At 36.5% G+C, this 60,948-nt stretch overlaps 2 long non-coding RNA genes across 4 annotated transcripts; one reads left to right on the top strand and one right to left on the bottom strand.

Annotated features, from left to right (window-relative positions):
* Nucleotides 1-7,416: 7,416 nt before the first annotated feature.
* Nucleotides 7,417-20,438, top strand: LOC110007033 (uncharacterized). 3 transcript variants are annotated; one of them, XR_016055321.1, is made up of 7 exons: nucleotides 7,417-7,685; nucleotides 8,005-8,223; nucleotides 9,000-9,123; nucleotides 9,239-9,307; nucleotides 17,797-18,037; nucleotides 18,327-18,419; nucleotides 20,093-20,438. It is a non-coding gene; the product is annotated as an uncharacterized LOC110007033 (long non-coding RNA). The 3 variants fall into 3 exon arrangements; XR_016055322.1 differs by having other exon boundaries at nucleotides 8,984-9,307; XR_016055323.1 differs by lacking the exon at nucleotides 9,239-9,307 and having other exon boundaries at nucleotides 8,005-9,123.
* An 18,636-nt stretch (nucleotides 20,439-39,074) lies between these two features.
* LOC148782036 (uncharacterized) lies at nucleotides 39,075-40,413 on the bottom strand. Its single transcript, XR_016056665.1, has 2 exons — nucleotides 39,935-40,413; nucleotides 39,075-39,354 (listed from the first exon to the last, which is right to left on the bottom strand). It is a non-coding gene; the product is annotated as an uncharacterized LOC148782036 (long non-coding RNA).
* Between the last annotated feature and the right edge of the window lie 20,535 nt (nucleotides 40,414-60,948).

The following is a 60,948-nucleotide window of genomic DNA, read 5'->3' as shown; positions in this document are numbered from 1 at the left end:
TTTTTTTGAAGAAATTTATGCAATGGCATCATTTATTTATTTTGTATAAGAAGGTCATAATTATTATCAGGCCATTAGATTTGAAATTAAGTGGGTGATTCATTAGATTTGAAATCAAGTGGGTGAGAATTTGTCATTTGGGCACAAATTTCAAAGTAAATTCTTTTGAATTTTGTGACAGTTTTATCTTTTTTATTTTACATCTAAGAGCTAAACGTGATTGTGACATCTTTATATTAAAAATAAATAGTCTCATAATGTACAATTCCTTTTTTCAAATATATAAAAAATAAAATTTGATAAATCTTTTAAATTTAACCTCTACATTGTAAAAAATTTATCACTTGAATTTAAGGTTTCAAAAATGAAAATAGTTTGATAGGGCTGCAGCCCTATTAAAGTAACTAAAGCCTCACCTCATAACTCATTCAAAATTATAATTTAAGTATTGGAAAACTTTTACAACGATCATTTCAATTTAAGTACTATGGTTGTGTGAAAAATTAGAATTTCAAGCTCTAAAAATAGTATACACTGCAACAAATTATCTACACCATCCATTTTGCCCTAAAAATACATGTTCATACATCTGCAGTATCTGCATTATTCTTTTAGTTTTAAATTTTGTTGTTGGTATTAAAAATTGATTTCAACACCATCATGGAAATATCCTTTATCAAAGTGCTTTCCGGAGAGGATTTGAGGTGAGACTTTATTTTGTTTATATAAAGTCTTGGCTTTATAAAAACTTAACACAATTTAGAATTGCAGGCGACTAACACCCAGTAAAATATACATGTTTAAGAGAGAAATAAAATTCAGAAAATAAAACAGCAAGAAGATAGCAAAACGTGTAAATCCAAGTCCAATACTACAGGCCTACAAGCACAAGAAAAGCAAAAAGAGTAAAACTTTCTTTGTTCCATAAAAATTAACCACCCATCACATGTATGTACTTCCTTGTTTACATATGACTTACAACTTGCTTTGAAAATTCCTTAAAAAAATGTGGCCCTTATTCATTCTCATGTACTTAATAGAAACCCGATAACCATCTACCCCAAGCAAAACCTCTAAAACGTCACTTAAAGATTTGCTTCAAAGATTTTCTTAAATGAACTCTAAGAAATAAATAACCACTTATCAAACTCCAAAATTGACTCAGACAAAAGATTGTCTAGCAAAAATAATAAACGGACTCTATCTAAGAATATGGACCCATAAAACAAAGGTGAAAATGGACTCGTCCCAACTATAAAAAAAAATTAAAGAACTTATTAAAAAAATATCAAGAGAAGTTTTTTTTTTAAAAAAAAATCATAACCTCAACTCCTAAAATAAATATAATTTCTAAAAATTAACTCAAAAAAAATCTACCTACATCTAAAATAAAATTAATAAAAATCAACATCAAAGTTTGTAGCAACCAAATATTGATCTGCATCATTCACTCCTAGTTGGAGAAAACTCGTATTCAGGTCTAAAAATGCACTGAGATATAATTTCTACTAGTCTCACGTCCTTCCTTCTTAAATATTATAAACACGATCATGAAGCTTGTGAGTTAATGCACTAATCAAAACAAAACGATTATGTATATAAAAATAATAAGCGCTCGAGGGAAGGGTTATTGTATGCCGATTGTTCAACTACATAAACATTTTGAAATTGATCAAACTTGACCTTAGGACATACTACGTATGTATTTTTTCTTCAGCATGTATCTTCAAAAGCTCTATCTCCTCTGGGTTTGGGTTGATACCTTGCTTATCTATCTCTCCATTGATGAGAAAGTTAAATATCATTCAAGGTCAAATATAAGATCTTCTTAAAAAAATGGTCACAAATGACATCAAGGAATAATGGTTTCAGATGAAGATCCAAACCTACTTGTTTTTCACCTTCAATTGGATCTTTATCAAATTTAGGTAGATGAATTTCCCGAACATGAGGCTCTCTATGTGGAGCATGCACATAGAATAGGCTCTCGAAAACAACGTTTGACTCACTATCATCATCATAGTGTATCGAAGCTGAATTGTGCACCATGCTAGGTCAGCTCATCTACTTGCTTTCTCCATTTTTTTATCTCTATATCTCGAAGGTCTTGTTCTCGTTAGATGGGCTCATTTATAATGCACAGCTATAGACTATGCCCATGAGCCGCCATCCACAAGAATTGATTGACATAGTCTAAAATTACGGGCAATTAACGCATAACAAAATAACCACATTTTAGAGAGAACTACAAAAAAAAAAAAAAAATCAACAAGAAGATAGTAAAATGTGTGGATCCAAATCCTCTACTACGAGTACAACTCACAAGAAGGCGGACTCATAAACCAGGTGAAAAGAAACTCACCTCAACTACCAAAAATAATAATAATAATAACTGTAAAATAGAAAAAGAAGTTTTCCAAAAAATCAAAATCTACCCTAACTCATAAAATAAATATAATTCCTAAAGCTTAATCTAAAAGAATCTACCCACATCTATAAAAATAAAATTAATAAAAATCAAAATCAAAATTATGTTAGAACCAGATCCTTGATTTACATTGGATTATCATCAAATATTTTTATAAAATCTTATATATACAGTCCAAATTGGAGTTTCTAGACATGTCACACTATTATCTCCAACACGGTTTATTTTAGCATATACCCGCAAGTAAAAAAATTGAATTTTCTTTTTTTTTTACGCAAATGACCATCGTAACCCACATTTCTTACTCTCTCTAGGTTGGTCTAGCACAAAATGTGCCGGATAAATACAACTTAAATATAGAAGCCAACAAGACCAAGTGCAATTTAAATATAAGCCAGCCAATGCATTTGGTATCGGACTTTGAATATGAAAAAAGCCAGTTCGACACGTTTGTGTCTGGATTGGTACTTTTTGTCAGAAGCAGGTCCAACACATTGTGTACCGGGCCGACACATGTTGCGGGTCACATCATGGAAATGTCGGTTAAAACAACAAAATATTTTGGTTTAAAAAATCAACTATTTTTAGATGGATGTAAAAAAATTATATCAAGATTTATAGTGTAGTATCAAAAAGTACTGAAAAAGTATGAGGAGATACCTATAAATTAGGGTATCCATTAACTTTTTCTCAATTTCATTTACGTGGTAAACATGATGCTCGCGGGGGAGCACAAAAATATTTTCACAAAATTGAACCATCTTTGTAAGCCACCTCTCTATCCCTTCGATTGTTTGACTAAGCAATGTGCCTATCCACCAGCTAGGTTGTTCGTCAAACCCGTTTGTACAGACCGAGGATCTAAACAATCAAATTAAAGCCCACTTTCAAATAATACCGAGAAATATGATTTTAATATTATAAATCTTTGTGATAACCTTAAAAATATATATTTTATCATTAATTATAAAAAATTAAAGCTTTAAAAATGGTTTAGAACGAGCATCTTTATGAAAACTTCAAAATCTTGGAAATTGACAATAAAAAAATGCATAACAAAATGCACTATTTCTAAAACTAAAATCCTTTTTTTTTTTTTAATCATGTCTATGCATGTTGATGTCTAAATGACCAATTTAAAGATATTTGGACAACAAAACAACCTCTTTTAATGAAATTATATAAATTTTTTTCATATATACTGTCATTACTATTTTCTTTATGAAATTTTGTGAACCACAAAAATCACGTTGCTTCGATCTTTGCTACAACGAGCGGCCTAACCTAACTTTGTTTTTGTCTTATTTCCACATTCGTCTCTTCTGGTGTCGTCTCAACGTCATAATGATTGTGAGTCCACCAGCTATCTGTCCCGGAGATGTGAATGTGTCCGACTCGGATCCGATCTGGACCGATATTTCTCATTTCCACATTCGTCTCTCCCTTTCTCCTCGTTACTTCTTAATTATTGAGTCCACCAGCTCTCTACCCTGGGGATGTTAATGTGTCTGACTCGAATATGACCTGGCTCTAAAATCGGTTTTGGACTTATCTTATTGGATCGGGTGCGGTTGGATCTGTTGGGGTATAGATAAAATATATATTTTGTTGTAAATATTTTATAATTTATTAATAATAGTGTCTTTATATCGGTGCAGTATGTATAAGGTGTCATTATTAAACAATCAAAGGAAGGCAGATGTCTAAATCTTGCTAAAAGTTGGGAGTTTTGGATCAAAATTTTTTATGATGAACTAAACAACTATTTTAGTCCCAAATATAAATATTAGACTTATGAAAATAGTGTCGATAGAACAAAAACTTTAAAATTTAAAGATTATTTGAAAAGTTTCATATTTTTCTCTTTTTTTCTAAATTTTTTAAAATATTCAATGTATAAATGCCATTTTTTCCATTATCTATCTTTTGTATATAATTGCGAGGCTCTAAACAATCAAATTAGGTCGACCTCAAAAAGTTTACTAGAAGAGGTTGTTTTCTCAAATATCCTCAAATTGTTCATTTCGACATCAAGATGAATGGATACGAGAAAATTGAATTTCAAGTTTTGGGAATGGTGCATCTTGTAATGCATTTTTTGACCATTAATTTTCAAGATTTTTAAGTTTTCATAGATGTGCTCGATCCACATTATTTTTGAAGCTTTACATTTTATAATTAGATATGAAAATATATTTTAACATTATCACAAAAATGTCCAATATTGAAACCATATATCTCGGCCCTATTTGAAGGTGCGCTTTACTTTGATTATTTAGAGCCTTGGCTCTACACAAACCGCACCTTTATATTAATCCTTTTAACTTTGGAAAAATTTTATATAAGATTGCAACCTTAAAATATAGAATTTTAGATGCACCTCAAAAGTCTATCGGAAAGGTTGTTTTAATGTTGAAAACCCCTCTATTTGATTATATTGACATCGAGACATATGAATATAAAAAAAAAAGTTTTTGAGTATCAGAAATTATGCATCTTGCAGCACATTATCTGGGCCATCCATTTTCAAGATTTTTATATATTTATAGATCTCCTTGATTTTAACTATTTTTGAAATTTAATTTTTTCTAATTAAATATGAAAATAGAATTTAAGATAATCCTGAGAATATTTTACAATAAAATTACATGTTATGATAAAATTTGGAGGTGCACTCCTTAATATATCATTGAAGGGGATATTGCTTTTAAGTTTCTATATTAATCAGATATCTCAAAAGCAATGTAAAAAATGATTGAATTACCTGCATCCAGTATTTGAAATACTTAATAAGAAAGGATATTTGTTTCAAGTGGCATAAGCGAGAGGTTATAATCATCATAATCTCTTTCTAACTAATTGCAGTATGTCATTTGCTCTATCAAGGGTCAATTGACAATTATACCATAAATTATATATATATATATATATATATATATATATATATATATATATATATATATATATATATATATATATATATATAAAGATATATTTTTGAATCATATATTTTAAGGCCCACGCTTTGCTTTTTTTTTTTAACTTTCTACTTAAAATAACTTGCATCTCCTAATGGTGGTTGCACTTCACATGAGCTATGGCCCTAGCAAAACATTGTCCTAAATAAGTAAACAACCAAGGAATGGGGTTCGTTTGCGTTAGGTGACTCATATTATACATATACGGGCTCCCACTTAAATCTATCTTAAAATACATTTTTTTAGGGATTTATGATTGAGGTTAACATAATCATGAATACGAAAGAAAATAAAAACATTAGATATTTAAAGAATAATTATTTCATGTGCACTAGAACACATTTGTAAAATATGTGGTACAAAGGTATAAAGCATCCATCTTAAAGATGGATGCAAATACTTGGTCCATCTAAAAATAATTGTAACTAACGGTCCAAATGTTTTTTTAATATAATTCTTATTTTAGTTTTTCAATTTATTTATTTTGCATATTCATAATCTCCATGTTAAATATTAAGGATTGTATGCAATAAGACAACTTACCTTTTGTACAAGAAGATCACAATTACTTACAATCATCTTATATGAAATTTGATAGCTTGGGTGTGTCACAAAGTTCGAGAAAAAGTATTTTAAACTTTGAGCTTGGATAGTAAAATAAATGTAGCCTACCAATTTTATATCCAATGGTTAAGATTGATTGTGACTTGTGACCACCTTGTACTAAAGGTAAATGGTTTTATTATTTACTTTCCTTAAATATTATATTTTCTCTAAAAATTATAATCGATTTATATTTAAAATATACATTTATTGCCAAGCCTGCATTTGTACATGTGCAGGCTTGGTGACATGCTAACCGTGTCCATATTTAAAAAATAAAAGCTTTTATGCAGGCTGGACCGCATTTCTACATATGCGGTCCAGAGTGTAAAACATCCTTCTTAAAGATGGATGCAAGTAGGTGTTCCACATTTAAAAACAATATAAACTTACGGTTCAAATGTTTTCTTACTAGAATTATTATTTTTAAAATTTTTGTATTTATTCATATTCATGATTTCCATGTTAGATATTACATATCCTTAAAAAATTAAGTTTTAAAATCCATCTCAAATTTATATTTATTAAGAGGCCCGCATTTTTTACACATGCGGGATTGCCACATGGAAACAAGGTCCTATTTAACATATATATATATAGTCGAGGCCCTACACAATCAAATTAGAGCCTACCTCAAAAATTTAACTGGAAGAGGTTGTTTTGATACCCAAGTACCATCAAATTGATCATCTTGACAACAAGATACATGGATCTGAGAAAAAAAAAAATTGGGTTTCAAGTTTTGAAAATAGTGTATTTTGTAACTCATTTTTGGACCATCAATTTTCAAGATTTTCAAGTTTTTTTAAATATGTCGGTTCACACTACTTTTGAAGCTAAGCTTTATAAAAAAAAAAAAAAAAAAATCATATTTTAAGGCTATCACAAATATTTCCCAAATTGAAACTACATTTTTAGATGAAGGTAGGCTGCACCCTTTCAAATATAGCTTTTTTTTAAAAAAGAAAAAGTTTATATAGAGCCGAGGCTCTATACAATCAAATTAAAACCTACCTCAAAAATTTCACTAGAATAGGTTATTTTGATACTCAAATATGCGCAAATTGATCATCTCGACATCAAGATATATCAACATAAGAAAAAAATGGATTTCAAGTTTTGAAAATAATGTATTTTGTAATACATTTTTGGCCCGTCAATTTTCAAGATTTTCAAGTTCTTATAGATTTGTCTATCTATACTATTTTCTAATATTTAAAATTTATAAATAAAGATAAAAATATATTTTAAAGCTATCACAAGGATTTCTATTATTGAAACTACATTTCTCGACACTATTTGAACGTAGGCTCTAATTTGATTGTTTAGAACCTAGGCTATATCCAAACCGCACCCTTTTTTAAATATACACCTCCTAAATTCGTTTCAGTCCATGGGTCTATTTCAACGTCCATGTTAGAGATGGACGTTGGTGAGTTAGCCGGCTCTTGCACCCGCTGAATCATGAATAACTTTTCGATAAGCCCTCTCTTTCTCTCTCTTCCACACCCCTGCAACCCCGACCTCTCTCTACCCGAGCTCACACACTCTCTCTGTGCCCTAGCCACTACTCAAGTCCTCTCTCTCTCTATGAGCTGAAACCCTCTGGAACCTCAAGGTCCCCCGCCCAGTTCCGGACTCTCTCTCTCTAGCTTAAGCCATTAAAGATATCTCTGGTACGTCCCATGGTTCTACTTTTCATTTCATTGTTCTTTGTTCATCTCTCTCTCTCTCTCTCTCTCTCTCTCTCTCTTTTCATTGTCATTATTTATTTCATTTATATCTAAAATTAGGCTCCTGTATCCTCCTCCTTCTCCATGAAATCATTTGCAAAAGCAAAGTAAGATGAACCTGTGCCACTGATTTCTTCTGCATCCGTTTTTCTATTAGTTTTTCTCTTTGTAGTTTCCCACTAATTAAAATCCCCCAATTTCCCTAATATCTATTTTAAACTTGTTTTGATCGCCCAATATTTTAATATTTTGGGGCAAATAGGTTAACAGATACTCACTGGTGAAGCATTCGTGGTGCGATTTTAGTTGAATTTAAGTTTCTGGTTTGGAATCTTTCCGTGGAAGAAGAAGTTAAGGAGGCAGATGTTGAAAGAGAAGATACCTTCATGAGCTTGGGCGTCTGTGATCAATTGGTTGATGCCTGTGATAATTTGGGTTGGGGTTAAGATTCAAATTGAGTCCATTCCTCATGCCTAACAAGGTTTTTCCACCCTACTCTTGTTCTTCATTGATATACCTGATGCCAGTATTGTTTAATAAACGGTATCATTACTGCTCTTTGTCATTGATTTTTTTTTTCTTTTGAATTATCGACAGTATCTCATTGAAATATATTAATTCTTAAAAAAGGTTGATATGTGCGATGCTTCTTCCTCTTCTTAAAGCTGCCAAGTATTTCATACTCAAGACAATTTTTTTGATAATTTCTTCATATTTAGCTTGATTCTGGTATTTCTATGGTTGCTTTCAGTGTATAGATTTATTTTCTCTGTAATCATTTTGTTTAAAATTTAATTTGCGTATTTTTATGTTCGTTTTTTTCTTCCATTTAATCATTATATTTTGGAGTTGCATTTTCTGTTGTTATTTTCTCGTTTTGTGGAAGTACCTATTACACAGAATATGAACTTCCACGAATTGAGAATCTATGGGGTGGTATGAAGTTTTCATGTAATTAAAACAAATACTATCCTATTCTATAATGCAGATTGTTTTGTGCTTTGATCTTTGATCATTATATCTGGGTGTTTCCAACAAGTATGTCTTTTTTGCTACTTTGTTTTTGTGTTACATTGTCATTGGATGTTTCTAGCGAAACATGCCTTCTTTTTACTTGATCAGCATGGCTTCCGGTTTGTTTGTATGAGATCATGCCTTACGGCATTGTTCTTCCACTTAACCTTTGTGTTTCAGTCTCTTATCTGAAGACTCTATTGTTTGCCTCTCACTTGGATTACAAGATGGCATAATTTTCAGGAAAGGATATTATTGGATTGGCGCAAACTAGGTCCGGAAAGACTGAAGCTTTTGCACTCCCCATTCTCCAAGCATTATTGGAGAATCCCCAGGCTTTCTTTGCTTGCATTCTTTCTCCTACGAGGTGGGTTCCACTTATTTGAATGTTTTCATATAATTTATTATCTCACATTTTCCATTGTTTTATTGATTGGATAAATGTTGGTTTCTATTGGTGGAATCACTGCTACCAATCCAAGGAGCTGGCCATTCAAAAATCTGAATAGTTCAACGCTTTGGGATCTGGAATAGGAGTCAAATGTGCAGTGGTAGGTTATGCTGCAATTGTTGTATTTACTCGAATGTATTATTTTCTTTGTGCATGCCTCAATGTTTTAAAATCCGGTTCAGTGGGTCAGATCATTCATCCACAGATCTGTATCGGATCGGTGAATGGGATCGAGTCTGGATTGGTCCAAATCGATCATCATCATCATCATCCAAGCCTAAGCAATGCAATAAGCCCAAGCACCAACCTTATAGAGTCTAACTTGACAACCGGGGAAAATATTTCAAGAAAGTCGACACCACCAACCTTATGGAGTCTAACTTGGCAACCGGGGCAAATATTTTAAGAAAGTCCACACCTTCCTTTTATGCAAACCCTTTTGCAACAAACTTTGCTTTATATCTTTCCAAACTTCCATCAATCCCTTTCATGATTTTGAACACCCACTTGCAACAAACCGTTTTTCTACCCTTTGGCAACTCTACCAAATCCCAGGTCTTGTTTTTAGGAAGAGCCAACATTTCATCTTCCACAACCTTCTTCCAAGATATGGAATCATCCTTTTCCATAGCTTCTTGGTAAATGCTCGGTTCTTTATTCATAACAACCAAAGCATATAGTACTTCAAGATCAACATAGTCACTAAACCGCTCAGGTGGACAAATTACCCTTGTAGATCTTCTTGTCATAGATGGTGCAACTTCTTCATAGGAATCACTTGATTCTCCAACTTGCTCTTCTTCGTCAATGACTTCTTCATTGATACTTGTGGGTGCTTTGTCCGGCATATGACATTCACCAAATAATAGAACATAAAGTTGAAAATCAATTTCTTGGGTGTCATATGGTGGTGCATTGTATTTTATCTCTTTTATAGATGACTTCTCAAAGAAGGTATGGGTGTTCACTCTTAATTCAAAAAGTGATGTATTTCTGACCTTTAAGCATTTTAATGCTGAAGTTGAGAAGAGTATGAGACGCCACATCAAAACACTTCTCACTGACAATGAGAAGAAGTACAATTCTGATGAGTTTACAAAATTTTGTATAGATGAAAGAATCATGAGGCATTTCACCACGGTTTATACTCCCCAACAAAATGGTGTTGCGAAAAGGATGAATCACATTTTGATAGAGCGAGCAAAAAGCATGTTGAGCAATGCCGGATTGGAGCAAGAGCTATAGGCCGAAGCCATGATAATGACTTGTTATCTCATCAATCGATCACCTTCGACGGCTTTGGGGGAGAAAACACCCTAAGCGGTATGGTCTGAAACTTCTTCTAATTATTTTGATTTAAAGATTTTCGGTTGTGATGCTTATGTTTTAATTCTTAGTTGCCAAAAAAATAAACTTGAACCAAAAATCAAAGAAATGCATTTTTGTTGGGTATAGCAAAGGTATGAAATGATATCGGTTATGGGATCCAAGTGCTCGAAAGATAATTACAAGCTGAGATGTGCATTTTAATGAGTTATCCGTATTGATAAGAGGTGTACGAAATGAGATTAAAAAAATGAAAGAATCTCATAATGACACCTCTTGTCAACACGGATAACTCATCAAAATGCACATCTCGGCTTCCAATTATCTTTCGAGCACTTGGATCCCATAATCAATATCCTTTTGAACATTTGGTATACCCAACAAAAATGCGTTTATTTGATTTTGGTTCAAGCTTATTTCTTTGGCAACTATGAAGTAAAACAAAAGCATCACAAAAAAGAATCTTTAAATCGGAATAATCACAAGACGTTCCGGACCATACCTCTTGGGGTGTTTTCTTCCCTAAAGCCACCGAAGGTGATCTATTGATGAGATAACAAGCCGTCATCACGTCTTCGGCCCATAGCTCTTGCTCCATTGCTCAACATGCTTCATGCTCGCTCCATCAAAGTGCGATTCATCCTTTCCGCAACATCATTTTGTTGGGGAGTTTAACCGTTGTGAAATGCCTCTTGATTCCTTCATCTTTACAAAATTTTGTAAATTCATCGGAATTGTATTCCTTCCCATTGTCGGTGAGAAGTGTTTTGATGTAGCGCTCGTACTCTTCTCAACTTTGGCCCTAAAGGTTAAAAATGCATCACTTTTTTATTTTAGAGTGAAAACACATACCTTCCTTGATAAGTCACCTATAAAAGAGGTAAAATACAATGCACCACCATATGACAATATGGGTGAGGGCCTTCATAAATCCAAGTGAACATAATCAAGTATTCCCTTGCTTGTATGGCTTTCGATTTTGAAAATTCGTCTCTGTTGCTTTTCATAGACACAATGCTCACAAAATTCGGATTTCCCAAATTTTATGGTGGGAATTAGTTTCCTATTCATCAAAATCTTCATATCCTTTTCACTCAAGTGGCCCAACCTCCTATACCATAAGCATAGTGGAAGATCATTACTCTCCACTACCGAATTTGTCGCATCATCAACAATGGAACTGTCCAATAGCTTATACAAGTTCTCAACTCTAACACCCTCGATCACAACAAGAGCACCCTTAGATACTTTGAGAACTCCCCCTGTCCGGTGAATTTATAGCCATGGGAATCCAATAAAGAAAAAGAAATTAAACTTTTCTTCAAGTCCGGTACATGTCGAATGTATGGATACTTTCATTATACATCCTTAATTTCACCGTGCCAATCCCAACCATTCTATACTTGAATTGTTTCCCATCAACACGGAACCATCATCACATGGTTCATATGAACCTAACCATGACTTGTGTGGACACATATGATGCGTAGCAACACTATCCAAAATCCAATTTTGATGGAATTCGGGATTGTTATCCATGATATAAACATCTTCTTCAATAAAGCCGAATGTATATTATTCCACTTGATTCACCTCATTTTTGTACTCTTTGGTTTCCTTTGCTTTTTCGAACTTTTGTCCTTTTTCTTTTGTACAATCTTTTTTCATATGTCCCGCTTCACCACATCCCCAACAAACAAACTTGTGCTCTCGACCGTTAAATTTAAATTGACCTTTTGAATTAGATTTAGAAAATTTCGAGAGGAATTACCTCTCTCACTTGAACGACCCCTTGAAAATTGCACTTCTGATTCCGGTTCTCCAATAGATGTCTTTTTACGGAGTTCATGGGCAAGCAAAGTACTAGTCATCATACTTAAGTCAAGTGAACCTTTTTTAATGCAACTTAATGTTGTCACTAAATTATCATAAGATCCCAATAAAGTACATAACAAACTTACCGCCTTGTCCTCATCTTTCAATTTTTTCACCAACATTATCAAGTTCACAAATGATGTTATTGAAAGTGCTCAAATGATCGGAAACTTTTGTCCCCTCTTTTATTCTTATAGTAAACAATTTTCTCTTTAATAGAATACGATTCGTAAGAAATTTGTTTTTCCAATTTCTCCCATAAGCCCTTTGCCGTCTTCTCTCCCACTATATTGAATAAAATCTTATTTGCTAAGAACAATTGAATTGTAGCCATATCCTTGAGGTCAATTTCCTCCCAATCCTCATTACTCATAGACTCTGGTTTCTTTTCCTTTCTGAGTAATGCTTTGTATAATCCTTGTGGGACCAAAAGATCATGAACTTGAACTTTTCATATCTCAAAATCATTTTGTCCATCGAATTTCTCCACCTCAAACCGATTACTCGTCATTTTCCAAAATATATTGCACAAAACCTAATGCTCTAATACCACTTATTGAAGATCCGAATTCTTGAAACCTCAATTCTATCGATCATCGAATATCACACATTCAATACCAAATATGTAAAATCGATAATTGTATAATAAGGTCAAGGATCATGCACAAGAATTTAAGAAAATAAATTAGAGATAAAAAACATAATCATAAGAGAAAATTAGAGAGACAAACCCCAACACCAATTTAACGTGGTTTACCCCGGAGGGCTACGTCTATGGGCAAGCCGGCAAGTATTCCACTATCAAACGAGAAATTTATAAGGGGATACAGAGTTACCTCAAAAGAAGAGAATTGATGAAAAGACATCACCAAAAATACCTTCCTTGTGATCATCTAAAAGAACACAATTTACCCAGCTTCACTTTGGATGACTGAAGAACATTAACAACACAAGCTCATATCATTCCTCCCAAAAATATGACAAGAAAAACCTTCTTTACCTCTTTCCCTTTCTCAACCTAACCCAAGGAAGCCCTAGCCCCTTTTAGAGAGAGAGGAACTCAAAGGGAAAAGAATCGTGTAACCCAATACAAGCCACCTACTTGCAGTGATAAAAAAGCTGCCAAACAAATAGTAAAAGATAAAAGCATCCAAAAGGTTATTTTTCTATCACCATTCAACAAAAAATACAGATATCAAGTCCAGAAATCCGAAATGCAAGTTGTTTTGGCAATCATGGCGCAAAAAAGAGGGGGAAGAAGGAATGGATAATGTAAAATATGACCCTGAAAAAACCCAAAACAAAACAAAGGGCAGATAGACATTTACATCAACCAAATTCACTCAATTTTTTTTGTACTTGCTCTATTAAAACATCAAGAAATCAATTGATGAACTCAAAGTAAAGAAACATTGATCTCTTAGAGATGAGATAACACGAATGAAACAATGATTCTTCAAAAATCACAGGAAAAACTAGAGTTGAAAGCGGAAATAGGGAGCACCTTGAAGGACTTGGGTTTTATCACAAAGATCTATGGAGATATACAATGCTCTTCCAGATCGCAGGGATTGGCCAAGAATTGAGTCCTCTTCTCCATCGTCAAATTGGATAGAAGTGGGGAGATCAGCGATTCAAACTAGAGACCACTTGGGGGCTTCTAAAAGCATAAAAACCAAATGAATCTTCTTCCCCCTGTAACAACACAGCACAGACCCTCCATTCTCTCTCTCTCTCCAAATTCTAATTGTTGGTTTTGAATATGTGAACAGCAAATGCTGAAGGAGAAAAAAAAAAAAACTCAATAAACAAAATTTATGGAAAGGCCAAAATTTATGAAAATAAAATAAACGCTCCATCTTAAATACTCATCTAGAAAGCACAAGGAAATCTCCCTGATCACTCTAAAATTTTTCCAACAGTAACTATAAATTTTAAACTAAAAAAAATGGTACTGATCTTACAGGTTTGTGAACATTTTTTCTGGGGTAAAATAAACGGTCTAGATAATTTGTTACAATATACATTATTTTTAGAGGTTGAAATTCTTTTTTTTTTTCATAAACATAATGTTCAGGTTGAGATGATCCATGTAAATGTTTTTCAATGCTTGAATTGTAATGTTGGATGAGTTATGAGGTGAAGCTTTACTTATTTTGATAGAGTGTGCAGCTCTATCAAACTATTTTTCAAAATTACCCATAGAAAAAGTTAAAATAAGGTCTAGGTTCTATAAAAATAAAAATAAAGCCTCATCTTAGATCTCACAAAAAATTGTAAGTTTCAAGGTCGAAAAATCTTCAAATCAATCTTCTTGACCTTCACCATTGTGTGTTTGAAAAAATATTAGGATTTCAAGCCCTAAGAAGTGTATTCTAGAGCATGTTATCTATGACAGTCAGTTTTATGTCCTCATGGATATATGAGATCTGTGCTATTTTTTTAGTTACAAATTTCATAATTAATCAAGGAAATAGATTTTAGAGCCATCATAACGATTATCTATGCTTGAAGTATTTTATGAATAAAGTTTTAAAACCCTAGGCCTTATGGAAATTGTATTTTTTTCAAAATTTTGTTTTGATCTTATGTAAGTCTTGCCTTTTCATGGTTTTTTATTTTTATTTTTCTTAAATATCATATAGGTTTTTTATTTTATTTCTAAATTTCTTTGAATGCTAGGGCTGTCTGATTGGCTAGATACCAAATAGCCCCAATTCTAGATCAGTCCAATCTTGCAAACATAGAATGTCCAAAAGTTGGGGTAGTTTAATATTTCAATCATCATACCTCTCCATACTGCATGAATCTTTTCGTAAAAAACATAAGAGAGAAAGCTAAATATTATTATTTTTATGATTGCAATGATATATGGGCTTGAGGCTTTGGTTGGCTTTGGTATGGTTATTTATGAAAATAAAATAAACACCCAATCTTAAAGCCTCAAGCCTATACCCATACCAAAGCCAACCAAAGCCTCAAGCCCATATTCATTGTTGATCCAACCCCAAAGCCTCAAGCTATTCCGGCAAGAAACATGGAAACTTTGATAACTTTCATTCTATTCCTGTAAGCCATAAAACAGCAAGAAACATGGGAAGTTTCACTTTCGACTATAAGACATTTTATTCCATTCCTTTAAGCCAAAATTTCTTGTACATCGCATAACAACAAAGTGATACAACCAATACATGAAAATTAATCACAATAAGGAACTTTAATTCCAAAATTTTGAGCATTATTAGATAAAAATATATATATACAATGTAACTAAAGCAAAATTTCAGATTCTACATGGCACTTGAAAAACATAACATCTTCATAGAACGAAAAACAAAAACAAACAAAGTAGGATGATAGTATCTATTATAGTAAGAATTCTTTCAATTGTATTTATTAAGGAAAACAAAAAACAAAAAACATATTTGAATCATTTTCTTCATTTAATTAGGGGAATACTAGAGTAGAAAAAAAAAAAAAAAACAATCTTTGGACACATATAAATATGAAAGTTTGCCAGCTATTGATTGATTGCTTAACATAGAGCATTGTTTTCCTCAAGCCTCAAGCGAATACAACAAGAAACATGGAAAATTTGATAGCTTCATTCCATTCATGTAAGCTATAAAACAACAAGAGACATGGAAACATTCACTTTCAATCATAAGACATTTTATTCCATTCCTGTAAGCCAAAATTTCTTATACATCGCATAACAACATAGTGATACAACCAATGCACGAAAATTAATCACAATTTGAAGAGATGTATAATTTGCCACAGGAATAAAAGAAAAGCACCTATACACAGCACACATATACAAAAGGTTTGGCATCTTGCAGAAACAAGGAAGATAAATAGTAGAAAAAAAAGATTGCTTAGCTTATGCCTAGTCCCTTGAGACAAACAAGAGCTCAGACCGCAAATAGATATCCGATATCCACCATTAACTTCGACTCATACCAGAATCAGTAGATGTGTCTGCCATTAGTGCTCCTAATTTGGCCAAATGATCAGTGTCAGTTTCCTCTTTATTAACATGCTAAAAATGACCTCACTTTGTAATAATGTTTGTTGAATTTCATCCAGAATTGATCGCCAAGCCCAAAGGCCTTTCTGCAAATCTCTAGACCACAAAATTACATTTTGAGTTTCCCTCTATAATGATTCTGTTATGGGATTGCTGCAATCCAAAGACCTCCCTTTTCATGTATCTTCTAATATTTCAAAATTCAAACTCAACTGTCTAAATCTTTCATCAAAATGTTCTAATACTTCAAAAAGCTTTCACACACAAACACAGCAGTGCTCCAGTGTGAGCATACTATGCACTTATTTCCTTGAGCAATAGACCTACTTAGGAGGATTTTTGTATCTAAAATTGTGGAAACTTACCTAATAATCACTTGATGATTAGTTTTACAAAAATGGGTTTTTGAGTTCTTGAACATTTGCCTTCCAAAAATTGGATGGTCACAGTTAAATCTTGGAAATTTCCTTCTTCTTCTTGTTCTTATTTTTTTTTTTTTTGGGAGGTTAGTCACTAGGTTGACGATGTTATATCTGATTTTACTAGAGGGATTAAATGGACAGCATACTCTTGAAGGAGGATAAAAATCTTTCTTTCTTCTTTTCTGTGTGTAGCTCAAAACCGAGCATGGTTACCTTTGTAATCAAGCTAGTTGGTACACAGAGAGAGAGAGAGAGAGAGAGAGGGAGAGAGAGAGAGAGAGAGAGAGAGAGAGAGAGAGAGAGAGTGTCCATGCTGGTTTCAAGTTGACCACATTACAACCAAACCATGTGAACCAATTAAGTTGACATGCTGGATATTGCCTTGTGTGGAATTTAGTTGCACTCAATTTGATTAAATTGGATGTCCTTTTTGTAATTTGAGTATGATGATTATTTCCCTATATCTCAGGCATAATGGGAGCCTACAAGCCACAGAAAAATAGATAAATAAGAGAGTAAAAATAAAATAATGGCAAAAGCAAAAAAAAACTGAGGTCATGCTTTCTAGAGTAAAATCAAGTGTGATGTTTCAATATAACTGCCGTTATATTGAATATAATGGCATTCCAGCAAGTTTGGTTTGAAAGACGAATAACCAACACAATCAGCTGCCAGCAACACCGTTATGGCTGTTATTGAAAAATTAATGCCATTATTTTTGTAAAAAGACGTGCACTCCATATGCTACCCACCTGTTACGTCTGGATCACATAACAGAAAAGGGCACTATAGTGACAGTCGGTGTTACTTCAAAATGATACACATTATTTCATATTGGTTTTTTATACGAGCAATGTTATGCATTTTTTTCCAATTTTATACCCTGTTTGGTTTCTTTGTTTCCTTGATTATTCTTCTAATTCATGCATCTTGTAGGTCCCCAACTCAGATGCTTAAAATGCTTGCCAAGTCTATTTACCAAGAAAAAAAAAAAAGGGGGGGCGGGGGCGGGGATGGGAACGGGGGTGGTGGTGTGCTGTGTTTCAGGACAAACTTCAAAGTTCAAATACTAAGATATCTGCATCATGTCCACCACAAGACAACAGCATAAGGAACCACCAAACCAGTTTGGTAATTTGGAATATGCATGCCACAAGCAAAATGATAACTTGGAAAGGTACATAAATTTATAAAGAGTAATAATCCTATATGACCCTCCTCCATCCATGTGTACGACCTCAAAAGATCACCATTATAGTTGGTATGGATCTCTTGAAAAGTTATCACATGGGTGTGAGACTTGACCTTTCTATAGATTCATGCCAAATTTAATGGTGACCTTTTGAGGTCCTACATACATAAATGGGGGATGGTCCTATAGGATCATTTCTCATTTATAAAATAAGAAAAGATATTATAATTACTCTTACCAAATAAAATTATGGCCATAAATATTCAATTACTAGGTGGACAGCGATGCAGTGAGTAGGAATGTTCAATTAGCTGGTGGACAGCGATGCAGAGAGTAGGATTCACCAGAACACGACATGACTCAAGTGGTACGTCGAACTCTCCAACTTCACCATCTAACCCCTCTCTGATTTGACAGAGATGACATTTCTGGCCATAAATTTCTATTGTCACATAATATTCGTGTTATGCTTCAAAATAACAAATGAAACATGGTTTTGCTCTATATGGGGACCATGTTAAATGAATAACATGGTATTAGTCTGAAGATAAGTTGAGAGAGAAAAAAAAAGCGCTATAGGACATCAAACAGGATAGCATGTAATCCACAAAATCCAAGAACAACCAAATATTGAATCTAAAAAAGAAGGAAACTACTCATCCGCATTTTATGTGTGGAGGGAAGAGAGAGAGAGAGAGCTTTGATGCAAACCACATGAAGCAACGCAAAAAGAAGAACGGGTAATCAGAATTTATCAATTATTTATTTTATTGCTTCACATAGGGCAATATTATTATTTTTCTATGAAGTTAACTATAATATTAATAGACACAAAATTTCAAGTTAGAATGTAGTAGGATGCCTTCTGTGACAAGTCTGGATCGATTCCCATAAACAAATGTTTCACTTCAAAGAAATCAAGATTTCTTCACTCCACTGTTCAAATCAGGGAATTATCTTTGGTCATGAGGCCCATAGAGTTGGTGTTTTTGACCTAAGTTGACTGTATTATTATATTTCCAACAACTACCCATTAGGAAAGGGGCTGGATAGTGGTGTAGCACCCACATACCTACTCATCATGTTGTGATTTCCCATGAGACTTTCAAATACGCTAACTATTCTATATGAAAAAGGGTAAGGACCTGTCTTTCCCAAATAATTAAACAAAAGAAAAAAAAAAAAAAAGAAAGAAGAAGAAGAAATAGGTACCAATTAACTTAGAGCTTCAAAAATACCCAAAGGACAGGTAAATCTGTGTGTGTGCATCAACAGGAACTTTTGTTACCTGCACTGACTGCTCCAGGTAGCTGAAGCAATTCTACTTTGTTGACTAGGAACAACTATAGAAGGAGAGGCAGCTGGAAGCTCGCACTCCTCAAAAATGTGGTTTTAGATTTCAACCCCGTCATCCCCCATGGAGAGAGAAAGTTCGAGAACTTGCCCGTCCCTTGGACTGGCAGCTCATTTAACAATTTCTTGCCTAAACAATTTCTACTTTTATCATTTTTCTAAAAGTTAGATTTAAATAAGACTTAGAGGGTTTATGCATCTCATTGGCACGCATCTATATATCAAATATAAGAAAAAAAAAAAAAAACTGGAGCATTTTAATTTTTGAAAATATATTTATTGGTCATTTTATTTTTGAAAATATATTTAATTTTTAACAGCTCCTTAACACTCAAAGAATAGCTACCCCAAATTCCAGCTCATTCCCACATATACACAAGAAAAGACAAAATTCAAGTACTTATATGTGCTCTCATCCGTCCAAACAATATAGAATGTTTGAGATCAATAGCTAGCTTTAAAAAGAGAACTATAATATGGACTATTTGGCCATTTTGAAAATGTTGACTTTATCTTGATCTTTTTTTAATTTTCTTTCTGATATCATATCTAGATGAAATTTTATGGGAACATTTCTATAAAATATAAAAAATATAATTCAAATAAAGTGGCCAAAATACCCATCAAAATTTAAAAGGTGTCTTGGCATTTTTATTTTTTGATATATTGTTTTTTATATTCATACAGGAGCATGAGGGTGAGAAATATGGACGCAGACTTTTAACACAATCTGATATATCATCATCATCAGCCAAATCTTATCCTAATTATTTGGGGTCAGCTAAATGAAGTTTTAAAACGCCTTTTTGCATCGCTATGCCTCTCTCGTGCTCGATCCTATGACACATGGGAGCTAAACGATATGAGCTACAAATTTGACATATTCGTAGATGATCTTAACCATGTATGTTATGGGTGACCTTCAATTACTTCATTATTTTCTCTGTGATCTAGACCATCCAATTTGTTAGACCTGTCATGGATGAGCTATGATTTTGAAGTCTCATTCAACTAATAAGTATCATCTTCTCATCAATGAAAACTTCAATGAATGGTTGAATAGTTAAAACTGGCTAATTTCTAGATGTTCAGGTATCTAGAATTCTAGTTTCAATCAAACACAGGTTCTCAGGCTTCCTTAAAACTGTCAGACAGGCTATCAAACATAATGTTTTTCTAGGTCCAAATATGAAAACTTCTAGATTCCAAACCCCTGAACTTCCTAGTTTCCAGTGAAGTTCCAAATTCTAGTTGTCAAACGGGACCTTAGTTATAAGACAAAGGGGCTGGCATGAGTTGTCTAGCATCTCAGACTCGACCCGCAGCAATATTATTCCGCAGCAAGTTTTTGATAATATTGGTTGTCAACAGATAGAGGTTGAATCATAGCTATGAAGGTTAACTGAGCCTTTAAGATTCCCAAAGGGATTTAAGTTGGAGGTACATTTAAAAATTCAAGTCCATTTTGGGGCCGTATTCCGCCTGTACAGTCCTTACACAACAGTTGGTGGCTCCTGGGTTTGTGCACGCATGAAGGGGGAGTTTTACCTTGGTGCTACAGAGATAAATATAGGACTTTATTTCACACACACACATATATATATATATATATATATATATATAGAGAGAGAGAGAGAGAGAGAGATTTGAGACAAAATAGAGCTGCAAATTATCAGACAGGTAGGTAAGCAACCAACTCAAACAAACAACCAGCAGTCTAATATATATCATTTCTTTCTGTCCGTCATTTCACAAAGAGGTAAATCGAAATCAAATTTCAACTAATGGGAAACTTGATGCCAATACATATCAAACTACATAGCAAGACATGTTACAGGAAACTCTACGGCTGTCTTTGGATCCATCCCTCTGTATCGATGAATGCCAGGTTGGTAAACTGTGCATTCTGAGATTCATTCAGATGAATTACCCAAGGCACTCTCCATAGAATATATTTCTGAAATTTTCAATTAGAAGAAAAATAATGGTGTTAAAGTAGGATATAAAAGCATTACATAGCGGACTTCAAATAACCAAAGCTAAGCTCCCTCCATGTAACATGTCAAAGTTTTCAATGTTTGCTCCGCACAGAAGCCAGCTTATTAACTATCAAGCAGAAAAAAAAAGAAAAACCAGCTTATTGACAGCAAAAAAGTACAGAAAACTTTAACAAAAAATACGGATGGCTATTAGAATGTGTGCATGGAAGACTTGGGTATGCATGAATAAGTTGATGACCTTGATACATATGAAGTGCATGGGTGCATGTGGATAGAAAGAAAGTAGGGACATGACATGCACAAATATAGGCTTTGATGATAGGGTAGGTAGAGTAATGGCTCTTTGTGATAATAGAATTTAGGCAATTTTAATAATTTCCATATCTCCAACAAAGACTACTTGGAAAATTACACCATTTTTAGAAGAATGGAACTAGTTTATTTGGTTCAAATAGTTCAGACGAAAAGATTCCTATCCATGTATTCCAACAAATCATCGAAATATTTATCTGCTCAAATGTGGCATATAACAGAACAGGGAGAAAATCATACTGTCACTATAATTCCCGGAATTCCATCCCAATGGGTCCACGACATCAGTCAAATTGGAACCAGAAAACACCACCCTAGAAAAGGCACGCCAAGCTATGCCTAAATAAACTCGACCAGTGTCATACACTTCACAAAATTTGAAGACAAATGCGCCAGGGTCCACTGATGATTCTCTTCCATTAGCAGTTATCGCACCATTAACTTTTTTACTGGGATATGTATTTATAAAAAGTGTACATCTCTGCGACAAGATAACGATTAGTTATGCACCATTTCAAACAACAAAGCATTTTGTTGCCAATTATTTTAAGAGGGAGTAATGGCATGGACAATGTGTTAATTCCAAAAGCGGTATGCCCAAGATAGTGGGTGTCAAGTGTATAAACATCTGCTGTATTTTTGGGCTATACAGATACCCCTTAAGCTTTTTGCATTTTGACTTCAAATGAATCAATAATTCATATTCAAATACTGAAAAATGTAAGTGTCTTTTGTGATTCTTGAAGAAAACACGTCAAGAAGTCAGGACCAAGATTTTACTCCAAACATAACTAGAAGAATATTAATTGCAACAAATTTAGTTAGCAGATGGGATTCACCTTGAGAAACCAAAATAAAGCTGGTTTTACATAGAAGTAATGACAAAGATTTCAAAATGGATGGTTTTAACCAAAATATCTCTCTCTCTCTCTCTCTCTCTCTCTCTGGGTGTGTGTATGCAAGTGTATGCGTGCATGTAAAGCATGAGGTATTCTAGTAAATTTGTACATAAAAGCACATGAATATTACTTTCAAATGTATAAGTATGAATTAATTAACTTACAAAGTCTTAATTAATACATCACTACATGTCATTTAACATATATATGCACAATGCTGCTACAATAATTAAAAAGGATTCAGTGATCCCGCAGGTGTAAATTGTCTATTAGGTCCAAGTCAAAATACCTAGTTAGAGGAATTTGATGGATCACAAACTCACAAATTCTCAAATAAATTTAAACACTCTAAGATAAATTTTATAAACAATGGATTTGGAGTTGAAGAAGTGCCCCATATCAAAATCTGCTTTAAAATTGAATTTGGCCAGTCAATATTTGTGGACGTTGGATTTGGGAAATTTTGAGCTCAAAATCATTCTTTTTTGAAAAAGACCTTAGGATGCATAAAAGATGGTCTAGGAAATTTTGGGTTACAAATTCGACTTACTAGGTGTTTTGGCTGCAAGACCAAATAGTACAAGTTGGTCATGCTGGACCACCATAAGAATACATAATAAATTATGATATGTATCACAAAAAAAAATCTTGCTCAGAAACCCAAGTCGGCTCATGTTGAATATCACGGGCATCAACCATGGTTCCGCATACTACATTATGCGATGGGAACTGCATCGCATGAGGCCGCATATGTGCTTTAGAGGGGTGTGCCTGCAGATATGCCGCATCCCTCCACATATGCAGCCGCATCCCGCATAGCCAGCATATGCAGCCAGCGAAGGATATAAAAAAAACTACTCAAGAATGGGTATTTTCAACTTTTTAAGCCCAAAAAAGGGGGGAAAGGGTTTTGGAGTATTAAACTTCCCAAACTACCAAAAACAGCCACACCCATGATATTTACTTCATCAAATCGATCAAAGAAAAAAAGTGGCAGAAATTTTTTTAAACTCTTAGATTTTTGTATGGGTTGATCTTTCGTCGTTGATTTGTTTCTTTTAGGTGTTGACTTAAAGACGTTTTAGGAAAGTTTTGACAACTCCTCAAGGGTTTCAAGGGCCAAGTAGAAATCGATATTTGTTTCTCTTGGGTGTGATACTTTTAAATCCTTTAATATTTAGGGACTTTTAGTTTGTATTTTGCAACTTTAAAGCTTGTGGCTGCAAATTTGTAATTATGGTTGTTGAAAGATTCATGAAGTTAGTTTCAAGTTTTTAGTTTCTACTTTTTAATGTCATCTATGATCTATCAGGGTATAGTGGATACAGTGGATACAGAATCCCCAACAATTGATACTTTTGGAGTTAATAAATAAATAAACATCTACTCTCTCTCACGCCATGATGCCCTGACTATTACAGGTTTTATATATCCACAAGCAACATTGAGTGCACTTTACCTTGAACATTGACCGAATAGTGAAGCTGGTAATTGTTGATTGATGAATTCGGAGCAGCCATATGGAATAAAACATCTGCCCCTCGGCAAGCTGCAAGGTAGATTTTAGTCTCAAAAGATGCAACTACAGGAGTCCATGAAATTGTTGTAGGCAGCATTATAGAAAACACTCTATAAATAATCATTTTCCAAATAAGCTAACATTGAACAACATAATTAATTACACCACAATGATTATTAAAATCAGGAAAAACAAATTCCAGAGCTCCCACTTTTCTTAAAACAACAAAGGCATACAACTCATGCCAATGACAGACGAGTAAATTGGTCAATTGATGCTCGCTCAGGACATATCTTAAAATTATATATCTCTTGGTCCGATCACATAGTTTGCTTTGTCATTGCTAAAAACTTGGAAAAAATTCATCCCCTGAGAGCCATGACATTATTTTTCAGTTGGCAGTTGCATTACAAAACAAGTTCATTTTAACCAAACCAAAGCTAATTAAAAGGTGTGGAATGTCATAGCAAGATCAGAAGAAAATACAAATGTAAGGGCAGTAATACTGAGCCACTTCTATAAATTGCTAAATCACTTGATAGTCCTGTATAGGTTCTATACATACTTGTGCCTTTAACACTGGACATTTAAAATTTCTATAAGAATTCAATGATTGATTTTGAAAGGACATCGAAATCGGCTCGTAAAGGATATCTAATCCAGATGAATTTTCATAATCATAATACTTTGCACTCTTTTTTACAGTACAAGAAGCACGAATTGGGATATTAAAATTGAAACTTTATTTGCGTTCATAGTGGGAATTACACTGGGCGCACCATCCAAAATTGTAAAGCATAAATCCTGAGGTTCTGATTCCGGAATCGGTGAATCGAAGCTATTCTAAAGATCCCTGTATTAGGGATCGATGCCCGTACAATCTCAAAGGTAGGGATCGAGGTCCATGTGTATTGGGTTATATAGGATCAAGAATCATTATATAAAGATGTGAGATCCTATACGTAAGAAGTGAAGTTCCCAAAGGCATTTTGTTTTAAGTTTCCTATGGGGGGCCACATCAATAAAAGTGATCCAACACATTATGGAGCGACGAATAACTTTCATAGGAGCGAGCTCCATTTTCTTAGAGCACGAATTCCTCAGGTAGGTTGGAGTAAGGATCCGTGGCTTCAAAATGTAGCTCCCGACATTGTTAACCAAAAACATATAGGCTTAATCTTCTATGAAATAAATAAGGAACTTTAAACTTATCCATTGTTCCTTATATTAATATAGTAGATAGATCATTTCACTAAAAAACTTATGACATTCTAAATAATTATGTATAAATATATATAAACCAACACTATTCTAAACAAAAAACAAAAAATGATATATAAATCAACGTTACATATGCAAGGAATAATTGTGTTGTTAGTATTGCTTTCTAAAAAGGAAAATAAAGGTGAGTACTCATTATTAAGGATAGCAAGCAATTGTTTATTGATGTAAAATTATCATAAAATATCACAACGATGTAAAGTTATAATAAAATCATGAAACATTAGTGGGCCATGATTTAATGGTGTTGTGTGGGAAGGGGGGAAGGGAGCAACGTGCAAAACCTTGGCTTTGCAATTTACCATCCAATATCAAGATTTTACAACTTGAAGGGGGGAGAGAGATATACCATCATTCCACACTTGCGATCCCATATTGGTGGGATCTAGATGCCATATGTGCGATGTTTGTGTTCTGTTATTTTGGAATCTAAGTCCCGATACACTCTGGAACACGAAGCATAAGACTAGGGAACTAGATCATGCAATGTTCAGGAATGTGAAATTAAATTGTAAGACACTCATTCATTTATAAGATGGAATGAAATCCAAAAAGCACTAAATTGAGTTTCAGACTGTATCGGCTCCGAGATTGAGAGAATCGAGATTCGGCAAAAGATCACCAAGCAATAGAGATCCCGCTAACTATGGTTTTGACTCAGATGTGCTATGCTTACGGCCCAACCCGAACCAAAGGGAAAGGCAAGCCTCAGACACTATCTCTAGTTCTAATTGAGAGAGAATCTAGACCATACTCTCACCTACCCACAAAACGGGTTAACAAAATCAACTAAGGAAGCTAGACAAGTAGGTGTACTGTCATCAAAACTTAGGATTACAAATCAATATAGTGGACGAATTTATTAGCTATTTTCATAAAAAAAGTAAGAAAATAGAACACGAAAGCCTTTTAAGTGTCCAATTATTTTTATTCCAGACCAATCATAAGAAGGCTTGACCTACACAAATTTATTGCAAGGAAACAGGAAAACCCAAATGCTCGAAACCTCTCTAATGATTCACAATATGCCGTGACAATGACATGTTTCTGATGTAACCAACTAGAGTACCACATATTATGTGACTACCTTTGTGATGTAAAAATAGCAACGAACACGAGAAGTGATTTGTGTAGGAGTGATTACATCGTGTTTGTTACTTTTAGCAAGAAGCACAAAGGACACTGCTGCAAATTTAGTTATTCTCTAATATAAACAAATAGTTAACTCCAATATACATGAGTTGAGTGTTGTACGATTGAGTTGACACTACAAATATGATGATGTATGAGCTGATTACTTGTTGTTTTTTATGTCAGTTAAATAAGATTTCGTACATGAATTTAAGTGGTCTCCCTCAAGGCAATATAGCCATTGATTTTTTTTCTAGCTCTCAATCTAAGATACAATCTGACAACAGCAGAAGCTTGATAGTTTGGGAGGGGAAAACCCCAAGAGATTTATCAGATTACAAACATGGGTCACTAAAACATGAAAAAACAAAGTCCAGTTTTGAAGTAAAAAAATGCATTCAGAGTAACGGTAAATTGTTAGTTAACTGTTAATAGACTAAAATTGATATATTTTTTCTCTATGTGGAATAAAGATGTTGAAGATCCGAATAGCCAAAACCCCAATGCTATCGATCACCGAATATCACACATTCAATACCAAATATGTAAAATCGATAATCATATAGTAAGCTCAAGGATCATGCGCAACAAATTTAAGAAAATAAATTAGAGATGGAAAACATAGTTATGAGAGAAAATTAGATCGACAAACCACAACACCAATTTAACGTGGTTCACCCCGTTGGACTATGTCCACGGGCAAGCCGGCAAATATTCCACTATCAAAAGAGAAATTTACAAGGGAATACATAGTTACCTCAAAAGGAGAAAATCGATCAAAAAAATCACCAAAAATACCTTCATTGTGATCATCCAAAAGAGCACGACTAACCCCACTTCACTTTGGATGACTCAAGAACATGAGCAACACAAGCTCACACCATTTCTCTCAAAATTAGGACAAGAAAAACCTTCTTTACCTCCTTCCCTTTCTCAACCTAACCCAAGGAAGCCCTAGGCCTTTCTATAGAGAGAGGAACTCAAAAGAAGAAGAATCATGTAACCCAAAAAACCCCATATTTGGCTTTCATACAAGCCACCTAATTGTAGTGACAAAAAAGCCCCCAAACAAATGGTAAAAGACAAAAGCATCCAAAAGGTGATTTTTCTATCACCGAATCACTTGGTTCGCCAACTTACTCTTCTTCATCAATGACTTCTTCATTGATACTTGTGGGTGCTTCTTCCGGTATATAAGGTTGAAAATCAATTTCTTGGGTGTCATATGGTGGTGCATTGTATTTTATCTCTTTTATAGATGACTTCTCAAGGAAGGTATGGGTATTCACCCTTAAATCAATGAGTGATGCATTTCTGGCCTTTAAGCACTTTAAGGCTGAAGTTGAGAAGACTACGAGGCGCCACATCAAAACAATTCGCACCGACAATGGCAAGAAGTACAATTCCGATGTGCTTACAAAATTTTGTAAAGATGAAAGAATCATGAGGCATTTCACCACGATTTACACTCCCCAATAAAATAGTGTTGCGGAAAGGATGAATCGCACTTTGATGGAGCGAGCAAGAAGCATATTGAGCAATGCCGGATTGGAACAATGTTCATAAAATTCGGATTCCCGAAATTTTATGGTGGGAATTAGTTTCTTCTTCATCAAAATCTCCATACCCTTTTCACTCAAGTGGCCCAACCTCCTATACCATAATCATAGTGGAAGATCATTACTCTCCACTACCGAATTTGTTGCATCATCAACAATACAGCTTCCCAATAGCTTATACAAGTACGCAACTCTAACCCCCTCGATCACAACAAGAGCACCCTTAGATACTTTGAGAACTCTTACTTATCCGATGAATTTATAGCCATGGGAATCCAATAAAGAAAGAGAAATTAAACTTTTCTTCAAGTCCGCTACCGCTACAGGTCGAACATACTCAAATGTATGGATACTTCCAGCTTACATCCTTAATTTCATTGTGCTAATCCCAACCATTCTATACTTGAACTGTTTCCCATCAACATGGAACCACCATCACATGGTTCATATGAACTAAACCATGACTTGTATGGACATATATGATGTGTAGCACCACTATCCAAAATCCATTTTTGATGGAATTCGGGATTGTTACCACGATGTAAACCTCTTCTTCAATAAAGCCGGATGTATATTTTTCACTTGATTCACCTCATTTTTGTACTCATTGATTTCCTTTGCTTTTTCGAACTTTTGTCATTTACCTTTTGTACAATCTTTTTTCATATGTCCCGCTTCACCACATCCCCAACAAACAAACTTGTGTTCTCGGCCTTTAAAATTGGATCGACCTTTCAACTTAGATTTAGAATAATTTCGAAAGGAATTACCTCTCACTTGAACGATCCTTTGAAAAATGCACTTCCAATTTCGGTTCTCCAATAGATGCCTTTTTTCGGAGTTCATGGGCAAGCAAAGTACTAGTCACCGTACTCAAGTCAAGTGAACCTTCTTTAATGCAACATAATGTTATCACTAAATTATCATAAGATTCCAGTACATCCATAACAAACTTACCTCCTTGTCCTCATCTTTCATTTTTTCTCACCAACACTATCAAGTTCACAAATGATGTTATTGAAAATGCTCAAATGATCGGAAACTTTTGTCCCCTCTTTTATCCTTAAAGTAGACAATTTTCTGTTTAATAGAATACGATACGTAAGAAATTTGTTTTTACAATTTCTCCCACAAGCCCTTTGTCGTCTTCTCTTCCACTATATTGAATAAAATCTTATTTGCTAAGCACAATTGAATTGTAGCCATAGTCGTGAGGTCAATTTCCTCCCAATCCTCATTACTCATAGAATCCGACTACTTTTCCTTTCTGAGTAATGCTTGTGCAATCCTTGCTGGACCAAAAGATCATGACCTTGAATTTTTAATATCTCAAGACTATTTTGTCCATCAAATTTCACCACCTCAAACCGATTACTCGCCATTTTCCAAAATATATTACACAAAACCTAATGCTTTGATACCACTTGTTGAAGATCCGAATTCTCGAAACCCCAATTCTATCGATCACTGAATATCACACATTCAATACCAAATATGTAAAATCGATAATCGTATAATAAGCTTAAGGATCATGCGCAACAATTTAAGAAGATAAATTAGAGATGGAAAACATAATCATAAGAGAAAATTATGGAGACAAACCACAACACCAATTTAATTCGGTTCACCCCGTAGCGCTACGTCCATGGGCAAGTCAGCCAGTATTCCACTATCAAACAAGAAATTTATAAGGGGATACAGAGTTACCTCAAAAGAAGAAAATAGATGAAAAGACATCACCAAAGATACCTTCCTTGTGATCATCTAAAGGAACACGATTTACCCCGTTTCACTTTGGATGACTCAAGAACATCAACAACACAAGCGCATATCATTCCTCCCAAAAATAGGACAAAAAAAACCTTCTTTACCTCCTTCCCTTTCCCAACCTAACCCAAGGAAGCCCTAGCCTCTTTTAGAGAGAGAGGAACTGAAAAGAAAAAGAATCATGTAACCCATTGCAAGCCATCTAATTGTAGTGATAAAAAAGCCTCCAAATAAATAGTAAAAGATAAAAGCATCCAAAAGGTTGTTTTTCTAACACCATTCAACAAAAGATACAGAAATCAAGTCCAAAAACCTGAAATGCAAGTGGTTTTGGCAATCATGGCGCAAAAAAAGGGAGCGAAGAAGGAATGGATAATGTAAAATATGACCTTGAAAAAAACCAAAACAAAACAAAAGGGCAGATAGGCATTTATATCAACCAAATTCACTCAATTTTTTTTGTACTTGCTCTATTAAAACATCAAGAAACCAATTAATGGAACTCAAAGTAAAGAACCAATGATCTATAAGAGATGAGATAATCACAGGAAAGATTGCGGTTGAAAGTGGAAATGGGGAGTACCTTGAAGGACTTGGGTTTCATCACAAAGATCCATGGAGATGTACAGGGCTCTTACAAAACGCAATTGGCCAAGAATTGAGTCCTCTTCTCCGTCGTCAAATTGGTTAGAAGTGGAGAGATTAGCGATTCGAACTAGAGACCACTCAGGGATGCTAAAAGCATAGAATCCAAATGCCGAGCAGCGAATCCCCTTCCCCCAGTAACAACACAACACGTACCCTCCATTCTCTCTCTCTCTCCAAATTCTAATTCTGGTTTTTGAATTTGTGAACGGCAAACGCAGAAGAAGAGAAAAAAAAAAGCTCAATAAACAGAAGTTGAAAAGGAAAATTTACGGAGAGGCCAGGATTTATGAAAATAAAATAAACGCCCCATCTTAAAGGAATTTGAGAAATAATATGGGCCTCAAGCCCATATATCATTGCAATCATAAAAATAGTAATATTTAGCTTTCTCTCTTATGTTTTTTACCAAAAGATTCATGCAGTATGGAGAGGTATGGTGATTGATATATTAAACTACCACAACTTTTGGACAATCTAATGTTTGCAAGATTAGACTGATCTAGAATTGGGGCTATTTGGTATCTAGCCAATCAGACAACCCTAGCATTGAAACAAATTTAGAAATAAAATAAAAAACCGATATGATATTTAAGCAAGACAAAAATAAAAAACCACGAAAAGGGAAGACTTACAAAAGACCAAAACAAATTTTTTTAAAAAATGCAATTTCCATAAGGCTTAGGCTTTTAAAACTTTATTCATAAAATACTTCAAGCATAGATAATATTTATGATGGTTCTAAAATCTATTTCCTTGATTAATTATGACATTTGTAACTCAAAAAATAGCACAAATCTCATATATCCATGAGGACATAAAAACTGACCTTCGTAGATAACATGCTACATAATACACTTCTTAGGGCTTGAAATCCTAATCTCTTTTCATACACAATGGTCAAGATCAAGAAGATCGATTTGAAGATTTTTTGACCTTGAAACTCACAATTTTTTGTGAGATGTAAGATAAAGCTTTATTTTTATTTTTATAGGACCTAGACCTTATTTTAACTTTTTCTATGGGTAAATATTACTGGTCCGTAATTTTGAAAAATGGTTTGATAAAGTTGCACACTCTATCAAAATTAGCAAAGCCTCACTTCATAACTCATCCAACATTACAATTCAAGAATTGAATTACATGGATCATCTCAACCTGAAATTATGTTTATAAAAAAAAAAAAAGAATTTCAACATCTAAACATAACGTATATTGTCACAAATTATCCAGGCCATTTATCTTACCTCAGAAAAAATGTTCACAAACCTATACGATCAGTACCATTTTTTTAGTTTAAAATCTATAGTTACTATTGGAAATTAATTTTAAAGTGATCATGGAGATTTCCTTGTGCTTTTCGAACGAGTATTTAAGATGGGGCATTTATTTTATTTTCATAAATCCTAGTCTCTCCGTAAATTTTCCTTTTCAACTTCTGTTTATTGAGTTTTTTTTTTTTTCTCCTTCAGCGTTTGCCGTTCACAGATTCAAAAACCAAAGTTAGAATTTGGAGAGAGAGCAAAGAGAGAGAATGGAGGGTCTGTGCTGTGTTGTTACTAGGGGAAGGGGATTCATTGCTCGGCATTTGGTTTATATGCTTTTAGAATCCCCAAGTGGTCTCTAGTTCGAATCGCTGATCTTCCCTCTTCTATCCAATTTGACAATGGAGAAGAGGACTCAATTCTTGGCCAATCCCTGCAATCTGGAAGAGCCCTATACATCTCCATGGATCTTTGTGATAAAACCCAAATCCTTCAAGGTACTCCTCATTTCCACTTTCAACTCCAGTTTTTCTTGTGATTTTTTAAGAATCACTATTTCATTCGTGTTATCTCATCTCTAAGAGATCATTGTTTTTTTACTTTGAGTTTCATCAATTGGTTTCTTGATGTTTTAATAGAGCAAGTACAAAAAAATTGCATGAATTTGGTTGATATAAATGCCTATATGCACTTTGTTTTGTTTTGGGTTTTTTTCAGGGTCATATTTTACATTATCCATTCTTTCGTAAAAACCATAAGAAAGAAACCTTTCTTTTCCCTTTTTAAGAAATCCTTCAGGTTGTTGCATGTACACTTCTTCTTCAAATTCACCATGTAAAAATGTCGTTTTTACATTTATTTGTTCAAGCTCCAAATCATGCAATGCAACAGGCCCAAGCACCAACCTTATGGAGCTTAACTTGACAACCGGGGCAAATATTTCAAGAACGCCTTCCTTTTGTGCAAACTAGCCTTGCCCTATATCTTTCCGAACTTCCATCAATCCCTTTCATGATTTTGAACACCTACCTGCAACCAACCGCTTTTCTACCCTTGGGCAACTCTACCAAATCCCACGTCTTGTTCTTAAAAAGAGCCACCATTTCATCTTCCATAACCTTCTTCTAAGATATGGAATCATTCCCTTACATAGCTTCTTGGTAAATGATCGGTTCTTCATTCATAACAACCAAAGCATATGGTACTTCGGGATCCACATAGTCACTAAACCGCTCCGGTGGACGAATTACCCTTGTAGATCTTCTTATCATGGATGGTGCAACTTCTTCATGGGAATCACTTGGTGCGCCAACTTGCTCTTTTCAATCAATGACTTCTTCATTGATACTTGTATATGCTTCTTTCGGCATATAGCCTTCACTAGATGATGGAACATATGATTGAAAATCAATTTCTTTGGGTGTCATATGGATGACTTCTCAAGGAAATATGGGTGTTCACTCTTAAATCAAAGAGTGATGCATTTCTGGCCTTTAAGCATTTTAAGGCCGCAGTTGAGAAGAGTACAAGCGCTACATCAAAACACTTCGCACCGACAATGGGAAGAAGTATAATTCCGATGAGTTTACAAAATTTTGTAAAGATTAAGGAATCATGAGGCATTTCACCACGGTTTACATTCCTCAATAAAACGGTGTTGCGGAAAAGATGAATCGCATTTTGATGGAGCGAGCAAGAAGCATATTGAGCAATGTCGAATTGAAGCAAGAGCTATGGGCCGAAGCCGTGATGATGGCTTGTTATCTCATCAATCGATCACTTTCGGCGGCTTTAAGGGAAAAAACACCTCAAGCGGTATGGTCCAGAACTTCTTGTAATTATTTCGATTTATAGATTTTTGGTTGTGATGCTTATGTTTTAATTCCTAGTTGCCAAAAATATAAGCTTGAACCAAAATCAAAGAAATGCATTTTTGTTGGGAAGAGAAAAGGTGTGAAAGGATATCGGTTATGGGATCCAAGTGCTCGAAAGACAATTACAAGCCGAGATGTGCATTTTAATGAGTCATGCGTGGTAACAAGAGGTGTAGGACATGAGATTAAAAATGGGAAAGAATCTCATAATGACACCTCTTGTCAACATGGATGACTCATCAAAATTCACATCTCAGTTTGTAATTATCTTTCGAGCACGTGGATCCCATAACCGGTATCCTTTCACACATTTGTTATACACAAGCCGTCATCACGGCTTTGGCCCATAGCTCTTGCTCCAATCCGGCATTGCTCAACATGCTTCTTGCTCGCCCCATCAAAGTGTGATTCATCCTTTCCGCAATACTATTTTGTTAGAGAGTGTAAACCGTGGTGAAATGCCCCTTGATTCTTTCATCCTTACAAAATTTTGTAAACTCATAGAAATTATACTCTTTCCCATTGTCGGTGCGAAGTGTTTTGATATAGCGCTCGTACTCTTCTCAACTTTGGCCTTAAAATGGTTAAAGGCCAAAAATGCATCATTCTTTTATTTAAGAGTGAACACCCATACCTTCCTTGAGAAGTCATTTATAAAAGAGATAAAATACAATGCACCACCATATGACAATACGGGTCAGGGCCTCCATAAATCCGAGTGAACATAATCAAGTATTCCCTTTGCTTGTATGGCTTTCGGCTTTGAAAATTCGTCTATGTTGTTTTCCATAGACAATGTTCACAAAATTCGGATTCCCCAAATTTTATGGTGGAATTAGTTTCCTCTCCATCAAAATCTCCATACCCTTTCACTTAAGTGGCCCAGCCTCCTATATCATAACCATAGTGGAAGATCATTACTCTCCACTACCGAGTTTGTCGCATCATCAACAATAGAGCTTCCCAATAGCTTACACAAGTTTCCAACTCTAATACCCTCGATCACAACAAGAGCACCCTTAGATACTTTGCGAACTCCCCCTTGTCCGGTGAGTTTATAGCCATGGGAATCCAATAAAGAAAGAGAAATTAAACCTTTCTTCAAGTCCGGTACATGTCGAACATGCCCAAATGTATGGATACTTCCAGCATACATCCTTAATTTCACCGTGTCAATCCCAACCATTCTATACTTGAATTGTTTCCCATCAATACGGAACCACCATCACATGGTTTATATGAACTAAACCATGACTTGTTTGGACCCATCCAGGACGCTGGTGGGGTACATAGGTGACCTACTTGGGACGCCAGTAGGGTATTTTGTGAAATCTTTTGAATTATATATTGCTGTTAAAATATTTATTGACATTTCAATCATTTGGATTATGTTTAATTGTGTATTTGTGAAAGTGCAAGTGTTAGCCATAAATGCATTTGCTCGCATTGACCTCCATTTTGAAAGTGTTTTATATCTTCCATTCATGATTATTTTTTTGGACGATGATGATCACTTACTGAGTAACCAAACTCATAAAACTATGGTAAACATTTTTCAAGGTAATTACAATCTCATAGTTCGAATGCAAAAGGACCTTCTCTGAAGTAATTTGTAGTCATAATTGACTTACGCTGTAACTTTTGACCAAATGCATCATATTGTAATTTTTGTCCTATCAAGAGATGTATATATCTGGCCCTTTATGTTAATATCAATTGTGAGCAGATTTTACACATTAAAAAAAATGGAAAATATGTTTTGGTGAAATATATGAGTAGGAATTTTAAATTTATTTTATTTATAAATAATATAAGATTAGTCTGTCGCACCTCGAAAATATTAGTGAACTCAGGGTGTGACATTACTATACCTTAGATTTTCCTTACTTTGCAGATGCCACTAAAGAGGGAACTAGAAGTCTGTCACCAGGGCCAAAAATGCTGCTAGGGCGTATCAACAAGTCCGTAGCCCTTCTTTTCCATTTGCATTCAAAACAAGTGCCTCTCCTTCTACTTTAGTTGCTAAATAGTGGTCATTGTGCTGAGATAAAACATTGATGGTGAAAAAGCATGAGTTAAGCAAGCAAAAGGTGATTGACCTTGCAGTATCAAAAAGGAGGGAAAGAGCAAAAGGAAGAGTGTGCTTCTTATAACAAAAAAAAAAAAAGAAAGAGTGTGCTTCTTATAACAAACACATTAGTGTGTGAAGAAAAACATGAATTTCAAGCTAAGATATATATGATTGAATCAATGCACCTTGTCTGGATATGGCAATGACTCATCCCCATTATGTATCCCATGAAGGCCATCAAAGACCACACTGGGGGAGCTGGTATAAATCAGCCTTTTTACTTTACACTCAACGCAGGCATCAATCACATTTTTTGCACTTGTAAAACCAGAGTTTGCATTCAAAATGCTTCACATGTAGAGGAACTAAAAGTGGAAGGCAAAATGAAATAAGATTCAACCTATTTTGTGCAGGTTAGGTGCCAAAAGAGAGCAAGTAGATTCCCTAGTGAGAGCTCTGTGTCTAAGTGTATTGAGTGTGTGGACCACACACACTGCCCATACAGTAGTGTCTACGTACTGACTGACGTACCAAAGAGCTCCTCCCCACTACGAACACCATTATCCAAGTTGATGCCCCCCAAGAATATTGTATGTGGTCTGCACTCTAACTGCTTATGTTCTCTTATTACATCCATCGTATCCTCATAATATTATATTACATAATTGTGGGAATATAAAATAGAGAAACCCAAACATATAAATCACTTCATGACTTAAATTTGCATCTCAGTCAACGCAAGAGGAGACAAATGAGACCACTGATTATAGGAAACAACTGACTGTCACATAAATCATCTCCATATTTTTTTTATGTATTAACTATTTTATTTAGATTTTTTTGAAACTTTTTATATTTTTTGACCGCATCGGGGCAATGCACTCTTGCATGTGGACCGCATCGAGCAGCATCGCCACGTTGGGCCCCCCAACGCATCGGCCGACGTCCCGCATTTTAAAACACAGGTATCAACTTGTTGAGTTGTTGACTAGGGCCAGTGCCTTGGATAAATATTGAATATCTAGGGTGTTTTCTTCTTTCGGAAAACATTTGGACTTCTAAGGAAAATGAAACACTAAAACGTTACATCTATGAGATGATTGAAACAAATGGGACACATTATGTGATAAATCGCTGCCACAAATTAATACATAGTGAAGTACAGTATGATATTCTTTTCAAATGCACCGCATTCCTCTCTGTTGTCTCTACAGTATTAAGGGTTGCTTTTAATATAATTTGTTTTATCATGGAGGCATTTTCACAATCCATATAGCAAATCCGTACAGCCAAGGTTATAATCATCATCAGAGTACTACGAATACTGCTACTACGACTGCTCTACCACTAAGATTTTTTGTTGTTATCATTACTAGTTGTTGTCACTACCATTGTTGTTGTTGTTATATATGAAAGTATAGCAGTATTGGTTCTCGACGATGGATGATCTCTAGGTGCAGTTTCACATCTCATCTTACATGTCAAAAGGAAAATAAGACAATGACAACAGTAATCTGCAATATACCTCATAAATGGACTGAGCGTTTCCAAAGATGTGCACCTTGAATGTAGCAACTATTGAAGTAATGTCTCCATCTAGAATCATCCAATGTATCTACAAAGCTAAAGAATCCGCATTCATGAAATGCAATCCTATCACCGTTAACTAAAGTTGTAACTGCTCGTTTAAGTCCTTCAAGCCTACTGTCATAAGTATTCTACAAAGGAACAATATATTAGTAGTTGATACTAGTTACATTGCACTAGAATATGTGAGACGAGTAAACTAATGCATTAAAACTTTAGAAAGGAAAAAAAACGAGATTTTCTTTTCCTTTTATTTTTTGAGGAAGTTAACGGTTTTTCTTTTTACATTTACAAAAAAGAAACATATGCTAAAATATTTAGGTCATGAATGACATATTATAGGCCATTTTTTAAAAGTAATGGCCTATAATGTATACAGCCGAGGCTCTAACCAATCAAAGTAAAGCACACCTCCGAGATTTTCATTTTCTTCGGGTTGGATTTCAAGTGGGGAAGAGGTGAGAGCAACAAAAAATCTACAATGTAAATCAAGAGTACGATTGGGGTCACCATTGTACAGTGAAATGAGCACCGGTGAACCAATGGTGATAAAGGTGGGGGCCAACTAGAACATGAAATTGAACACAATATCAGGTCTCTCTCTCTCTCTCTCTCTCGCTCATCGCCCCCCCGCCCTTCCCAAACAAATTAAAAAAGAAAAGAATTACCTTCCATCATCTCATCGGATGGTGATGACCCCAACAAACTATGGTTTACCACAATTCATTGCAGTCAGTGTTTTAAAAGGTGGCTGAACCAGGTGCTATGCACCACCCAGCACATTGCACTTTCTTGTATATGCGTTTTGGAGATATGTGCCCTCATCAAAGCCGCATCCCCCTACAGTAGAGCCACATCCCTCATCGACAACATCAGGTCGCATAATCTGTCCGCCATTTTTTCAGAACTGTACCCCTCGGGCAGGGGCAATAAGGTCATTTTGATCTTTGAAAATGGGGGCAAGGGTTTGGGGGGCTATTAAACCACCCAAACAACATTTTTCAGCCACATCCATGGCATTTATTGGATCGATTGAATAAAAAAAAAAAAATGGGTGGAAATTTTATTTGTTGAAGTTCTTCGATTTGTAATACAAGATATTACAAACTAAAAGTCCATTGAAGATTAGAAGTTACGAATCAAATAACTTTTCCCAATACTTTTCAAAAACAATTGTAACTTTAAAGAGTTTCATGGACTAACAATAGTTAAGTTACAAATTGATGAATTTATAAAATTTATTGATCTTCATAAATGCTCTGATATTGTAAAGTTACAACATTTTTATAAATTTATAAAGTTTATAAAAAGTATACTAATTAAGTCGGATAACTTCATGGACTCTTTTCAAGATTAAAGAGTTCATAAAATTTGTACCTTTTAAGTTTTTGGTTGCAGATTTGTGCTTATGGTTGTCGATTTTGAAAGTTTTATGAAGCTAGTTTCAAGTTTCTAGTTTCTATCAGGGGATAGTGGATACAGAATCTCCGACAGCTAATATTTTTTGAGTCAATGAATAATCTAAATGCGTACTATCACATGTATGACCTCCATGTTTTTTTTCCTATGCATTAACCTATTTTTTTTATATTTTTTAGAATTTTTTTTTATATTTATTGACTGCATCGTCACGATCCACCCGCATCCAACCGCATCAAGCCACATCGGTCCCCCCTACGCTTTTGGCCACATCCCGCATTTTAAAAAACTGATTGTAGTACACTTCCCCAATAATTAAAACACATACAAAAACAAAAAACAATAAAATCCCCATTATGGGATAGATATTCAGCGAAGTAAAAGAAACAGAAAAATACAAAAAAATTGTGGTCATTGCTTTCAATAAACATAATACCACAAAGCTTATTTTTCTGGCAACGAAGTCATTCGAATTTGGAGAGAAAGTAGCAGTTCCTCCAGTTCCTCTAGTGCCTTCTCCCATTACAACTCTAGAATCACCCCAAAGAATGAATGTTTTGTCCCTTCCTTCTCCTTCTAAGGCAATGCTAGCTTGGCCTCCACCTATATTCACTTTCTCACTGCCACAATCAATCAGGAAATCTATATTAGTGCAGCAAATTAAGAAATATTTCTCTGAAATTCCCATTCAGTTTGAATATCCAATGTAGAACGAGGGAAAATAGAAGTGATAATATCACTACCAAAATTCTCATAAACTCCAAAAAGAATAATAAAAATAACCAGAAGATAAGAAGGTTTTTATCACTATGTTTCAGATTATTAATTAATACGTGTAATTCCCAGCTTAGACATTAATGCGAATCCACTGGGAATTCTGAGCAGGAACAGTACCGATAGCAGATTGAACAGTTTTGAAATCTCCATTGCCTGCCCAATCTACAGTTATGGTCTTTGCAAATGTATCATTAACAAACTCACATGGCCCCCCCTCCGGACTACAAGTGTTTAAACTATGACAAAGGGAAAAGGTCGCAAAGAAGCAGAAAAGCTGAAATAATATCGTCATATACTAAAAAATTCAATTAAAACTACAATAACAAAGACGCATTCCTTTTAAAAATCGAGGAAATTAAGTCAAGCTTATATAGAAGCTCACTGCAAAAGGCCATTAAATGAAGGCTAATAGTCTTGCTGTACCTTGTGCCAAAACAATCCAGTTCAGAGCTTTAACCCATGAAGGCTCTTCGTGCAATCCAATGAAATAAAATAGAAACAAAATCTGCTCCAGCCATGGCAACCCAATTTTAGGGCTCAAAAAGGGAGTAGCAAATCTATGCACATTTCTCAACGGAAAATGTAGAAGGAATACAATGAGGCCATGGATGAAAGACGCTAATTTTGGGCATATAAAGAGGCCTCTGCAATCCCCAAATGGGAGAGAAATAGAGGAAACTTGCTCCTCCCATGGCCAGAAAACCCTAATATTGGGCCTAAAAATAGTACTCTGCGTGCTTATCAATAAGAGAAAATAAAAGTATGATCCTCTTTCCATGGCTCCGAAACCCTGAGTTAAGGTTTTCTGGGAGGAGAGCTCTGCACTTCTCAATAGAACAATGATATGGCCATGGCCACAAGAGCCCAAGCTTCATGTATGGTGGCCAGATTCGCAAGGGTCGTCCACCTACGTCCCGCCATCTAATCGAAATAAAAATGGGAAAAATGGTTTCATGGGGTGGACCGCATTTCTACATGTGCGGTCTTGATGCAAGTAGGTGTTCCATCTAAAAACAATACCAAATGTTTTCTTACTAGAATTATTATTTCTAATTTTAAAAATTTATTTAGCTTTTCATGTTCATGTCTCTATGTTAGAGATTACATATCTTTAAAAACACTCTTAAAATCCATCTCAAAAACATATTTATTGAGACGCCCACATTATACATATGTAGGCATGGCCGCATAGAAACGGGGTCCTAAAAATGGACGGTGGTGATGTCACATATATAACAAGGATCGACACTAAGCAAAGGAAAATTGTTTCGTGTGTGCTGGACCACATTTTTACATATGCAGTCCAGAAAGTATAAAGCATCCATTTTAAAAATTAATGCAAGTAGGTATTCCATCTAAAAACAATGAAAACTATCGGTCCAAATGTTTACTTATTAGAATTATTATTCTTAGTTTTTAAAAATTTTTCATATACATGATCTCCATATTAGTGATTACATGTCCTTAAAAATTAAGTCTTCAAATCCATTTAGAAAATAGACTTATTAAGAGGCCAACATTTCTACATATGCGGACTTGACCGCATAGAAACCAGGTCCCTCTGAAAAAGGGAAAATACATAATAATGTTTCCACTGGGGCCGAGAATGTGACGGGCATGGCTCGGATTCAGGTGGACCTGGACTTGACTCGACTAGGTTTAAGTTAGACCCAAAACTAGCCTGGACCTAGGTTGGGTTTAAAGCAATTGGAACCAAACTTAGATTGATCTACCTAGTCGCATGTTTGGGTCCAAAAATAAAATAATTATGTTATATAAGGTGATGTTAGCGTACTCGGTATTAATTGTACTCAACAAATTTCAGACGCTTATATATTTGTATTATGTACATGGAGTACTTTCTTAACAAGGGTATTTTTGGTTATTAGGAGTGATATGACATCATCATGTCACATCACCCATATAAATTATACTAGTGACCAAAAATACCTTTACTAAAAAAAAATATTTATAACTCATATAGAGTATACTAGTGACCAAAAATATCTTTACTAGAAAATACTTATGTACAAAACAATGGTACATAAGTATTCAAAATTTGTTGAGTACAGTTATAAAATACTCTATAGTATGTAAAACTTATGAACACTATAACAACGTGGATTTTTGAGTTGCATCTGTCATTCTACATTTTTAAGGTTGCATCATTAAGGGTGCGGTTTGTAAAGGCGCTAAACAATCAAATTTGAGCCCACCTTCAAGTAATGTCGAGAAATATGGTTTCAATACTGTAAAGTTTTGTGATAGACTTAAATTATATTTTTATCTTTAGTTATAAAATTTAAAGCTTCAAAAATAGTATAGATCGAGCATATCTATGAAAACTTGAAAATCTTGAAAATCGATGGTCCAAAAATGCGTTACAAGATGCACCATTTCCAAAACTTGAAATCCATTTTTTTTTCATGTCCATGCATCTTGATGTCAATTTGATGATATTTGAGCATTAAAACCACCTCTTCTAGCGAAAGTTTTGAGGTAGGTTCTAATTTGATTGTTTAGAGCCTCGGCTCCATATAAACTTTTCCCTCATACAAATTTGTTCCTTGAGTGTGCGTTTGAGGTGCGAGTTTTGGATTTAGAATAATGGGAACCGACTCGACTTTGAGCTGGATCCCAATTTTAAAAACAATAGGTATTAATAAAAAAATTGACATATTATAAAATTACCGGAATAAATATTTAGGAAAACAACCTTTTTTTGTTTTTAAAAAACTATAATATCTTAAATTTCAAGTTTTGAAAAAAAATTTCAAAAGCTGAAATTTAAGAAATTTCGGTTTTTGAAAATCCTAAAATTTTTCTGCTTTGATTTTGGGTTGATGGAGCTTTGAAGTGGCTTTAATGGTGGGTTTGAGTCTTGATCTGGTTTTGCTATTCTAGATCAATGGCGGATCTTGAGGTTATGTGAAGGGGAGTGAGTGATGAAGTTGCAGAGAAGCTAGTCGGGCTTGAAAAGCATCATTTCGACCTTTAATGGACTGGAATCTTTCTCTCTTTCTTTGTTGGAACCTTAGAATATTTTATGCAAAATTCAAATTCAAAGCTTAGTCCAACGAGAGATAAATTTAAAGCCCAGTGTAAAGCAACAGGAGGATTTTGAGAAATCTAACCCAACCAAAAGAGGAAAAAGAAAATAAAATTGGGTTTTCTTATTCAAAACGGAAATCTAACCCAACCAAAAGAGGAAAAAGAAAATAAAATTGGGTTTTCTTATTCAAAACGCTACATAAACCAAAATTGGGTTTCTTCTTCAAAACCAAGATAAAGTTGGGTTTCTTCTTGAAATCCTTCTCTCTCTGAAAATATGCATCGGCTTTTACCTCTCATCTTGGGTAAGGAAAAATGGTATCTTTCTCATAATCAATCTCAGTAAGATGAAGTTAAGGTTTCTTAGTACTATTAATCGTTTCTCTCTTGTAGTTTGATATATTTTGTCATGGGTTTTGTGATTTATGAATTATTAAAGCAAGAGTGTTGGGTTTATGTGACCTTTAGAGTTCTTATGAGCACTTGTAAAATGAAATGATATAGTAGAATATAAACTCAGTGGGAGTGTGGTCCCTCGTGGACCATACTAAGCTAACGATGTTTGCTAATACCGAACTGTGCTTGACGATCTAGGCCAATTGGTTGAGAAAAACCCCATGTTAACTGGGCATAGAATGCAAATTGATGAGAGTTCTATTGAGTCATCCCTTGATAAGGTCGAAGTATGCTCAGATGAATGAGCCGAGGGACTGTGTGACCCTTGTGTGTAATGGTGACTTACAAAGACCGGGCCAAAACCTCATCCATATATCATCACACGACATGCATATTGATAGAACGTTTCAATAAAGCAATTCACCTTTTAGGGTGAAGTGTATGCATATGCGAGAGATACCCCTATAAGCCATAGAACTGTGGTCATATCAGGTCTAGGTGACATTGACTTGTATCTAGGGGAAAAAATGAAATCCATATATGGGGATTGCGACCCCTTAGCTCATCAGTTATAATATGGTAACTTATCGATGAACCCCTACTTGGACTGTAGGTCATGGGAAATACTAGGTAGGTCAGATAAAGCAAGTGTGGTCTGTTGTCCAGATTTGAAGGTGGAGTACCCCCATGATTGTTGATTCCTAAGCTATATGGATTATTTTCCCATCATATTAGTTTAAATATGTTTGTTTTATGATGAATATTGTCTTAGAATTATTATTTGAATTTTTATAAATATTTGAATATTTTATTTATAAAAATTGATCTTATGAAAATAAAGATATTAAATTGTTTTAAATATTCGAATAATATTATAAAATAATTTCTATTTTTTTATATAAAAATTTCATAGGGGCCCATTATGCACATGGGCCCACCATGTTGTTGAAGGTGGGGTCGATGAAGGCCCTCTAGGGTGGCACGTCCCACCCTTTTATTTTCTTTCCTTATTTAATGCGATATGACATGTGGTCTTATAGTTGCAATATATTGACTAAATATTGACTAGATGTTAATTTGATATATTTTGAAAGATTTTGTGGAAAGTATGAGATGACATGTGCTATGGTATGCACAATATTTTGATTGGATTTAATTTATTTAATTTTTATTGATGAAAAAATACTTTAGGAAAGGGAAATAATCATTCATACACGTTTTATAATGTTGATGACCTATTTATGGAATGGATGACTCAGATCTCTGACCCCACAAGTCACCGTTGATCGACAGTCAATGTTCAATCTCATTTAAGAGACATACTACAGGAAACCGTATGAAACCCTAGACCTAAATTTTTCTATAAATAGAGGACTTCCCCTCCTCTATTCTCGACACTAATCTCTCTTATCTCTCTGTCTCTCTCTAAACTCTCTCTCCCTCTAAGGGGACCCCCCATTCTCTCTCCTCTCTCTCTCTAGCCTCTTATCTCTCCGAGCCCATAGAGCGGGTAAGCCCCAACCCTAGGATATCTCCCATTTCTCTCATCTTGATTAAACCTAAGGGTTTTGTGATAGAGTATATGGTCAATTAGATCTTTGGAAGTTTGGACTTAGGTTCAAATATTTGTGATCAAAAGGAGAAATTTATAGTTCCACAAAAAAGTTTGGCCTAAAACTAGCTTTCCTAGTTGAGATTGAAGGAGGATTGTTAATTTCGCGCCATCGGATGGTGGTGACTCGGTGTGGGTTGTAATAAGCCCGGTTGAGGTAATCTCCAGCATTTCCACTTTTATTTTTCGTAATTTCATCGTTATATTCTCAAGCATAAAAATTGTGGTTATTTTTTTATTAAAAAAACTGGTTTAGTGACATCAAAGTTTGTAAGATTTTGAATTTGTAAGTTGTTTATTTTTTTTGAAGCAAGAATTGTTGTAATAAGACTACTTGTAAGTGTTCTATACCAAAAAAAAAAAAAAGTGAAAAAAAATATTTTTATCAAAAAAATAAAAATCTCCAACAAGATCACATTGTCATACTTTCAAATAGAATGTTCATAATGCAAATCCCAATTTCTACTCCAAAACCCACTTCAAACCTCACATGGTCTAGGGTTTTGAACTCAGAATGCCCATCTTTCCTTGCAACTTTCTCCCTTTTCATTTTTACGAAAAGTTTTGCTCCATTGACCATTCCAAATGGAGGAACCTATCCGAGGGGTATATCGAAATGGCAGTAGAAAAGATTGCAAGCAAATAACGCAAAGCGTTGCAGAGAGAGGCAATATGAGATGAAAAAGAGAGCTGAGCTCAAAGCACTCATTTTAAAGAAGAAATCTAAAAAATCTAAATTCTCTAATTTTCCGTTTTTCAATGGTCCAAAATGGATAGTTTTATATTTTTGTTTTAAAGAAGAGTGTTATGAAGTTAAAAAAAAGATATATTTATAATTACGGAAATTATTAGATATTTTTTTAATAACATCAAATATAATAGATATATATGTAATTTTTTCTATTTATTAATATAAAAATTCATGAAATAATTCCTTAAAAAATTAAGAAAATAAGGAACGTGATAATGTAGGCTAATAAAAAACCAAAACAACAATTACATGAAGAAGGAATTCAAAAATACTGAAAATAGAGCAGGATCACAAACAAAAGGAGTCAAATTTTTCCAGACAAATCACAAAAAAATTTGAAAATAAAAAAATAATCTTGAAAAGTTCAAGAAGACATAAAATTTACAAAAAAACGAAAGAGAAAATGCTCAAATGAAAAATTTAACATTTTCTCGGATTTTTAGAGTGAAAATGCATATTTCTCATAAATAAATAAAAAATCGATGAGAAAGTGGATAATCTACCTAGTGATCAGTAGTTAACAACTAAATCTAACATTCAAATGCCCTAAAGATATTGCTTTTTTTCTAAAGATTTTGAGACTCCTGTAACTCTAACGAAGTTTTGCATTAAAACAACAAAATTAAATTATTTCAAAGAATATGAGGCTATTTTTTACCAAATAAATAAGTAAAGAATATAGATAAATGCCATCTGAAATGGTCAAATATTTTCTAAAAGGTGTGGTTTCTATAACATTGCAACCTTAAAAAATCCAATTACGGTGCACCTCCAAATTTTAACATATCATGTAATTTTGGTATAAAAAATTCTTAGGATTTTGTCAAAATCTATTTTCACATCTAATTATAAAATTTTAAACAAAAAAAATAATTAAAATCAAATAGATCTATAAACATATGAAAATCTTGAAAATGGATGGTCTAGATAATGTGTTGCAAGATGCATTATTTTTAGGACTCAAAATTTATTTTATTTTTATTTTTCATAATCATACATCTCGATATCAATATGATCAATTAGAGGTTATTCAACATCAAAATAACTTTTTTTAATGGAATTTTTAGGTGCATTTGCAGTTAAACTTTTTCATTTTCTAAAAGTTGTTGTCTAACACTATCTGAAGAGAAAACCCAACATATTGTAGAAGAAAACTTAAAAACCACATACGTGAGCACATGTTTCAAACGGAGCCAAAATTTCCAGAATTTCATTGTTCTTGAACGATATCAAGAGAGTGAAATTTTTAAGAGTCAGCTCAATTTTTTTAAAGGGAAACTATCATTAATATATTTATATTTTACTAAAATTGGAAAAAAAAACCCAACTTTTTAAAACCTCGCCTATACCATTTTTCACAAATTTTAGCTATTCTTGAACGTAAATAACCTTCACGGTAGTCTTTCTACCGTATACATTTTGACCTTTATGGTAATTTAAATACCGTTATAATTTGAGATAATATTACGGTATTTAAAATACCGTAAGAATATGAAGTTATATTACGGTATTTCGAGTACCATAATAGCTAATCCTTTATTTACGGTATTCTTAATATCGTAATGGCTTCAAGACTTATTACGGCAATCGAAATGCCATAATTGTTTCGCACCTTATAAACCCTAAATTGAAAGCTCCAAAACCCTAAATCAAATAGTAAAAATAAGGTTTTATGCAAAAAAAATGGTCAAAAAAGATAGGAGAACAATACGGTTATTTTATTACCGTATAATATATCTAAAGTATTACGATAGATCGATTACCGTAATTGAATGTTATTACATTACGGTAATAAACTACCGTATAAAATGTTCCAATAATTACGGTAAATAATTTCCCATATAAAATTTGCTAGTCATTACGATATTTAAATTACCGTAATATTATTTACGGTAAAAAGACTATCATGAAATGCATTTTCATCCAAAAAAAAACCCAAGAATAGTTAGAAAGGGACGAGGCATTTCAAAGTTTGAGTTTTTTTTCCAATTTTTTATATATATATATATATCCTCATCCAATTTTTTTTTTATATATATATATATATATCATTCAACCCGGGCCCAAGTCGACCATATTTTTTTTTTTTTATAATACATACATATTTTAGAACAAATATATTTTACAGAATATACAATACCATTTTTTATTTTTAAAAATTTCTAGACCCAGACCCAAGTTGACCCACTCAGGTTCCAATTGACTTGGACCTGACCCATATATAGGTCCAACTTAAACCTAATCAGATTAGGTCTAGGTCTAAGTCGACTCGGACCTGACCCAACCCACTCCTGGCCCTGTATGTGATGCATTGAATTCGTTCAAGAGTGGTTTGGATGGTAGCCAAAAACCTTTTCTATACTCAGGGTATCTTCCATAAAGTGATAAATATCCTATTTCAAGTTCGAAAAATCCACCTAAAAACCAAATTCACCATGTGGCCCGTTCTGTAATGAATGCCTCAGGATGTCTCAAAGAATTTTGTTATATAAAAATTTCGTTTGTTATATTGGACAAATGCATTGTGCTTCCAATATGGTGGTGTAGCAGTATGAACGAGTTGTAATGCGTTCTTGTTACAAATGGTTTATTATAACTACAAGGACTCTTCACACGAAAGTTTGAGAAAGTTCGAAAGACCTAGGGATGGGCTGGAGACCTACGAATGGGGCTAGGGTCGGCAGTAGTGACGCCACACCCATACGCCACGTTGTGGTTTTCATTTTGACCTATACCACCCCACTAATATTTTAAAAAATTAATTTTTAGACTATTTGAAAAACCAAGAAGTATGGTTTTTATTCTGATTGACACCATTCTACTAATACCTTTAAAAAACTAAAAACAAGAAATGTGATTTTCATTCTGACCGACACCACCCCACTAATACCTTTAAAAAACTAACTTCCTATTTGAAAGAACAAATAGGGGTTTGTCTTCCCACTGAATTACAAAAAAAAAAAAAAAACAAGTTTGAGAGACGTGCAGATTTTCTACTATTTCACACTTCCAATCAGTGAGTTGTGTGTCTTCACACTTCCAATCAGTGAGTTGTGTGTCTCTAGTCATGAGGCCAATTTGAATATATGAACTACAAATGGACCATTAGGACTTAAGCAAAAATTTTAACAGTGAGAAGAGGGTCTCAGTGGAAGCTTCGAATGAGCACACGGGGAGTTCTGGAAAGGTTGACAAGTGATCGTCGGAAAACAGGGAAAGTTTTGGCTGGCTATAGACGACACTAAGAAAGCAAGGCCGGAGTTACAGAAAAACGGAGCGAGAAAATGGAATTTTGTGGGGAGGTTTCAGGGACAACAAGGAGTTCTAGTCGTTGTTTTCGAGGGTACAGGAGGTGGGAAGTGCGACAATGGCCATTTCCACTTGTTTTGGGATTTTTTCGGGGGTCTTCGATGGTTTTCAGGTAACTTAGTAGCATTGCATAAGGTTTTTCGGTAGTGTCTTGGTGACTTTCCAGCAAAGGCATAGGTAGGGAAAGTCTCATAGTGGGTTTCCGACAGGAAACCGAAGGGAGCAAGGAAACGAACAATCACGGGAGGTGGACCATCGTAGGAGGTGACGATTGCATCGAAAATTTCTTAGGCCCTGAAAACGAGGAGTCTTGGAAAACGAGAAGTCATCAGGAGGTCAACAACCACGATGAAGCATACTGCCAGCGCTGACTTAGGAGAGGCAGCCGATGAGGACACAGTCGACCTCAAAAGACAGCCAGCACTGGGGGTTAGAAGCATAGCTGACGCTGACACGATCGGTGTTGATCCTCAAAAAGGGCAGCCGGCGCTAGGAGTTGGGATCACAGCCGGTGCTAGGAGTTGGTTTGTAACCGTCCTCTTATCTTCAGAATGCAAGAGACTTATAACCTCCCTAATAATGGGCTTTTTAGCTCGTAACTTGTAACTCATTTTTACTGCAATAAAAAGAGTTAGACTTTGTTTGGACTGTCTCACTTGCTTTGCGTTGAGTCTCTTTTCTTGAATATGCATCACGGATAATACTTCTATAGGTATCATCGATTAATAGGGGTCATTGCCTCCTCTCCATCAGGATGTGCTAGTATGTAAGCTCCATTTGGCAAGAACATTTTTACTATAAAGGGACCTTCCCGCTTGGGTCCAAACTTCCCTTTATGATGCCCACGCATAACAATCGGTCTTTTAATGGCTAGAACTAGATCACCACGGGTGAATGAGTAGACTTTGACTGACCTGTCAAAAGCCCTCTTCATTCTTTCTTGGTTGAGTTAGAGGTTCTGCTAAGCCTCTAGCCTCTTTTCATCCAGCGCATCCAAATCTTGATACTGAAGTTTGACTCTTTCATCTTTGGTTAGTCCTTGAAGTATGACGACACGTAATGAAGGGATCTGAGGGGTAAAACTGTTTTACACCTAAAAACCAGAGAGTAAGAAGTGGATTCAGTAGCATTTCATGTAGTAGTATGATAAGCCCATAGTGCTTCAGGAAGTTTCTCATGCCAGTTCTTCTTTGTCTTTGATACTGATTTTCTTAAAACATTGCACAAAGTCTTTTTGAAGGCCTCAACCAAGCCACGCGCTTGAGGGTGGTACACAGTCGAGTACCTCCATTTGAAATCGAAATGGTTAACCAAGCGATCAATGTGGTGACTCCTAAATTGAGGACTGTTGCCAGATATAATTCGGTCGGGCACTTCGAACCGATATATGATGTGATGTCGAACGAAGTTGGCTACTGTTGTCCCGGGAACTTGCTTAGGGGGGACCGCTTCACCTCACTTAGAGAAATAATATGTTACAGCCAGGATAAAGACGTGACCCATTGCCGAAGGAGGGTCAATAGGCCCTACAATGTCCATACCCCATTGTGAGAAGAGCCATGACGCCACTGTAGGGTTTAAGGGCTTTGGAGGTTGATGAACAAGGCTTGAATGTATTTGGCATACTTGGAACTTTTTGTCATGACCCCACCCCCTAACCCCAACTATTCCAAACTCATAGGGCGACAGAGCACAGGAAAGTGACTGGAGGTCGCGAACGTCACTCAGGTGGGAATGGATCAATGCATATAACAGGCAGAATCAAGAGTAAACCCCGTCAGTCATACTGTGTTGTTTGTGAAGCTTTGAAATTTTGTTAATAGACTTTGGTACCTTGGATGAATTATAATATTCTGGATATTATAGTTATAACTTTTGGAGAATTCATATGGATATGAATGGCTTTAATTTATCCAGCTTTTGTTCTTGTTTTTAGTGGGAGTTTCTACTTTTTCGTGGTTTACTCTTGATTACATCTGTTATATGCGTTGAGCCACTCCCACTTGAGTGACGTTTGCGACCTCCGGTCACGATCCCATGCTCTGTCGCCCTCTGGGTTTAGAACGGTAGGGGTCAGGGGGCAGGATCATGACACTTTTTAGCATAGTTTACGGAATTAGTGATCATGGAAGGAGAATAATTCCCCAATCTGCGTATCCATTCATAGATCTTAGGATTAGACTGGTGTAGTCCACAAATTCCTGAGTATACCTCTTCTAATACCTTATTTGCCTCTTGCACGTCCACACATCTAAGAAGACTTTCATCAAATGACTATTTGAATAGAGAATCTCCTTCAAGGAGGGTATAGCTGGTAGACATTCAACGTATACTGTTGTGTTCAGCATGAACTTTTGGGAGCTTACCGTACTTTAGGAAACTGGTGATGGGCTCTCTCCAATCTTCTACCTGCTCAATTTCCACTCACATTGGGTCGAAGAACTCCAGTTGCCGGTTTTGAACCTTAGCTCCTTGATTTTGTGCCATTTCTTATTTTGTCTAGATTACTTCTTTAACTGATAGAAGTGCTCTGAGTGGATAAGGGGGGCACTCTGGGAAGATATATCTCTCATCATCCGCGTCTACTTCGTTTTCGAGTTTAATGTGTCTCCATTCTACCACCCAGACAAGCGTGGGTCTTGATGAGGATAATGGAATTGTAGTCCCAAGTTTTGCAAGTGCGTCAGCTTGTTAGCTTAGCCTCCTGTGGATGTGACTTAAGGATACATCCTCAAACTGGGCCATTTATGATTTTGCAGTATCGTGATAAGGCTTGAGAGTGTCTTTTCTCATGTCATAGATCCCTTTGATTTGTCGAATAACCAACTCAGAGTTGCCATAGATCTTGAGTTGCTCCAAGTCGAGGTCGAAGGCTATATCCAACCCAATTATAAGGGCCTGATATTCTGCTTCAATATGAGAACTGGCTTAAGCGAGAGAGAAAGAAAGTGGCAATACTCCTCCTCTCGAAGTCAGGAATACTACCCCGATGCCTCGTTAATCTGATTGAAAGTCTCCGTCCAAGTACAATTTTCATGCATGAGCAAGGTCATCACAGAACACTTCTTCATTAAGGAGGTCGCTTGATAATAGAGATTCCACCGATACGGGGTGTGCTACAAGAAAGTCAGCCAAGGCCTGGCCCTTGATGACCTTCTGTGGGACATATGTGATGTCTAATTCCATTAGCAATAATGCCCACTTAGTAAGGCACCTTGATAAGCAGGGACGTGTCATGAGAAACTTTACAGGATCTACTTTTGATATGAGTTTCACTTCGTGACCAAGAACGTAATGGCAGAGTTTTTGTACTGCAAAGATTTGGGCCAAGCACATCTTCTCTATAGGGGGATAATTCCTCTCGGCCCCTTGCATCCGGCGATTGAGATAATGGAGTGCCGTTTTGTAAGGACCCGGACTATCCCGGCCTGTTGAGTTCACGGTGGGATCAGTAAAGTGTGGGCCGCACGGTGATAGAAGGAGAGAAGAGTCACGCGGCAATTGTTGGGAAGCAGCCATTGTTGGGAGAGTGTGAGTTGTGCAAGAAGAGTTTGTGAGAAGACACCATTTCGGTGCAGGTAAGTGGATCCATCACCATTGCATGACAGTTATAAGGATGCATGGGGAATTATGCATGTGAAATAAGTAATGAAAGTGGACGTTGAGAATGAATATATGAATCTTAGATTATGTAAGAAATGCATGTTATGTGTGTGCATTGTGAGAGAATGGCTGTTATCATGTTCTTCACCATGGAATGTAGGTCATGGAATGTGTTCTTGTGATATGTCTTATGCCACTGTGAATTTCCAAGAATACGACTGCAAATTGGGGATTTTGTTCTATGATAATGGTGGATGTTGATAATGAATGTATGATTCTTAGATTATGTAATAAATGCATGTTATGTGTGTGCATTATGAGAGAATGGTTGTTATCATGTTCTTCACCATGGAATGTAGGTCATGGAATGTGTTCTGGCCTGTAACCATCCTCTTACTTGTCAGATGAAAGCAAGCTCTCCAAGTGGTTGCGCTTCTTCTTCATGAGGAGGTTTCTTTCGTGGGTTTGCTTCTTCCTCATGGGACATGCATTTGTTTTAGCCTGTAACAGTCATCTTATCCTCAGATGCAAGAGCGAAAGTACAAGTTTTGGTTTGTAACTTTCCTCTTATCCTCAGATGTAAGAGACTTGTAACCTCCCTAGTAATGGGTTTCACTAGCAACTCAGTTTTACTGCAATAAAGAGAGTTAGAATTTTGTTTGGACTATCTTGCTTATTTCCGCGTTGAGTCTCTTCTTCTTGAATATGCATTATGGATAATACTTCTTTAAGTATCGTCCATTGATAGGGGGCATTGCTTCTTCTCCTTCAGAATGCTGAGACCCTTTTGACTATAAAGGGACGTTCCTACTTAGGCTCATACTTCCCTTTACATCGGTCTTGCATAACAATAGGCCTCTTGACAGCTAAGACCAGATCACCACGGGTGCATGAGCGGATCTTGACAGACTTGTCAAAATCCCTCTTCATTTTCCCTTGGTTGAGTTCAAGGTTCTGTTGAGCCTCTAGCCTCTTTCCATTGAGTGCATCCAATTCTTGATACCGGAGCTTGACTCTCTCATCTTCAGTTATTCCTTGGTGAAAAACAACTCGAAGTTAAGGGATTTATATTTCAAGAGGTAAAATTGCTTCACCCCCATAAACCATAAAATAAGGAGTGGAATCAGTAGCATTTCACGTAGTAGTACAATAAGCCCATAGTGCTCCGGGAAGCTTCTCATGCCAGTTCTTCCTTGTTTTTTATACTGACTTTCTTAAAACGTTGCACAGAGTCTTATTGAAAGCCTCAGCTAATCCATTCACCCGAGGGTGGTACATAGTCGAGTACGTCCATTCGAAACCGAATTGGTTAACTAAGCGATCAATGTGATGACTCTTAAATTGAGGACCGTTGTCAAATATAATCCGGTTGAGCACTACGAAGCGATATATGATATGATGTCGAACAAAGTAGGCAACTGCTGTCCCAGGAACTTGCTTAAGGGGGACCGCTTTAGGCCACTTAGAGAAATAATTTGTTGCGGCTAGGATAAAAGCATGGCGTGTTGCGTAAGGAGTGTCAATAGGCCCTATGATGTCCGTACCCCATTGTGAGAAGGGCCATGATGCACTCGTAGGGTGTAAGGGCTCTTGAGGCTGGTGAACCAGGCTGGAGTGTATTAGGCATACTTGGCACTTTTTAACATAGCTTAAGGAATGGAAGATCATGGAAGGCCAATAGTATCCCAACTTGCGTATTTGTTCATAGAGCTTAGGATCAGATTGGTGTAGTCTACAAATGCCTGAGTGGACTTCTTCTAACAAATTATTTGCTTGATGGATGTCCACACATCTAAGAAGAATGTCGTCAAACGACTGTCTGAAGAGAGCATCTCCTTCAAGGAGGGTATACTTGGTGGACATTCGACGTATGCTGTTGCATTCGGCACGATCTTCCGGGAGTCTGCCATGGTTTAGGAAACTAGTGATGGGCTTCCTCCAATCTTCTACTTGCTGAATTTCTACATACATTGGGTCAATGAATTCTGGTTCTTGATTTCGAATTTTTGCCCCTTGACTCTGTGGTATTCCTTGTTCAGTCTTGATTACTTCTTTGGCTAATAGAAGTGCTCCAAATGGATAAGGAGGGCACTCAGGGAAGATGTTTCTCGCGTCATACGTATCGACCTCAGTTCTTAGTTCGATGTGTCTCCATTCTATCACCCAAATAATCGTGGGTCCTAATGAGGACAACTGAATTGTAGCGCCAAGTTTCGCAAGTGAAACAGCCTACGAGTTTAGCCTCATGGGGATGTGACTCAGGGATACGTCTTCAAACTGGGCCATATACATTTATGTAGTATCGTGATAAGGGTTGAGGGTGTCTTTCCTTACATCATAGATCCCTGTGAGTTGCTGGATAACCAACTCGGAGTCAACATAAATCCTGAGCTGCCCCAAATCTAGGTCGAAGGCTATCTCCAACCCAATTAGAAGGGCCTGATATTCTACCTCATTATGAGATCCGGCTTGGGCAACAGAGAAAGGTAGTTGCAATACTCCTCCTTTCGAGATTAAGAAGACTACTCTGGTGCCTCCTCAGTCAGATTGGAAGGCTCAGTCAATGTACAATTCCCTAGCATGAGCAAGCTTAGTACATAATATTTCTTTGTCGGGGAGGTCACTTGATAACAGAGACTCCGCCGACATGGGGTGTGCTGCGAGAAAATCAGTCAAGGCCTGGCCCTTGATCTCCTTTTGTGGGACATACGTGATGTCGAACTCCATTAGCAATAATGCCCAGTTAGCAAGGCGTCTCGACAAGCATGAGCGTGTCAGGAAAAACTTTACTGGATCGACTTTTGAGATGAGTTTAACTTCATGACCAAGCAAGTAATGATGGAGTTTTTGTACTGCAAAGATCAGAGCCAAGCACATCTTCTCAATTGGGGGATAATTCTTCTCTGCCCCTTGCATCATGCAACAGAGGTAATATAACGCAGTCTCTCTTCCTTCTTCATTGTTTTTCTCCAACAATGCCCTGAGTGACTCGTCTAAAGCAGTCACGTATAGAATGAGGGGTTTTCCCGATACTGGTGTACAGAGTACTGGAGGGTTGAGTATATAATGCTTGATGTCGTCAAGGGCTATCTGACATGCTTCGTCCCAGTTGAATGGGGTATCTTTCTTTAAGAGGTGTGTAAAGGGTTTACTGCGACCTGAGAGGTTTGACATGAACCTGCGAATGTATGCCAGTTTCTCTTAGAGGGAGCGCAGTTCTCGAAGGGTAGTCTGTGATGGCATTTCTTGAATTTTCTTAACCTTGACTGGCTCAACTTCAAGCCCTAAATGTCTGACGAAGAACCCTAAGAATTTTTCGGAGCACACGCCGAAAGTGCATTTTAGCGGGTTTACTCGAATACCTTTTCAAGGTCTCTCATGTGAGCAACCGTCTCTTCATATTTTACCACCAAATCATCTACATAGCAGTCCACTTCGTTGTGGTTCATGTCTTTGAAGATGGTTGTCATTACTCTCTGGTATGTGGCACTAGTGTTCTTTAATCCAAAAGGCATCATCGTGTAACATAAGACCCCTTTCGACATTAAGAATGCAGTGGCTTCTTCATCTTCAGGCTCCATCCTTATCTAATTATACCCGGAGTAACAGTCCATGAAGGAAAAGATTTGATAGTGAGTCGTTGAGTTGATGAGCATCTTGGTGAATGGCAGCAGGAATTCATCCTTGAGACAGGCGATATTAAGATCATAAAAATCAATGCATCCCCTGATTTGACAATTTTTCTTCTTTACTGAAACAACATTTGCTAACCTTTTCGGGTACTTGACTTCGTGAATAAAGCCTGCTTGTTTGAGTTTGGTCACCTCGGCATCAATCTGCATGTCGAGGTCAGACCTAAACCTTCTTGATTTCTTTTCGACGGGTTTGATAGTTGGATCATTGCCGAGATGGTGAACAACTACTTGAGCGTCTAAGCGGGCCATCTCATGATAATGCCAAGCAAAGAAGTCACGGTTTTCTCGTAAGAAAGTAGTGAAATCCTCTTGCTCTTCTGGAGACATATTCGCTGAAATGAAAGTGGGTCTAGGATCTAACTCATATCTAAGACTGATCTCCTCAAGCTCGTCAGCTGTGGCTTGACCGCCTTCTTCCCATTCTTCCGGGGCTTCTGGCAACTCTTCCTCGTTGTTATCAGAGGCCTTTTCACCAACTTCATGCGTGGAGACCCATGCCCTTGACATCTCTGTTTCCGATAGGGCTCCATGGTTGGTCACGCTTCCTGTGTTTTTCTCAAACTAAGTGCCGGAGAGGTCAACTCCAAATGTGAAAAACATGTCAGGTTGGAGAAGCTTGTCTCGAAAGTTGGAGGGAACTTGAGGTTCAACAGTGGTTGGGCAGGAAGCGTGTTCATATGAAGCACACTGTATTTGTACGAGTGCTTGCAGTGCTTGCCCCATGCTAGCTGGTGCTTCATAGACTTGTAGCATGTGGAAAGCTTCATGAGAATAGAAACTTTGCTTTCTTGATTCAATCAGCCTCTGCTCAAAGTCAAGCTCAGGGGGCCACTGAGGTTTATTTGGCTTCGACTTCTTGTGCTTCTTTGAAGAAGGTGGTAAAGCTATGGCTTTAGCTGCTAGGGCATCAGCAAATTGTTAGGAATCTTGCTGCCTACACCAGGTTCTTTCTCAATTGATTTTGTTGAGTCTTAGTTATGTTCGATCCCTCAAGTTCTCTATCGAGAGCCTCAAAGTCTGGGCATATCAAGGTTGTACTTGCAGGGGACATAGATGAGGACGAATGAGAAGAAGGAGGAGAAGTGTTAGAAGGTTGGGGACTTTAAGGTCGTTCCCCTCATCTGACCAATCTGGGCAGCTTTTTATGTCATCAGCAGGGTTGGACGAGTGCAGGGGGTCTTTTAGGTCTTTCCCTCTCTTAGACCGCTGGGGCCTCATCAGACGTTTGCTGAGTGGGAGATGGCATGGGAACATCTTCTTGATAGGATGAAGAAGGAAGAAGGATCGTGCAAGGGATGAAGTCTAGTAAAGTTGGCAACGGAGGGAGGGGCCAAAGAAAATCCTGCTCAATTATGGGTTAAGTGGTCTTGTTTCTCCGGCGAGTAAACCTTGGTGCCCCTCTCTTTCTGGTTTTGTGAGGTGATATTTGATTCGTCTCGTTGGGCTTGTGAACAGCTCTAGCTTAGCAAATCGCTTCTCGCCTTAGGAACTTGAGTCTGCTTCGGTCATGCTAGATTATCCATGGATGGGAAGTCGAGGGTTCCACAAAGTCTGAGTCATTAATAGGAAGGTCCTGCTTTGTGAGATCTTCTTGCCTCGATGGTGGAGTGATTTGGGGATCACTTACGGGGTGGATGTAAAATTTCTTGACACGGCCACATCTTCTTTGCGAATATATCAAGGAAAGTTGTGCATTCTGACAAGTAATGACTTCTTATCTGATGGTACGGGGACCAATGATCTTCAGTCCCCTTAGCAAGGTGGTGGGGTTGCCTCACCTGCTTTAGTGTGATTACGCCTTCATGAAGCATTATAAGGCATAGAGGATAATAGACATTTCGTCCTTCTCTTGGATGGTTACGGCATGGGAGGCCTCAGCTACCCCAAAAGCCACCTTTATGTCTTCAAGCTTTATCTAACCCTTCTAAGTCAGGGCCTCGAAAATGTCCTTCAGTGTGTAGCAGTCATCTATGGAATGATTGATCCTTCGATGGTAGGCACAATAATTTGCTTGAGTGTCAAGGCTAGGTTTCTCAAGGAACTTTGTTTCTGGAAGCTGGATCATATTATGTTCTAATAATAACCGAAACAGCGCAGGGACCCATTCTTTCTAGAAGGGATAGACCTTGCTCCTATGCCTGGTGAAATAATCACCCCCGATTAAGGTTGGCTAGTGGAGGTACCCTATTGTATGACTATTGTTGCTTGCCAGCCTGGGGTGTTACCTTTGCCATGCTTTCCCCTTTAGAGAGGTCCAAAGTTTGGGAGGGAGCCTGCTTTGAATCAGTGACCATGACGACTGCACTGATTACACCTTTCTGTTGGCTGCCCCGTGTGTTATTCCGAGAGCGATCATTGCCCCAGTTGTTTGCTGAACTTGTAGATGGTTGTCGAGTCCCACCATGGTGGCATGATAAACTTTCTTTGCGAACTGCTTTAGAGATCAACTCTGACTTTGAGGTCGGACTAGAGGCCTCGACATGTAGAGTGATTTCGGGTCGCATATTCTGTATGCAAGTTTAGATTACTTCCTTCTCAGGCATAGGATTAGGATGGTAGGAAGCCAAGTTTCTCCATCTTGATATGAACTGATCCACGGGTTCATCAGGGTGAGAAGTTCGATGGTTTTAACCTCTCGCTCGACCTCATAGAAGCTTTGATAAAATAGTTTCTCCATCTCCTTCCATGTATGTACTGAGTTTGGGGGAAGTCGGGCATACCATTGGAATGTTGGGCCATCGAGGGTCTCAATGAACTATCGAAGAAGAAGTTTTCTATCAGCCGCTGTTTCCCGACATGGTGCTTGGAAGTGGGCAATATGCTAGTTCGGGCATGTAGTTCCACTGAATAGAGGAAACTTCACTTTCTTTTAATCTGAGGGAAACGGGACCTGATCAATATAGGAGGGGTATGGTCTTTGATAAGGTGTCGCACCCTATATCCCAGAAATTTGTCTATTCCTTAGGCTATGGGTGACCATAGCATCAATATCTGATTGAGAGACTGGATGAGGGAAAAAATTGTCCTGTGAGGTGGATGGAGGGGGCCGTCGTGGAGGTGCACCATCAGAGTGATGGGATTTGACCTCATGGTTAGCCGACTGGCATGCGACGTTGATACGATCGATCTTTTCCATCATCGCATGCACCATATCGTCAAACTTGTTCATGTGCTCTTGCTGCGCATCACTGTCTCACTTATGACCATTACACTAATCCTATCTCTAAGGAGGTCAACGTTAGTGGTAACTGAGCGCTTGCGAACTTGCCGGGTCGTACGTGGTAGATCAGTCAGTAAGGGCCAGCATGCTCTGACTGAACTCGACTCTTGTATGTTGATCACATTTGGACAGGTTCTCGACTGTCTTGGGACCGTGGCTACAGAGTGACAGGGTCTTCTTCTACGACAGCAACCACAACACAGGGCTAATGGAGCTCTTCTTCAAGCTTCATAGTCTGAAGGGGGTAGAAGGGATTTAGGTGAAGAGGGTTGTCAGAATTGGATGTTTTGACTGCCGTGGTCACCTCCTTAGTCCAAATGAACAGACCTCTATCGCATTTAGCCTTGAGGTTTTGATGGACCTCGTGCCAAAACTGCGATCTAGGTCGTGGCTGGTCAGCTCTTCTTACACAAGAGAGAGTTGTCTCCATCAGGTGTAGCAATGGATGAGGGCCAAGAACTGCAGTCATCTTGGGCCGGGGAGGATGAAGGACTTGATCTTCCATCAGGTCCATGCCCTGAGATCTCTTGTGGGCTCCAGATACATGACCAAAGTGACGGTGCTAGTTCGGGATGGTACTCTTGGGAAAAATCTTTGAGTACCAAGGCTGAAGGTGCATGTTCGATGAAGGAGGAGCAGGCTGGAGCATGGTTGACTCATGAGGAGGTTAGAGTCGATGGCGAGGGTACGCCTTGAAGAAGGATTACGAGGGACCTTGAGGTCCACCCGGGCTCGTGCAAGTGATCTAGCTTTAGGAGACCAAGAATTACGAGAAAGTGTCTGTAAGAGAATAGGTGTAGGCCTTCCCCTTACAGGGTGCGCTTGTGTGTGCATGGTAGGAGGACGAGGAGGTCATCTCTAGTGTACTCGGGTTAACGTAAAAACGGCGTTGCCCTGAGCAGTGAGATGCATATGAGTAGCGTGCGCAGGACCTGACCTTGGAAGGTTCGATCTTCGACACGGTCTCGAGGTAACATAAGGGTTGCCTCGAGGTGTGGCTCGAGTGGGTGACCCACGAGCCTTGTGGCGTGTGTGAGGGGTGGAGATCATGGGGTTTCCACGTCGATGTGTTGAGCCTCCTCTGGGGATAGAGGCCAATGGTGGAGAAATGTTGGGGGTAGCCTTATGGTGACCCACAGAAGCAATAGAAAATTGCTTGCCTTTTGCAGAAAGGAACTGGGCAGCCCTCAGACGTACCTCAGGAACATGACCGGCAAGTGGCTTGCTGGTGGTTGGGTGCATGTTGTGTAGGACAACAGAAGTGCTGCCGATGTAGGGCACCTTGGTGGAGTTTCCACCAGAGCGAGGAGATGGGGAGTGAGGGACCTTCAAGTCCCTCCTCACACCGGTCCAGGTTAAGACTTGAGAGCTAGACAAGGGGTCTTTGCTCAAGAGGATGGTCGGGAACAAAGTCGAAGGAACTTGTTCCCTAGGAACACTCTCGAATATAGGGATAATAAAATCCCTGATCTAGATAAATGGGTTACAGAACCCAGCAGCCATAAGTGAAATGTGAAAAGAAAGCAGATAATAAAAGAAGAAACTAGTCAAACAAGAATGATCCGACTAAGGGGTAGTAGGTCCTCAGTGGAGTCGTCAAGCTGGTTAGGTGCCTTGATCTTACCCTCCAGATCTAGATGATCGGGCGACACATGTCTTGGGTTTCGAGGGAAGACCCGAGACATTTTTGAGATTGCTCTCTCAAGAACCTCAGGTGTTACCAACCGATGAGAGAATAAGTTAATGTGGGTTCGAGACTTACTCAAGCTGGCTCGCGTGGGTGCCCTCTTAGATCATGAA

Source organism: Amborella trichopoda, chromosome 5, assembly GCF_054954075.1.
Source record: "Amborella trichopoda isolate Santa Cruz 75 chromosome 5, AtrichopodaSantaCruz75HAP2 v2.0, whole genome shotgun sequence".
Classification (NCBI taxonomy): Eukaryota; Viridiplantae; Streptophyta; class Magnoliopsida; order Amborellales; family Amborellaceae; genus Amborella; species Amborella trichopoda.
Note: the sequence above shows the minus strand (reverse complement) of the source record. Positions and strands in the feature narration are given on the sequence as shown.